The sequence below is a fragment of the Somniosus microcephalus genome, unplaced genomic scaffold (assembly GCF_052327205.1).
Source record: "Somniosus microcephalus isolate GS21.2 unplaced genomic scaffold, FLI_Smic_1.0 scaffold1014, whole genome shotgun sequence".
In the NCBI taxonomy this organism is placed as follows: Eukaryota; Metazoa; Chordata; class Chondrichthyes; order Squaliformes; family Somniosidae; genus Somniosus; species Somniosus microcephalus.
The window spans coordinates 1-62,717 of NW_028226201.1; the positions used below are offsets into that span (position 1 = coordinate 1).

Genomic DNA, 62,717 nt, shown 5'->3' on the forward strand with positions numbered 1-62,717 from the left:
AACATTCTGCACATTAGCATCTCATTATCCGCTCATTAGCGACAGAGTGACCTCAAGGTCGACCATCATACGCCGGGTTGCTGGGCGCATGCGGCCGGGCCCTCCTACGGTCGAGTGACGGGACGATTGACCAATCCTACGCTTTGGTGACCTGACGGTCGACCAATCGTTGCGTGTGTGCGCGGGCCTTATCGTTCTGAACCGCGTGAGTCGCCGCCATCTTGATTCCAAACTTTTCCTTTTCCCGCTTTCTGCGTCTTTCAAAAAACGTTGATTTTAAAAACACATAGTTTTTTTATAAGTTAATTACTTTCTAAATCTTTTATCTAATCTCATTAATTTTCCTACCTTTCCCGTTTTTCAGGTAGGCCTCGAAGCCTCGGCCTCTCCTCCGCACACACGCCCGGAGCTAGGCACCTCCCGGCCCCAGTTAACAGCGGCCCCCGATCGCCGCCATCTTAGTGAAGGCTGGTGCGGCGGTGGCATCACGGAGCTCCGCGGAGCAGGAGCGCGGCGGCGTCTAACTCTTTTCCCCCCCCCCCCGCAGTCTGTCTCTCTCTCTCTTCCCCGCGCCTCCTGAATGCGCGGGGGGAAGAGGCCCCGGGGCACCGTGGCCGCTTTCGGAGACTTCAACTCCGTGACAGGTGAGGAGGGTCTTTCTTCACGTAATCGGCCGCTCAGGCTCAGGCCCGGAGAGGAGAGGAGGGTTTCCAAGGCAACCAGGGCTCGGGCCGGGGGCGGGGTCTCTCTGCTCTTGAAGCCGGCTCGGGCGGGGGCGGGGCTCCAGAGATCGGGCCTCCGGAGATCGCGGGGGGGGGCGAGCCTCGGGAGATCGCGGGGGGCGAGCCTCGGGAGATCGCGGGGGGGGGGCGAGCCTCAGCAGATCGTGGGGGGCGAGCCTCGTGAGTTCGCGGGGAGGGGGGGCGAGCCTCGGGAGATCGCGGGGGGGGCGAGCCTCGGGAGATCGCGGGGGGGGAGGGGGGTGCGAGCCTCGAGAGATCGCAGAGGGGGGGAGGGGGGGCGAGCCTCGGGAGATCGCCGGTGGGGGGGGGCGGGTAGGGCGAGCCTGGGGAGGCGGGGGGAGCCTCGGGGGGGGGGGAGCCTCAGGAGATCGGGGGGGGGCGGCCAGCCTCGGGGGATCGGGGGGGTGGGGGAGCGAGCCTCGCGGGGGGGGGCGAGCCTCGGGAGATGGGGGGGGGGGGGGCTCGGAGAGTCGGGGGGGCGGGGCTCGGGAGATCGGGGCGGGGGGGAGCCTCGGGAGATCGGGTGGTGGGAGCCTCGGGAGATCGAGGGGGGGTGGAGCCTCGGGAGATCGAGGGGGGGGTGGAGCCTCGGGAGATCGAGGGGGGTGGAGCCTCGGGAGATCGGGGGTTGGGGGAGCCTCGGCAGATCGGGGGGGGAGCCTCGGCAGATCGGGGGGGGAGCCTCGGCAGATCGGGGGGGCGCGGGGCTCAGGGACTCCTCCCCCTTCCCCCCCGCTCCCTCTCCCCTCCCTCCTCTCCCCCCCCCCTCCCCCCTCTTCCCCCAGTCGCTCTCTCTCTTCCCCCCAGTCGCTCTCTCTCTTCCCCCCCAGTCGCTCTCTCTCTTCCCCCCAGTCGCTCTCTCTCTTCCCCCCCAGTCGCTCTCTCTCTTCCCCCCAGTCGCTCCTCTCTCTTCCCCCCAGTCGCTCTCTCTCTTCCCCCCCAGTCCGCTCTCTCTCTTCCCCCCCAGTCGCTCTCTCTCTTCCCCCCAGTCGCTCTCTCTCTTCCCCCCCAGTCGCTCTCTCTCTTCCCCCCAGTCGCTCTCTCTCTTCCCCCCAGTCGCTCTCTCTCTTCCCCCCCAGTCGCTCTCTCTCTTCCCCCCAGTCGCTCTCTCTCTTCCCCCCAGTCGCTCCTCTCTCTTCCCCCCCAGTCGCTCTCTCTCTTCCCCCCCAGTCGCTCTCTCTCTCCCCCCCAGTCGCTCTCTCTCTTCCCCCCAGTCGCTCTCTCTCTTCCCCCCAGTCGCTCTCTCTCTTCCCCCCAGTCGCTCTCTCTCTTCCCCCCAGTCGCTCTCTCTCTTCCCCCCAGTCGCTCTCTCTCTTCCCCCCCAGTCGCTCTCTCTCTCCCCCCAGTCGCTCTCTCTCTTCCCCCCAGTCGCTCTCTCTCTTCCCCCCAGTCGCTCTCTCTCTTCCCCCCCAGTCGCTCTCTCTCTTCCCCCCCAGTCGCTCTCTCTCTTCCCCCCAGTCGCTCTCTCTCTTCCCCCCAGTCGCTCTCTCTCTTCCCCCCCAGTCTCTCTCTCTCTTCCCCCCCAGTCTCTCTCTCTCTTCCCCCCAGTCGCTCTCTCTCTTCCCCCCCAGTCGCTCTCTCTCTTCCCCCCCAGTCGCTCTCTCTCTTCCCCCCCAGTCGCTCTCTCTCTTCCCCCCCAGTCGCTCTCTCTCTCCCCCCCAGTCGCTCTCTCTCTTCCCCCCCAGTCGCTCTCTCTCTTCCCCCCCCAGTCGCTCTCTCTCTCTCCCCCCCAGTCGCTCTCTCTCTTCCCCCCGTCGCTCTCTCTCTTCCCCCCCAGTCGCTCTCTCTCTTCCCCCCCAGTCGCTCTCTCTCTTCCCCCCCAGTCGCTCTCTCTCTTCCCCCCCAGTCGCTCTCTCTCTTCCCCCCAGTCGCTCTCTCTCTTCCCCCCCAGTCGCTCTCTCTCTTCCCCCCCGTCGCTCTCTCTCTTCCCCCCCAGTCGCTCTCTCTCTTCCCCCCCAGTCGCTCTCTCTCTTCCCCCCCAGTCGCTCTCTCTCTTCCCCCCCAGTCGCTCTCTCTCTTCCCCCCAGTCGCTCTCTCTCTTCCCCCCCAGTCGCTCTCTCTCTTCCCCCCCAGTCGCTCTCTCTCTTCCCCCCAGTCGCTCTCTCTCTTCCCCCCCAGTCGCTCTCTCTCTTCCCCCCCAGTCGCTCTCTCTCTTCCCCCCCAGTCGCTCTCTCTCTTCCCCCCCAGTCGCTCTCTCTCTTCCCCCCCAGTCGCTCTCTCTCTTCCCCCCCAGTCGCTCTCTCTCTTCCCCCCCAGTCGCTCTCTCTCTTCCCCCCAGTCGCTCTCTCTCTTCCCCCCAGTCGCTCTCTCTCTTCCCCCCCAGTCGCTCTCTCTCTTCCCCCCCAGTCGCTCTCTCTCTTCCCCCCCAGTCGCTCTCTCTCTTCCCCCCAGTCGCTCTCTCTCTTCCCCCCCAGTCGCTCTCTCTCTTCCCCCCGTCAGTCCGCTCTCTCTCTTCCCCCCCAGTCGCTCTCTCTCTTCCCCCCCAGTCGCTCTCTCTCTTCCCCCCCAGTCGCTCTCTCTCTTCCCCCCCCAGTCGCTCTCTCTCTTCCCCCCCAGTCGCTCTCTATCTTCCCCCCCAGTCGCTCTCTCTCTTCCCCCCAGTCGCTCTCTCTCTTCCCCCCCAGTCGCTCTCTCTCTTCCCCCCCAGTCGCTCTCTCTCTTCCCCCCCAGTCGCTCTCTCTCTTCCCCCCCAGTCGCTCTCTCTCTTCCCCCAGTCGCTCTCTCTCTTCCCCCCAGTCGCTCTCTCTCTTCCCCCCAGTCGCTCTCTCTCTTCCCCCCCAGTCGCTCTCTCTCTTCCCCCCCAGTCGCTCTCTCTCTTCCCCCCCAGTCGCTCTCTCTCTTCCCCCCCAGTCGCTCTCTCCCCCCCCAGTCGCTCTCTCTCTTCCCCCCCAGTCGCTCTCTCTCTTCCCCCCAGTCGCTCTCTCTCTTCCCCCCAGTCGCTCTCTCTCTTCCCCCCAGTCGCTCTCTCTCTTCCCCCCCAGTCGCTCTCTCTCTTCCCCCCCAGTCGCTCTCTCTCTTCCCCCCCAGTCGCTCTCTCTCTTCCCCCCCCAGTCGCTCTCTCTCTTCCCCCCCAGTCGCTCTCTCTCTTCCCCCCCAGTCGCTCTCTCTCTTCCCCCCCAGTCGCTCTCTCTCTTCCCCCCCAGTCGCTCTCTCTCTTCCCCCCAGTCGCTCTCTCTCTTCCCCCCCAGTCGCTCTCTCTCTTCCCCCCAGTCGCTCTCTCTCTTCCCCCCCAGTCGCTCTCTCTCTTCCCCCCAGTCGCTCTCTCTCTTCCCCCCCAGTCGCTCTCTCTCTTCCCCCCCAGTCGCTCTCTCTCTTCCCCCCCAGTCGCTCTCTCTCTTCCCCCCCAGTCGCTCTCTCTCTTCCCCCCCAGTCGCTCTCTCTCTTCCCCCCCAGTCGCTCTCTCTCTTCCCCCCCAGTCGCTCTCTCTCTTCCCCCCCAGTCGCTCTCTCTCTTCCCCCCCAGTCGCTCTCTCTCTTCTCCCCCAGTCGCTCTCTCTCTTCCCCCCCAGTCGCTCTCTCTCTTCCCCCCCAGTCGCTCTCTCTCTTACCCCCCAGTCGCTCTCTCTCTTCCCCCCCAGTCGCTCTCTCTCTTCCCCCCCAGTCGCTCTCTCTCTTCCCCCCAGTCGCTCTCTCCCCCCCAGTCGCTCTCTCTCTTCCCCCCCCGTCGCTCTCTCTCTTCCCCCCCAGTCGCTCTCTCTCTTCCCCCCCAGTCGCTCTCTCTCTTCCCCCCCAGTCGCTCTCTCTCTTCCCCCCCAGTCGCTCTCTCTCTTCCCCCCAGTCGCTCTCTCTCTTCCCCCCCTAGTCGCTCTCTCTCTTTTCCCCCCGTCGCTCTCTCTCTTTTCCCCCCGTCGCTCTCTCTCTTTTCCCCCAGTCGCTCTCTCTCTTTTCCCCCCGTCGCTCTCTCTCTTTTCCCCCCAGTCGCTCTCTCTCTTTTCCCCCCAGTCGCTCTCTCTCTTTTCCCCCCCAGTCGCTCTCTCTCTTTTCCCCCAGTCGCTCTCTCTCTTTTCCCCCAGTCGCTCTCTCTCTTTTCCCCCCAGTCGCTCTCTCTCTTTTCCCCCAGTCGCTCTCTCTCTTTTCCCCCCAGTCGCTCTCTCTCTTTTCCCCCCAGTCGCTCTCTCTCTTTTCCCCCAGTCGCTCTCTCTCTTTTCCCCCAGTCGCTCTCTCTCTTTTCCCCCCAGTCGCTCTCTCTCTTTTCCCCCCAGTCGCTCTCTCTCTTTTCCCCCCAGTCGCTCTCTCTCTTTTCCCCCCAGTCGCTCTCTCTCTTCCCCCCCAGTCGCTCTCTCTCTTCCCCCCCAGTCGCTCTCTCTCTTTTCCCCCCCCCCCCCCCACCAGTCGCTCGCTCTCTCTTCCAACAACAACATGCCCTCGAAAAAGCCTCGGCACCGCCGGGCACTCCAGCTAGTATATATATATATATATATTAATAGTTGTTCTGAGTTTTGGAAAGGTAGAGAAAAGGAAACATCAGCTGGTCTGGCAGTTTGTAGAACTGCACTCATGGTCCAAATGACAGAGATAAGAAGCAAAACAGAAAGAAGGGGCTCAGTTACAAACAGACTGTTTGTAAGTAACCTATGACCTGCAGCCCAGTATTATAGACCGAATAAGGGTCACGAGGGCTTAGATGCCTGTGGTAAACCACTGTTTGTATTCCACTGTGTACATGTCTGTACATGCCTCGGCTGACTCCTCCCACGAGTCCAGGTATAAAGGTGACTGCTCCACAGTCCCTCTGTATTCTGGACTGGTCGACCACTCGAGGCACACCTTCATTCTCTTGTTAATAAAAGCCTGTTAGTTACTCGCTTAACCTCAGTCTTTTGAGTGATTGATAGCGCATCAATTTTATTAACAAGATTTTTTTATAATGGAGAAGATCCTCACACCAGCATGCCTAGACTTAGACCATCGGGAGACGGACGCATCCACCAAGTTTGCTCACTGGCTTAGGTGCTTTGAAAAATTCCTGATCGCCTCCGCTGCAATGGTCAAATCGGATGAGGACAAACTGGATGTCCTGACCTCCAAAGTGAACCACTGAGCGTACTCGGTCATCCAGGATGCGACCTCGTACACGGCTGCTATCAAGCTCCTCAAGGACCAGTACACGCGCCCAGTGAACGAGGTGTACGCCAGGCACCTCCTGGGGAGTCGTAAACAACAACCTGGGGAATCGACCGAGGAATACCTTCAGGCACTGTCTGTGCTTGGCCGGGCCTATGGTTGTAAGGATGTAAAGGCCGCCGTGTACACAGAGGAACTTATCCGGGACGCTTTTGTAGCGGGCCACAGGTCCAATTACACCCGACAGCGACTGTTGGAGCAGAGTGACCTCGACCTCAACAAGGCCTCTGAACTCGCACTATCATTGGACGCAGCCTACCGGGGCATGGATGCCTACTCCTCTGCACCATGGACGCCGCGGGGAACGACAGCCTGGGACACGGTAGGACCGTCTCATAGCGCCGTGCCACCCCAGCCACATCCCAGTAACGGCCCAACTACCGCAGCAGTGTCCCAAGGCCAGAAATGCTACTTCTGTGGCCAGGCCAAACACCCCAGAGCGCGCTGCCCGGCAAAAAATGCGATCTGCTCGGGCTGTGGGAAGAAGGGACACTACGCCAGCGTCTGCAGGGCCAAAGCCACCCCGAACCCCAGCAGCGCCGCGTGTGGGCCGTGCGGGCCGCCATCTTGGGCCTCCCCAGCCATGTGCGAACCACCGGAACAGCAGCCATTTTGGACGCCTCCAGCCACATGGGGATCATGGACGCCGCCATCTTGGACGCCAGCCGGGACGCAGCAGGCCCCCAACACCGCCTCATCTGATACCCGCAACGACACACCGACCCCTATGCTGGCCTCCGTTACGCTGGACCAAGCGAGACCGCACCAACTGGCCCGGTCCACAATGGACATTAAGGTAAATGGTCACGAAACAATCTGCCTTTTTGACTCTGGGAGCACGGAGAGCTTCATCCACCCCGACACAGTGCGGCGTTGCTCTCTCCCAGTCCTGCCTGCGCACCAGCGGATTTCTATGGCCTCCGAGTCCCAGTCGGCGGACATTGGTGGCTACTGCGTGGTGACACTTTTAGTAGACGGGACTGTGTATGATAATTTTAAACTTCTGGTCCTGCCCCACCTCTGCGCTGCCATTCTACTAGGGTTAGATTTTCAGTGCCACCTTAAAAGTGTTACGATGGCGTACGGTGGACACCCCCCCCCCCCCCCACTCACAGGCCGCAGCCAGCAGCTTCCAAATTGCCCGCCGCGCACCAGGTGCAACCTCTCCACACTCAGAGTCACCCCCCCCCACTGTTTGCTAACCTCACCCCCGACTGTAAGCCCATCGCCACAAAGAGCAGGCGATACAGTGCCGGGGACAGGGTTTTCATTAAAACCGAAGTGGAGCGGCTCCTGAAGGAGGGGATTATTGAGGGCAGCACCAGCCCCTGGCGAGCCCAGGTTGTGGTCGTTAAGACCAGCGAGAAGCAGCGCCTGGTCATCGACTACAGCCAGACAATAAATCGCTACACCCTGCTGGATGCTTACCCACTGCCCCGCATAGCTGATATGGTCAACCAGATCGCGCAGTACCGCGTCTTCTCGACCATTGACCTGAAATCAGCATACCACCAGCTCCCTATCCGCCCTGAGGACCGCCAGTATACTGCCTTTGAGGCAAACGGCCGCCTCTATCACTTCCTTAGGGTTCCCTTTGGCGTCACCAACGGGGTCTCCGTCTTCCAAAGGGAGATGGACCGGATGGTCGATCAAAATGCGTTGCAGGCCACTTTCCCATATCTGGACAATGTGACCATCTGCGGCCATGACTTGCAGGACCATGACGCAAACCTCGAAAAATTCCTCTGCACCGCCCAACTCCTGAACCTGACGTATAACAAGGAGAAGTGCATATTCCGCACAACCCGCCTCGCCATCCTTGGCTGTGTTGTGGAACACGGAGTCATCGGTCCCGACCCCGACCGGATGCGTCCCCTTATGGAACTCCCACTGCCCCACTGCCTCAAGGCCCTGAAGAGGTGCCTAGGGTTTTTCTCCTATTATGCCCAGTGGGTCCCCTACTATGCGGACAAGGCCCGTCCGCTGATCAAGTCCACCTCTTTTCCCTTGATGGCAGAGGCCCGCTTAGCCTTCCACCGTATCAAGGAAGACATTGCCAAAGCCACCATGCACGCAGTGGACGAATCCATCCCCTTCCAGGTGGAAAGCGACGCGTCCGACTTTGCCCTGGCCGCTACCCTTAATCAGGCAGGGAGACCCGTGGCCTTTTCACGAACCCTCCGGGGCCCGGAGACCAGACACTCCGCTGTTGAGAAGGAGGCCCAGGCTATTGTGGAGGCTGTGCATCATTGGAGGCACTACCTGGCCGGAAAATGATTTACCCTGCTCACTGACCAGCATTCAGTTGCTTTTATGTTTAACAACAAGCAGAGGGGCAAAATCAAAAACGACAAGATCTTGAGGTGGAGAATCGAACTTTCCACCAACAATTACGAGATCTTGTACCGGCCCGGGAAGCTCAATGAACCCCCGGATGCTCTATCGCATGGCACCTGCGCCAGCGCGCAGATCGATCGACTGCGGGCCCTCCACAATGACCTCTGCCACCCGGGGGTCACCAGGTTCTTCCACTTCATCAAGGCCCGCAACCTGCCTTACTCCATTGAGGAGGTCAGGACCATGACCAGGAACTGCCAAGTCTGCGCTGAGTGCAAACCGCACTTTTATAGACCAGACAGGGCTCACCTGATAAAAGCCACTCGCCCCTTCGAGCGCCTGAGCGTTGATTTTAAAGGGCCTCTCCCCTCCTCCGACCGCAATGTGTACTTCCTCAACATTATTGATGAGTACTCCCGTTTCCCGTTCGCCATCCCCTGCCCGGACATGACCAGTGCCACGGTCATTAAATGTCTGAACGACCTCTTCACCCTGTTCGGTTTCCCCAGCTATATCCATAGCGACCGGGGCTCATCGTTTATGAGCGACGAACCCCGCCAGTACCTGCTCGCTAGGGGTATTGCCACAAGCAGGACCACCAGTTACAACCCCCGGGGGAACGGACAGGTGGAAAGAGTGAATGCGACAGTTTGGAAGGCCGCCCTGCTAGCCTTAAAGTCTAGGGGCCTTCTGACCTCCCGCTGGCAGGATGTGCTCCCCGATGCGCTCCACTCTATTCGGTCACTGCTCTGCACGGCCACTAATGCCACCCCTCATGAGAAAAAGTTTGTCTTCCCAAGGAAGTCCACATCGGGGACATCGCTACCACCATGGCTGACGTCCCCAGGGCCGGTCCTACTGAGAAGACACGTGAGGACCCATAAAATGGACCCCCTGGTCGAGAGGGTCGACCTCCTCCACGCCAACCCCCAGTATGCTTACATTGCGTACCCGGACGGGCGGGAGGACACAGTCTCCATACGAGACCTCGCACCCTCGGGGGCCCCAGTAACCCACTTCCCACTACCACCCCCCCCCCCCATGATCCAATATCCAACCCCAGCAGACGGCACGCCTGGGCCCCGCGACCCGCTCGACACCCACGAGGGCTACACACCAGTGCCCCAGCCTACGCGGGACTCGACGCCGGAAGCTTCACTACCCCTGCCGTCGCCACGTTGATCACAGCGGCAGACAAGACCTCTGGAGAGACTCCAATACACAAACTTTTAATACACTTCACCCCGCCGGACTCATTTTTAAACAAGGGGTGAATGTGGTAAACCACTGTTTGTATTCCACTGTGTACATGTCTGTACATGCCTCGGCTGACTCCTCCCACGAGTCCAGGTATAAAGGTGACTGCTCCACAGTCCCTCTGTATTCTGGACTGGTCGACCACTCGAGGCACACCTTCATTCTCTTGTTAATAAAAGCCTGTTAGTTACTCGCTTAACCTCAGTCTTTTGAGTGATTGATAGCGCATCAATGCCAGAATCATTATAAGATATGGTTAATTAACTAATATACAATGTCAAATCAATTGAAAGACTAGATTTTGTAATCAATCAACTTTTTCTTAAAGATTTTAACTGGAGAACAATTGTTGCTTAAGCAGTGATGTAATAACCACGTGAATTTATGTATCTTCTGTATTTTTTTTTCAGCTCCTTGAGGTGTATAAAAGGAGCCTAACAGCTATGTAAAGTTGAGAAGGTGCTCATACAGACCGCGGGGTCTAAGGCGCTTCTCCCAGAGCTCTGATAATAAACTGCATCTTTTTACTTTTACATGGTTTAGATGTGAATTTATTTTCACCCCAACTCTGACTTTTTTTCTGTATTTTGGGCTTTTCTTTCATATTTTTAATGTCACTCATACTGATTAAGTTTGCTTTTGCCCCAGTGTCTAGTTTCAATGTAACTAATGCTCCATTTACCTGCAGTGGCATCATCCATTTGTCCTCTTTTACTGCATTAACTTTATGTTCAGCATTGTCCATTCCTGAGGGCTGCACATTTTCTGTATCCTTTTCTATATTGTCACATGACACCATTCCTACAAAAAATGCCTCACTTAAATCAGTGTCCTCAATCACATTGACTTGTTGCCCTTTCTTTGTTTTTACTTTTGAAAATCATTGTTTGGCAAAATGATTCTTTCCATTACATTTTGTGCACATTTTCCCAAACGCTGGGCATTGTCTTGACTGGTGTTGGTAACCACAGCGTTTACAATTAAAAATTCCATCCTCCGATTGCTTTGCATTTCTGTTCTGCCCACATTTCTTCCCCTTGTAGGACACAGCATCGACAGCAGCACAGTCACTCATTACAGTCGCATCATTATTAATTTCACTGAAAGTCTTTGCGTGCTGTTGAGCTAGCTCACTGGCATGGCATATTTTCACAGCATCCTCCAATGTTAGTTCAGTTTCTCTCAACAAACGTTCCCTGACTTTCTTATCATGAATACCAAACACAATCTGGCCACGAATCATGGATGATTTCAGCTCAGAGAAATTACATGTCTGTGCTTTCGGTTTCAGATCGGTCACAAAGCTATCAAAAGTCTCGTTTTGCTGCTGTGTCCGTGAACGGAACACATACCTCTCATGGGTCTCGTTCTTTTTGGGAGAACAATGTGTATCAAACTTCTTTAGCACATTGTCCATTTTTTCTCTGTCCTCCTCTTGATCAAATACAAACGTATTAAATACCTCTATTGCCTGCGGGCCTGCAACCATGAGCAGTAACGCTATTTTCCTTGTGTCTGGCATCGTACCGAACCCGATGGCAGCAATGTAGAGTTCGAATTGTTGTTTGAAAGTCCGCCAATTGCAGTCGACAGTCCCCGTGAGTTTCAAACCCTCCGGTGGCTTCAAATTCTCCATGTCGCATTTCACAATATTCAGCAGATATTACCAATCCTAGTACCATGTTATTATGTTCATAAATAAATAGACGTTTTCATTATGAACAGCTAGCTTGAGCTAGTCATTTATTCAGCCATGTGGACTAGTGTACAGGCATCCATCTTGACTACTGCCTTGTGGGTAGCCCACTACTAAACATACAGCTCCACCTCGTGTACCATTCTAGAATGACATGTTACTGATCATTACACTTATAAAACATCTTTGGGCTTTCCTTGCCAATATTTTTTCAAGCCCTCTCTTTGCTTTCTTAATTTCCTTTTTAATTTCACCCCGCACTTTCTATACTCCTCTAGGCTTTCTGTAGTATTTAGCTCTCGGTATCTGACATAAGCTCTTTTTTGCCTTATCCTACCCTGTATGCCCCATGACATCCAGGGGGCTATAGATTTGGGAGTCCCACCCTTTTTCTTTGTGGGAACATATTTGCTTTAGATCCTCACTATCTCCCCCTTGAAAGCGTCCCACTGCTCTGACACCTTTTAAGTAGCTGTTTTCAGTCCACTATTGCTAAATTACATCTCAGCTTAGTAAAATTGGCATTTCCCCAATTGAGGACTTCCAGAAGGCATTTGATAAAGTCCCTCATAAGCGACTGTTAGCTAAAGTGAAGCTCATGGAATTGAAGGCAAATTATTGACCTGGTTAGGGAATTGGCTGAGCGGCAGGAGACGGAGAGTATGGATAATGGGCAAGTACTCTAATTAGCAGGATGTGCCTAGTGGTGTCCCGCAAGGATCTGTGTTGGGGCCTCAACTATTCACAGTATTTATTAATGACTTAGATGATGGGATAGAAAGCCACATATCCAAGTTTGCTGATGAGACAAAGATAGGCGGCATTGTAAGCAGTGTCGATGGAAGCTTAAAATTACAAAGGGTTAGTAATAGATTAAATGGGCAAAACTCTGGAAATGGATTTCAATGTGAGGTCATCCACGTTGGACCTAAAATGGATAGAACAGATTACTGTACTTTCTAAATGGTAAAAAGCTAGAAACAGTGGAGGTCCAGAGAAACTTGGGGGTCCAGGTACATAGATCATTAAAAGGGAGTGCACCGTAGATATACCAGAATGAAACCTCGACTTCAAGGGTTAAATCATGAGGAGAGATTACACAAATTAGGGTTGCATTCCCTGGAATTTAGAAGGATAAGGTGTGATTTCATAGAATGGTTACAGTGCAGAAGGAGGCCATTCGGCCCGTCGAGCACTTCAGCTAGTCCCACTCCCCTGCCCCTTCCCCATAGCCCTTCAATTTTTTTTCCTTCAGGTACTTATCCAACTCCCTTTTGAAAGCCACGATTGAATCTGCCTCCACCACCCTTTCAGGCAGTGCATTCTAGATCCTAACCACTCGCTGCTTAAAAAAAAAGTTTTTTTCTTATGTCATCTTTGATTCTTCTGTCAATCACCTTTAATCTGTGTCCTCTGGTTCTTGACCCTTCCACCAATGGGAACAGTTTCTCTCTGTCTAGACCCCCTCATGATTTTGAACACCTCTATCAAATCTCCTCTCAACCTTCTCTGCTCTAAGGAGAACAACCCCAGCTTCTCCAATCTATCCATGTAACTGATATCCCTCATCCCTGGAACCATTCTTGTAAGTCTTTTCTGCACCCCCTCTAAGGCCTTCACATCCTTCCTAAAGTGCGGTGCCCAGAATTGGACACAATACTCCAGTTGAGGCTGAACCAGTGTTTTATAAAAGTTCATCATAATTTCTTTGCTTTTGTACTCTATACCTCTATTTATGAAGCCCAGTATGCATTTTTAACCACTTTTTGAACCTGCCCTGCCACCTTCAATGATTTGTGCTCACCTACCCCCAGGTCTCTCTGTTCATGCACCCCCTTTAGAATTGTACCCTTTAGTTTATATTACCTTGCCTCGTTCTTCCTACTAAAATGAATCGCTTTGCACTTTTCTGCGTTAAATTTCATCTGCCACGTGTCCGCCCATTCCACCAGCCTGTCTATGTCCTCTTGAAGTCAATCACTATCCTCCTCACTGTTCACTATACTTCCAAGTCTTGTGTCATCTGCAAATTTTGAAATTGTGCCCTGTACACCCCAGTCCAAGTCATTAATATATCAAGAAAAGCAGTGGTCCTAGTACCGACCCCTGGGGAACACTACTACCTTCCTCCAGTCCGAAAAACAACCATTCACCACTACTCTGTTTCCTCTCACTTAGCCAATTTCATATCCATGCTGTCACTGTCCCTTTTATTCCATGGGCTTCAACTTTGCTGGCAAACCTATTATGTGGCACTTTAGCAAACACCTTTTGGAAGTCCATGTATACCACATCAACCGCATTGCCCTCATCAACCCTCTCTGTTACCTCATCAAAAAAACTCATTCAAATTAGTTAAACATGATTTGCCTTTAACAAATCCATGCTGGCTTTCCTTAATTAATCCACACTTGTCCAAGTGACTGTTAATTTTGTCCCGGATTATCGTTTCTAGAAGCCTCCCCACTACCAAGGTTAAACTGACTGGCCTGTAGTTGCTGGGTTTATCCTTGCACCCCTTCTTGAACAAAGGTGTAACATTTGCAATTCTCCAGTCCTCTGGCACTACCCCTGTATCTAAGGAGGATTGGAAGATTATGGCCAGTACCTCCGCAATTTCCACCTTTACTTCCCTCGGCATCCGAGGATTCATCCCATCCAATCCTGGTGACTTATCTACTTTAAGTACAGCCAGCCTTTCCCCCTCGTGGGAATGTACCTCGACTGTACTCGAACCATCTCTTTAAAAGTAGCCCATTGCTCGATTACTGTTTTGCCTGCCAATCTTTGATTCCAATTTACCTGGGCCAGATCCATTCTCAACCCACTGAAATTGGCCTTCCTCCAATTAAGTATTTTTACTCTAGATTGCTCCTTGTCCTTTTCCATAGCTAATCTAAACCTTATGATACTATGATCACTGTTCCCTAAATGTTCCCCTACTGACACTTGCTCCACTTGACCCACCTCATTCCCCAGCATCAGATCCAGCAATGCCTCCTTCCTCGTTGGGCTGGAAACGTACTCATCAAGAAAGTTTTCCTGAACACACTTCAGAAATTCTCTCTGCCCTTTACACTATTACTATCCCAGCCTACATTAGGATAGTTGAAGTCCCCTATTATCACTACTCTCTGTAATTTCCCTGCAAGTTTGCTCCTCTGTATCCTTCCCACTAGTTGGTGGCCTATAGAATACACCTAGTAGTGTAATGGCACCTCTATTGTTTCTTAACTCTAACCAAATAGATTCTGTCCTTGATCCCTCCAGGACATCCTCTCTCTCCAGCATTGTAATATTCTCCTTAATCAATAGTGCCACCCCACTTCCTTTCTTTCCTTCCCTATCTTTCCTGAACACCTTATATCCAGGAATATTTAGAACCCAATGACATGAATCAGTCATTCATGAAAGAAAGACTTATGAAATAATACTGAGCAGCCTGCAGGTGGTGCTGTCCAGGGAGAGTATAAATACTTGGGCACGGGCCCAGCTTGCGCAGGACATTCTTAATGGGAACTAGTGAAGGACACAACTAGACCTCTGTTGTAAAACAGTTGATTAAAGCTTTGTTTAACGCTTAGACCAAGTGCCTAGTAGTTTTCTTACATCAATTTAATCAACTGGAACTTGCTCCACGCTCTGAGTGATTTTGGGAACAGACGGCTATGACTCAAACGGTAGAAGGGAACCAGACGTAGTAATCAATCCATCATGGAGAAACTCCTTAGACCCGCCCGTCTTGACCTGGACCCAAATTCACCTATAACTGCTAAGGTATGGAAACACTGGTATCATACCTTCAGCAACTTCCTCGGGGCTTGTGGTGAGAATATTCCTGATAAGTTACAAATGCTTGCCAATTATGTATCTCCTCATGTGTTCGACTATATCGAAGACTGTGTAGACTATGACTCCGCTATCCAAATACTGCAGCAACTATATGTTAAGGCCCCAAACTAAATTTTTGCTCGGCACTTACTGGCCACAACTCGACAACAACCCGGGGTATCACTTGATGAATTCCTTCAAAAGCTTCGCAAGCTCAGAAAAGACAATAATCTCAAAGCTGTCTCAGCTGAGCAGCACCAGGAGGAATTAATTCATGATTCTTTTATTAATGGAATTGTGTCTCCCTTCATACACCAGCGTCTGTTGGAGAATAAAACCCTCGAGTTACAAGCTGCCTATGACCAGGCATATTCTCTGGACTTAGCAAAAAAAATGCAGATGCCTATCTTTTACCAAGTGCATGGACTGCTGCTATTACTTTTAGTGACTCCTCCGATAAGCCTCAGGCGGAAGCCCTCACTGATGACGAATCTATCCTAGCTGATAACGACCCTACCCTAGCGGCATCTTGGCAATCTAAAAAGAAGTGTTTCTTCTGTGGAGGTGCATTTCAATATAGGAAATTTTGTCCTGCTCGTAATGCAACCTGCAATCATTGCAGTAAAAAAGGTCACTTTTCTAAAGTATGTCAGTCAAGAGCCTCTCCTAGGGTTACAGCTGCTATCTATAAAACTGTTCCTTCCCCAAGAGCCACTACAAATGTTACAGCTGTCATCTATAAAACTGCTCCTCCCCCAAGAGCTACTACTAATGTTACAGCTGTCAAGTATAAAACTGCCCCATCTCACATCACAGCTGTTTTTCCCCAAAGCCTGTCCCATGCAGCCACGAAGGTTTTGGTAAATGGACTAATCGACTCATGTAGCTCTGACAGCTTCATCAGTGAGCAGGCTGTCAGTAAGTTAAAACTGCATATTTACCCCTCGGACAGGGAAATTGCAATGGCTCTGACGACACTGACCACCAACTCTTCCGGCTTTTGTCTTGTCGACCTTATTCTCAATGGCCACACTTATTTTTCCACCCAGCTTGGGGTGCTCAAAAACCTATGCAGTGATGTGCTCCTGGAACAGGATTTCCAGAAACAACACAAAAGACTCACTTTCGAGTTTGGAAGGTCAAAGCCAGAGCTTACTATTTCCAAAGTACCGTTTTGTGTGCTTTCGGCAGCTTCGCTCGACAAGCCCTCCTTGTTCGCCAATCTTTACCCCTGATGTAAGCCCATAGTCACTAAATCACGACGTTTCAGTCAAGATGATCTATCCTTTATTGAGGCAGAAATCTCTCACCTTCTAGTGGACGGTATCATTGCGCCATGTTCGTTTTCCTGGCGGGCTCAAGTCGTCATTGTTAAAAATCCTCTGAAGCAACACAAGAAATGTCTTTGCATCGATTACTCGCAAACTATTAACCAGTATACCGACCTGGATGCCTACCCACTACCACGCATCGATGACATGGTCAATAACCTTGCCAACTACAAGGTATTTTCAACTTTTGACTTAGCGCATATCATCAAGTACCGTTAAAGAACTCTGACAAGAAGTATACGGCCTTTGAGGCCAACGGTCGGCTTTACCAGTTTTGTCGCCTTCCATTTCAGGTCACCAATGGGGTGGCCGTCTTTCAACGGGCAATGGACAGTCTAGTCAAACAGGAGAACTTAACGGACACTTTTCCATATCTGGATAATATCACCATTGCTGGTCATGATCAGAAGGAGCATGATGCCAACCTCCAGAAATTTCTTGACGTTCTCCGTCGTCGCAACTTAACCTTAAATGAGTCCAAATCCGTGAAATCAGTACCATCAGTCAACATCCTTGGCTACTGGGTGGGCAATGGTGTCATCAAACCGGATCCGGAGTGATTTCATCCGCTTCAGGAGCTCCCTCCCCCTACGAATCTCGGCTCTCTTCGTCGGGTCCTCGGCATGTTCGCCTATTATGTGAAATGGATACCCCACTTCTCCGACAAGATCCAGCCCCTGCTTCACATGAAGTCATTTCCGTTGGACGCAATAGCTATTTCAGCTTTCGACCTCCTCAAGCAACAACTGGAAAAAGCCACGCTTCGTTCCATCGATGAAAATCTCCCTTTCGTGGTCGAGTGCGATGCATCAGATGTGGCGATCTCGGCTACCTTGAATCAAGGTGGTCGACCCGTTGCATTTCTGTCCAGAACTTTGCAGGGTAGCGAGCTCCATTATCCTCCTGTCGAGAAGGAGGCTACGGCTATATTTGAAGCAGTACGTAAATGGAGTCATTTTCTCGCTCATCGCCATTTCACGCTTATAACCGATCAGCGCTCCGTGGCCTTTATGCTGGATAACCGGAAACGCACTAAGGTTAAGAATAACAAAATACAGCTCTGGAGAATGGAATTAGCCGCCTTTGGCTACACCATACATTATCGACCCGGCAAAGAGAATGTGGCCCCGGATACCCTCACACGTGCATTCTGCTCTTCCATGTCAACTTCGATTCTTGCGGATCTTCATACTGATTTATGCCATCCTGATGTTACCCATATGTTACACTTTGTGCGATCTAAAAAATCTCCCATTTTCTACAGAAGACGTGAAAAGAACATGCTCCTCCTCTAGAATTTGCACGGAATTAAAACCGAAATTCTTCCATCCGTCGGATGGCTCGCTCATACACGCTACACAGCCTATGCAGCGACTCAGCATTGACTTTAAGGGGCCACTGCCTTCTTCAACGCGAAACACCTACTTGCTTACTATGGTGGATGAATATTCATGCTTTCCTTTGCTTTCCCCAGTCCCAATATGCTTACTTCCACAGTGATCAAATGCCTCGATCAGGTCGTTTCCCTCTGCGGTACGGCCAATTTCATCCACGCTGATCGGGGTCCCTCCTTCATGTCAAGCAAACTCAAAAGTTCTCTCTCCCAACGGGGAATCGCCACAAGTAAAACGACACCGTATCATCCTATTGGAAACGGACAGGTTGAGAGATACAATGCTATCATTTGGAACGCTGTTCGTCTTGCACTAAGGTCACACAACCTACCAGACTAGCAGTGGGAAACTATGCTCCCTGACGCGTTGCATTCTATCAGTTCTCTCCTTTCTACATCCACCAATGTTACTCCTCACGAATGATTCATAAGAACATAAGAACATAAGAAATAGGAGCAGGAGTAGGCCAATCGGCCCCTCGAGCCTGCTCCGCCATTCAATAAGATCATGGCTGATCTGATCCTAACCGCCAATCCACTATCACAGAACCATCTCCTGAATCTAACAGAATTAGACACACGAAATAGGAGCAGGATCAGGCTACACGGCCGCTGGGACGGCTCCGCTACCCACAGGGCCATGACCGATCTGAACCTAGACTCATGTCCAAATTCCTGCCCGCTCCCCGTAACCCTTAATTCCCTTTACTTCTAGGAAACTGTCTATTTCTGTTTTAAATTTATGTAATGATGTAGCTTCTACAGCTTTTTGGGGCAGCATATTCCATGGACCTACCACCCTCTGAGTGAAATAGTTCCTCCTCATCCCAGTTTTGAAAGAGCAGCCCCTTATTCTAAGACTATGCCCCCTAGTTCTAGTTTCACCCATCATCGGGAACATCTTCCCCGCATCCACCCGATCCAACCCCTTCACAATCTTATATGTTTCAATAAGATCGCCTCTCATTCTTCTGAACTCCAATGAGTAGAGTCCCAATCTACTCAACCTCTCCTCATATGTCCATCCCCTCATCCCCGGGATTAACCGAGTGAACCTTCTTTGTACTGACTCGAGAGCAAGTATGTCCTTTCTTAAGTATGGACACCAAAACTGTACGCAGTATTCCAGGTGCGGTCTCACCAATACCTTGTACAACTGTAGCAATACCTCCCTATTTTTATATTCTATCCCCCTAGCAATGAAAGCCAACATTCCATTGGCCTTCTTAATCACTTGCTGCACCTGCATACTAACCTTTTGAGTTTCGTGCACCAGGACCCCCAGATCCCTTTGTACTTCAGTACTTTCCAGTTTCTTGCCATTAAGATAATAACTTGCTCTACGATTTTTCCTGCCAAAGTGCATAACCTCACACTTTCCAGTATTGTATTCCATCTGCCAAATCTCTGCCCACTTACTTAGCCTGTCTATGTCCCCTTGCAGGTTTTTGATGTCCTCCTCACTCACTACTTTCCCCCCCATCTTAGTATCATCTGCAAACTTTGATATGTTACACTCGGTCCCCTCCTCCAAATCGTTAATATAGATTGTAAAGAGTTGGGGACCCAGCACTGACCCCTGCGGAACACCACTCGTTACTGATTGCCAGTCTGAGAATGAACCATTTATCCCAACTCTCTGCCTTCTGTTAGATAGCCAATCCTCTATCCATGCCAGAATATTACCCCCAATCCCGTGATTTTTTATCTTAAGCAATAATCTTTTGTGTGGCACCTTGTCAAATGCCTTTTGGAAGTCTAAATACACTACGTCCACTGGTTCCCCTTTATCCACCCTATATGTTACTTCCTCAAAGAACTCCAGCAAATTGGTCAAACATGACTTCCCCTTCATAAAACCATGCTGACTTTGTCCTATTAAATTATGATTATCCAAATGTCCTGTTACTGTCTCCTTAATGATGGACTCCAAACTTTTACCTACCACAGATGTTAGGCTAACCGGTCCAGCGTCGCTCCACTCATGGGACGTCCCTACCATCATGGTTGGCAGCTCCTGGCCCCGTGCTGCTCCGAAGATTCGTCCGATCCTCCAAGAGTGATCCCCTTGTCGACGAAGTGGAACTAACAGATGTCAATCCTACATACGCATACGTGCGGTACCCTGATGGCCGGGAGTCCAGTTTCACTTCGGGATCTGGCTCCCTGCCCATGGACCCAATCGATAGAGAGATCCGTATTAACGACGCTGATACTCTGCGCTCCTCTGAGGATGACACCCTACCCGGGACGTCAAGGGATCTGCCAGCTATTCTGCCGGATCAACCCGGGGAACAGAGCACTCCCCGCGGGATGACCACCCGAAGCCAGAACACCGGTCAATCACCGATTACTGAGCAAGATGAAGCCAGCTCTGCGCCTGTGTGGGCCCACACCCGGAGTCACGATCTCCCCAGTCCCCCTCAGGTCGATCAAAGTGACACGGGCTCTGCCAGCCCGCCGGTACGAACCAAGCGACCCAGGGACCCAGACATGGTCCGAGGAGACGTACCTTCCAGCCACAAATGGAGATCCAAACGACTGTGGCTATTCGTAGTCCGATTAATCCGATAGAAGGAAGTCGCCGGACTACCAATCCTTCAGGCGGGAAGAATGACATGAATCAGTCATTCATGAAAGAAAGACTTATGAAATAATACTGAGCGGCCTGCGGGTGGCGCTGTCCAGGGAGCGTATAAATACTCGGGTATGGGCCCAGCTTGTGCAGGACATTCTTAACAGGAACTAGTGAAGGACACAACTAGACTGTTGTAAAACAGTTGATTAAAGCTTTGTTTAACGCTTGGACTAAGTGCCTCGTAGTTTTCTTACGTCACCCAATCCTGCCCTTTTTTGAGCCAGGTCTCCGTTATCACCACAATATCATATTCCCATGTGGCTATTTGCGCCTGCAGTTCACCAACCTTACTTACCACGCTTCATGCACTTACACACATGCACTGTAAACCTGTCTTGGACCTTCTTGCATTCTCTCTTAATCTGACCCCACCTAATACCACACTGTTTCTTACTCTAGTGCTAGCTGTCTCCCAATCCTTTGTGCACCTTGTTCCTCCTTTCTAATGCTAGATCCTGGTGCCCAGCCCCCTGCCAAATTAGTTTAAACCCTCCCCAACAGCACTAGCAACCGCCCCCCCCCCCGCCACCCTGCAGGGATATTGGTTCTGGCTCTGTTGAGGTGCAACCTGTCTGGCCCGTACAAGTCCCACCTTCCCCAGAACCGGTCCCAATGTCCCAGGAATCTAAAACCCTCCCTCCTGCACCATCTATCCAACCACTCACTCATCTACTCCATCCCCCTAGTCCTACACTCACTAACTCGTGGCACCAGGAATAATCCAGAGATTACTACCTTTTGAGGTCCTACTTTTTAATGGCCCAGTAATTCCTCTCTGAACGCGTGAGTACGGTCGGGGTACTCATGCGTCTGGCCGGAGGAAATGCCCGTGTTTAGCATGCACAGCGCATGCGGGGAAAACCGGCATTTCCAGTCCTCTGAACGAAGGGGTTCAGAGGCACAGCGCGTGCGACTGCACAGGCAGCGCTTGCGCAGTGAACTTCATCGATTTCATTCATGGATTCAGTGAGGGTAAGTCCTTACAAGTTACACTTGAAAAAAGCATGTGTAAAGTTGCTCCAAGGCTGCGGAGGAAGATATATTTTATCGTGGAGCTTCTGAAAGGCAATATTTTTGTTTGGGAAAGGGTGGAAAGTTATTTTAAGAAATGCTGAGGTAAGTTTTAAAGTTTAAATTTTTTTTTAAACGGGTTTTCAGTACGGTAGGTAGAAGGAGCAATTGTGGCTGTGTGAATTGAATGTGAGAATGAGTGTTCTAAAATGAGTAATGTAACATTTCCAACACTTTTAAGAAAGAAACTTTTCATCAGTAATAAGTAATTATGTATGTATGTCCGCATATATTCCTTTACGTATATGTATGTATGTTTTATATTCCTTTACTTATGTGTATGAATGTATGTTTTTAATTATGATTTTCCAATAAGTTACTTTCTCTGAAAGTCATAATTAAATACATACATTCATACACATAAGTAAAGGAATATATACATACACGCAAAGGAATATATACAGACATACATACATAATTACTTAAAAGAATATATTACTGATGATAAGTTTCTTTCTTAAAAATGTTGGAGTCATTTTCACATTTAATAAACACAGCAAATTCAATTCACATAGCCACAATTGATCCTTCTACCTACAGTACTGAAAACCCGTTTTAAAAAACAAAAATAAACTTTAAAACTTACCTCAGCATTTCTTAAAATAACTTTCCTCCCTTTCCCAAACAAAAATATTGCCTTTCAGAAGCTCCACGATAAGAAATATCTTCCTCCGCAGCCTCTGGAGCAACTGTACTCATGCTTTTTTCATGTGTAAGTTGTAAGGACTTGACCTCACTGAAAGCATGAATGAAAGCGGTGAATTTTACTGCGCACGCGCTGCCTGTACAGTCGCACGCGTTCTGCCTCTGAACCCCTTCGTTCAGAGGACAGGAAATGCCGGTTTTCCCCGCATGCGCTGTGCATGCTGAAAACTGGCATTTCCTCCGGCCAGACGCGTAAGTACCCCGACCGTACTCGCGTGTTTGGAAGGGAATTACTGGGCCAACATTTGTCAATAAAATGAAAAATTTAACAATTGCATGATTTGCCCCCTCGCATCTGCAACTGAGGGTCCAAGGAGGTGCATTGTGCAAGAGGTCATCGTCGTACGTATCCTCACACTGTTCCCTTTCGGGAACTGTATGAAGTGGTGGAAGGATTTCTGGCCACGTTAACACTCCTTCCGTGACCATAACCATCTTCATACCAGCCATTAGGGTGGTTAGTCCTATGGCGTGAGGGTTTTACGGGCTCCCACAACCCATCTGAGGGGGGGGCCACCCACACCCGCAAGTATCCCGCTGGATGTCCACCCAGAATTTATAGTTGGAGCTCCGACTCCACTTGCCGGGACTGTCTGGAGCGGGGTTCGAAACCCTACTCCTTCTGGCCCAGCGGCGGGGATGCCTACCGCTACGCAAAAGGCCCACTCCGCGCAAAAGGTGACACCCATACGTTTCCTGCGCCTTTTCCCTCCCCGTGACTGGAGCCCTATGCTGCCACTTGAAAGGCCAAGCTATCATCTGTCCTTTTTGCGGCGCCTTTGACTTCTCATTACCAATGATGAGCAGGCGCTGCGCCTCCACCTCGTTGAGGAGATTGCTGAGGTCATCATCGGTTCAATTGTGAGTTCTTTTAATGCCGTGAATTGTGCTCATTCCAGCCATTTCACGTTGCTAATCGGATTGGGCCTTTGGCGTAGCGGTAGGATCCCCGCCGCTGGGCCAGAGGGGTAGGGTTTCGAACCCCACTCCAGACAGTCCCGGCAAGTGGAGTCGGAGCTCCGGCTCTAAATTCTGGGTTGACATCCAGTGGGATATTTGCGTCCGTGGGTGTGGGTGGCACCCCCTCCTTGTATAGCTTGTGGGAGCCCGTAAAACCCTCCCGCCATAGGACTAACCACCCTAATGGTTGGTTCAAAGATGGTTACGGTCACGGAATGAGCATTAATCACGGCCATAAATCCTTCCACCACTTCATACAGTTCCCCAAAGGGAACAGTGTGAAGACACGTATGACGACGACATTGCTAAATAAATAAATGGAATAAAAAAAATTCTTTTAGGGCTTTTAAAAGTCTTTAAATTGCTTTAATTCTGTTTAAAACTACTTCAGATTCTTCAAAATAATGTAAACGTTTTTAAAAGTTTATAAAAGTTACCAAAAACTTCATAAAAATACCAAAAACCTATTTAAAATGCTGCTTTGCATGTAAAAATGCTTAGCAGCTTGTGAGAAACATTGGGGGCGTGTCCTATTAAACTGAGGCCTCAAGGGGCGTGTCTCAGTTGCACAGCGCGCTCCAGGCTTCGCGCTGGCTGCACTCCTGGGCGACGTGACGTCAGACGCTGCCCGGGAGTCAACATTTTAAAACAGCAATTCCAGGCGTCCCTGAAGCTCAACAGCCGGCGCGTCGGGTAAGTGCATATCGGGGGCTTGCACGCGCGGCAAGCCCCTGACCCGAATTTCTGGGCCAATCTCTTTCCTAGTTCCCTAAAATCTGCTTGTAGGACCTCATCCCTCAAAGTTTTCAAGGTATTAAAGAGAACAGATAGGGTAGAGAGAAACTATTTCTGCTGGTTGGGGAGTCTAGGACTAGGGGGCATCATCTAAAAATTAGAGCCAGACCTTTCAGGAGTGAAGGTTAGGAAACTCTTCTACACGCAAAGCGTGGTAGAACTTTGGAACTCTCTTCTGCAAGCAGCAACTGATGCTAAGTCAGTTGTTTAATTTTAAATCTGAGATTGATAGATTTTTTTTTGATTCATTCATGGGATGTGGGTGTCGCTGGCAAGGCCAGCATTTATTGCCCATCCCTAATTGCCCTTGAGAAGGTGGTGGTGAGCCACCGCCTTGAACCGCTGCAGTCCGTGGGGTGAAGGTGCTCCCACAGTGCTGTTAGGGAGGGAGTTCCAAGATTTTGACCCAGTGATGATGAATGAACAGCGATATATTTCCAAGTCAAGATGGTGTGTGACTTGGAGGGAACTTGGAGGTGGTGGTGTTCCCATGCGCCTGCTGCCCTTGTCCTTCTAGGTGGAAGAGGTCGCGGGTTTGGGAGGTGCTGCCGAAGAAGCCTTGGCGAGTTGCTGCAGTGCATCTTGTAGATGGTACACACTGCAGCCACGGTACGCCAGTGGTGGAGGGAGTGAATATTTAAGGTGGTGGATGGGGTGTCGATCAAGCGGGCTGCTTTGTCCTGGATGGTTTCGAGCTTCTTGAGAGTTGTTGGAGCTGCACTCACCCAGGCAAGTGGAGAGTATTCCATCACACTCCTTACTCAGTTTGGGTGGAGATAAGAAATAATAAGAACATAAGAGCATAAGAAATTGGAGCCAGCCCTATCGCCATATCCCTTGATGCCCTTACTAGTCAGAAATTTATCGACTTCTGTTTTGAATATACCCAATGACTGAGCCTCCACAGCCTTCTGGGATAGAGAATTCCAAAGATTCACCAACTTCTGTGTGAAGAAATTTCTTCTCATCTCAGTCCTGAATGGCCTACCCTTTATCCTGAGGCTGTGGCCCCAGTTCTAGACTCCCCAGCCAAGGGAAACATTCTCCCAGCATCCACCCTATCAAGCCCTGTAATAATTTTGTATGCTTCAATGAGATCCCCTCTCATTCTACTGAATTCAAGAGAATACAGGCCTAGTTTACTCAATCTCTTCTCATATGACAGTCCCGCCATCCCAGGAATCAATCTCGTGAACCTTTGTTGCACTCCCTCTATGGCAAGTATATCCTTCCTTAGGTAAGGAGACCAAAATTGTACACAGTACTCCAGGTGTGGTCTCACCAAGGCCCTATATAATTGGAGTAAGACTTCTTTACTCCTGTACTCAAATCCTCTTGTAATGAAGGCCAGTATACCATTTGCCTTCCTAATGGCTTGCTGCACCTACACATTCACTTTCAGTGATTCATGTACAAGGACACCCAGGTCCCTTTGAACATCTGCATTCCCCAGTCTTTCACCATTTAGGAAATACTCTTCCTTTCTCGTTTTTTTCTACCAAAGTGGATAACTTCACATTTATCCACATTATGTTCCATCTGCCATGTTCTCGCCCACTCACTGAGCCTGTCGAGATCCCCTTGAAGCCTCTTCACATCCTCTTCACAACTGACACTGACACCTAGCTTTGTGTCATCAACAAATTTGGAAATGTTACATTTAGTCCCCTCACCCAAATCATTGATATAGATTGTGAATAGCTGGGGCCCAAGCACCGATCCTTGCGGTACACCACTAGTCACAGCCTGCCATCCTGAAAAAGACCCGTTTATCCCTACTCTTTGTTTTCTGTCTGTTAACCAATTCTCAATCCATGCCAGTATATTACCCCCAATTCCACGTGCCCTAATTTTGTTCACCACCTCTTGTGTGGGACCTTATCGAAGGCCTTCTGAAAATCCAGATACACCACATCTACCAGTTCCCCTTTGTCTACTCCATTAGTTACATCCTCAAAGAACTTCAATAGGTTTGTCAAACAGGATTTTCCTTTCATAAATCCATGTTGACTCTGCCCAATCTTACTATTAGTTTCTAAGTGCCCAGTTATTGCATCCTTTATAATAGATTCCAGCATTTCCCCAACTACTGATGTGAGGCTAACAGGTCTGTAGTTACACGTTTTCTCTCACCCTCCTTTCTTAAATAGCGGGGTTAGATTTGCTATCCTCCAATCTGCAGGAACCGTTCCAGAATCTATACAATTTTGGAAGATGACAACAAATGCGTCCACTATCCCAATGGCCACCTCTTTGAAAACCCTAGGATGTGGGTCATCCGGTCCTTGAGTTTTATTGATTTTTAATCCCATTACAGGAATCTTTGTGCTATCCGGAAGTCGAATGTCCGGCACCTTTGATCTAACGGCAGAAATCAGCAGCCATTTTGGTTAGGTTTTTTTTCTGCTTTTCACAGGCAGGCTCTGGAAAGCGTCTTTGTCGCTTAGCAACAGCTTCAGAGACGCTTCCAAGCTACTGGGCCGAGTGTTTACAAGCTGTTGCTGAGCAACTGTGTTTGTGGTCAGATACGGCAGGCTCCAGAAAGCGTCTCTGTATCTTAGCAACAGCTTCAGAGACGCTTCCAAGCCACGGGCCAAGTGTTTACAAGCTGTTGCTGAGCAACAGTGTTTGTGGTCAGATACTGCGATGAAAAGCTCCTATCTGATAACATTGACGCTGGTCTATCCGGAGCTTTTAAAAAAACGGCAGTAGCTCGGTCCCATGGGTGCCGGATAGCACAAAGTTTCCTGTATTTTTGCTAGTACTGTTTTTTTTTACTAATAATCATTTCTTTAAGTTCCTCATTCTCGCCACACCCTTGGTTTTCTCATATTTCTGGGAGGTATTTTGCGTCTTCCTCCGTGGAGACAGAAACAAAGTATTTATTTAATTTCCATGCCATTTCCTCATTCCCCATTATAAATTCTCCCATCTCTGACTGTAAAGGACCTACATTTACCTTTGCCTGTCTTTTCCTTTTCACGTACCTATAGATGCTTTTACAATCCGTTTTTATATTTTTCGCTAGTTTGTGCTCATATTCCATTTTCCCTTTCTTTATCAATTTCTTGGTCCCCTTTGCTGATTTCTAAAAAGATCCCAATCCTCAGGCTGACCGCTTTTTCTGGCAACTTTATAAGCTTCCTCCTTTGACTTAATACTAGCTTTAATTTCTTTTGTTATCCATGGTTGGATCACTTTTCCTTTTGGGTTTTTATGCCCTAGAGGAATATATGTTTGTTGCAAATTATGCATTATTTCCTTGAATGTTAGCCATTGTATGTCCACCTTCATATCTTTTAGTGTAGTCTCCCAATCTACCATGGCCAACTTGTCCCTCATACCCTTGTAGTTTCCTCTGTTTAGATTGAAGACCTTAGTTTCAGATGGGACTACATCACCCTTAAACTTAATATAAAATTCAATCATATTATGGTCACTTGTCCCTAAAGGCCCCTTTACCACAAGATTATTGATTAGTCCTTTCTCATTACACAGTACCAGATCCAGAATAGCCTGTTCATTGGCTGGTTCCTCCACATACTGATCCAGGAAACCATCTCGCATGCTTTCCAAGAATTCGTCCTCCACACCATTAGTGGTAATTTGATTTGCCCAGTCAATATGTAGATTAAAGCCCCCCATGATTACCGTATTGCCCTTGTTACATGCACTTCTAATCTCTTGATTGATACTGTGCCCTACATTACCACTACTGTTTGGTGGTGATATACCTATCAATTCGTCCAATAAAAAGCGACGAGTTAGGAACGTAATAAAGGTTTTTATTGACTAAATAACAGAGCCCACCCTCGTGGGTGATCGGGTCCAACAAGGAGGAATACCAGCCAGTCGACTACCTTTATACCTGGGCAGGTAGGTGGAGCCATGGGCGGAGTCAGAGGTGGTCAGCCCAGGTATAACAGCGCGACAAGAGGCGACCTCGTATAGTGATACAACAGTGGGAACAGTGATAACAATACTACAGTGATAACTATAGTGTAACGATAGTGAACAATAAAACTGGTTTACCACATTCACCCCTTGTTTAGATTTGAGTCCGGCGGGGTGAAGTGTACTACCAGTTCTGGTATGTCAGTCTGTCCGGAGGCCTCGTAAGCCTCTCCGATCGTCGCAGCGGCGGTGCTGCATTATCCGGTGTTAATGCTGGTGTCTGCATGGTCGGCGAAGGCTCGTGGGGTTCCGGCATGCCGTCTACCTGGGCTGGAATTAGGGGGGTGGTGGGGGGGGGGTAAAGGTGGTGTCTCCGGAGTGCCCGAGGGTGCGAGGTCTCGTAAGGAGACAGTGTCCTCCCGCCCGTCTGGGTAAGCCACGTAGGCGTACTGGGGGTTGGCGTGCAGGAGGTTCACCCTCTCGACCAGGGGGTCCGTTTTATGGGCCCTCACGTGCTTTCGCAGCAAGACGGGCCCCGGAGAGGTCAGCCAGGTTGGTAGAGTGGTTCCCGTAGTCGACTTCCTGGGGAAGACAAACATTCGTTCATGGGGGGGTGGCGTTAACGGCAGTGCAAAGTAGTGACCGGATGGAGTGCAGCGCTGTCGGGAGGACTTCCTGCCAGCGGGAGGTTGGGAGGCCCTTAGACTTTAAGGCTAAGAGGACGGCCTTCCATACCGTCGCGTTCTCTCTTTCCACCTGGCCGTTCCCTCGTGGGTTGTAGCTGGTGGTCCTACTTGCTGCAATACCTCTCGCTAGTAGGAACTGACGGAGTTCCTCGCTCATGAAGGAGGAGCCCCGGTCACTATGTATATAGTTCGGGAACCCGAACAAGGCGAAGAGGTCGTTCAGGCACTTGATGACCGTGGTACTGGTCATGTCTGGGCAGGGGAAGGCAAAAGGGAAACAGGAGTACTCATCAACGATGTTGAGGAAGTACACATTGCGGTCAGATGACGGTAGAGGCCCCTTAAAGTCGATGCTCAGGCGCTCGAAGGGGCGGGTGGCCTTGATCAGGCTTGCTCTGTCCGGCCTATAGAAGTGCGGTTTGCACTCGGCGCAGGTCTGGCAGTTCCTGGTCATGGTCCTGACCTCCTCGATGGAGTAGGTCAGGTTGCGGGCCTTAATGAAATGGTAAAGTCTGGTGACCCCGGGGTGGCAGAGGTCGTTGTGGAGGGTCTGAAGTCTATCAATATGCGCGCTGGCGCATGTAATTCGTGAAAGAGCATCAGGGGGTTCGTTCAGCTTACCTGGCCGGTACAAGATATCATAATCGTAGGTGGATAGCTCGATTCTCCACCTCAAGATCTTGTCATTCTTGATTTTGCCCCTCAGCTTGTTATTAAACATGAAAGCAACCGAACGTTGGTCGGTGAGGAGGGTAAATCGTTTGCCTGCCAGGTAATGCCTCCAGCGCCGTACCGCCTCCACAATTGCCTGGGCTTCCTTCTCGACCGACGAGTGTCGGATCTCGGGGCCCTGTAGGGTCCTTGAGAAGAAGGCCACCGGCCTCCCCTCCTGGTTAAGGGTAGCGGCTAGGGCGAAGTCGGATGCATCGCTCTCCACTTGGAAGGGGATGGACTCATCCACTGCGTGCATTGTGGCCTTGGCTATGTCTCCCTTGATGAGGGAGAAGGCCGCGCACGCTTCCTCCGTGAGGGGGAAGGATGTGGACTTCATGAGGGGTCTGGCTTTGTCCGCATAATTGGGCACCCATTGGGCATAGTAGGCGAAGAGCCCCAGGGTTCTCTTAAGTGCCTTAGGGCATTGGGGGAGGGGTAGCTCCATGAGGGGGCGCATTCTTTCGGGGTCGGGGCCGATGAGTCCGTTCTCTACTACACAGCCAAGGATGGCGAGGCGCGAGGTGTTAAACACACATTTCTCCTTATTGTAGGTGAGGTTCAGCCGTTGGGCCGTACGGAGGAATTTCTCCAGATTCACGTCATGGTCCTGCCGGTCGCGGCCGCAGATGGTGACGTTATCTAGATAGGGGAATGTGGCCTGCAGTCCATTCTGGTCAACCATCCGGTCCATCTCCCTTTGGAAGACCGAGACCCCGTTGGTGACACCGAAGGGGACCCTAAGGAAGTGGTATAGGCGCCCATTCGCCTCGAAGGCGGTGTACTGGCGGTCCTCGGGTGGATAGGGAGTTGGTGGTAGGCCGACTTAAGGTCGATGGTCGAGAATACGCGGTATTGTGCAATCTGATTGACCATGTCAGATATGCGGGGAAGGGGGTATGCATCCAGCTGGGTGTATCTGTTTATGGTCTGGCTGTAGTCGATGACCAGGCGATTTTTATCGCCGGTCTTAACGACCACGACCTGGGCACGCCAGGGGCTGTTGCTCCCCTCGATAATGCCCTCTTTCAGGAGGCGCCGCACCTCAGAGCTAATGAAGGCTCTGTCCCCAGCGCTGTACCGCCTGCTCTTGGTAGCGACGGGTTTGCAGTCGGGGGTGAGGTTAGCGAACAGGGAAGGTGGCGGCACCTTGAGGGTGGATAGGCTGCAGGTGTTACGCGGTGGGCGGTTTAACATTCGCTGGTTGTCGACTGTGAGTGGGGGGAGGGGTCCACCGTATGCTAGGGTTACACTTTGGAGGTGGGATTGGAAGTCCAGCCCTAGTAGGACGGCAGCGCAGAGCTGGGGGAGGACGAGGAGTTTAAAATTTTTATACTCCGTACCCTTAACCGACAAGGTCACAACACAGTAGCCGCTAATGTCCGTGGCGTGGGACCTCGATGCCATCGAGATTCGGTTGCGCGTTGGCAGGACAGGGACGGAGTAGTGGCTCACCGTGTCTGGGTGGATGAAGCTCTCCGTGCTTCCGCTGTCGAACAGGCAGGTCGTAGCGTGGCCGTTTACTTTGATGTCCATCATCGACTTGGACAGGTGGTGTGGGCGGGCTTGATCCAGAGTGACGGAGGCTAGTGTGTAGGTAAGCGAGTCGTTGTCGTCTGCGGGCGAGGCGGTCGTCGGGTCCGGGGGCCCGGTGGCAGTCGGGCGTGGTGGGTAAAATGGCGTCTCCCACGAGGTAGGACAAAATGGCGGAGAAGATGGCTGCCCCCATAACTCACATGAGGCTCTATTGGGGTCGGTTGCCTTGATCAAAGATGGCCGCCCCCATGACTCACGTGTGGGGATGCTGGCCTCAGTTGCCTTGAAAGAAGATGGCCGCCCCCACAGTTCGCATGAGGCACTGCTGGCCTCTGAAGATCCGCTCCTGCAGGCCTTAGAGAAGTGGCCTTTCTTCCTGCAGGTTGAGCAGGTGGAGTTCCTGGCTGGGCAGCGCGACCTCGGGTGCTTCTCCTGGCCGCAAAAGAAGCAGCCGGCGGCCCGATCGCGGGTGCCCGATGTCGGAGCCGGTACCGGGGGTGGCGGTCCCGGTCGGGTCCGGGACGCCGACGCTGAGGTATGTCCCGGGGGCGGCGCTGCGAAGGGTATTGCGGTAGGGGTCGGGCCCGAGTCCCAGGGTCGCGAGCAGTACCTGGAAAACGCCTCCTGGTCCTGATGGGCCACCTCTAGGGAGAGAGCGAGGGCTTCAGCTTTGTCCAGGTCGAGGTCTTTAGCTTCAAGCAGTCTTTGCCGTGAGTAGTCGGACCGTAGGCCTTTCACAAAGGCATCGCGGATATTATCTTCCGTATTTTCAACAGCCGTCACCGCTTTAAAGTCACAGTTCCTGCCGAGTGCTCTTAGCGCCTGTAAAAATTCAGCTACAGACTCTCCTGGCTGTTGCGGGCGGGATCTTAGGAGGTGCCTGGTGTACATGTAATTTACCGGGCTCCGGTACTGCTGTTTCAGTAGGTTGATAGCGGCCTCGTATGTAGTCATGTCCTGGATGAGTGCGTATACTCTCGGGCTCGCTTGGGCGTTCAGAACTCTTAGTTTGGATCTCTGAGGGACGCCGGATTCTTCCAGGTAGGATTCGAAGCAGTCCAGCCAGTGTTTGAAGTTGAGGGCTGAGTTTGCTGCCTGTGGGTTTAGATCCAGGTACGGTGGTTTGAGGGCTTGCAGCCAAGCCGGCTGGTGTGGCTGGTGTAGCCCGGTGTCTGAAAGCTGCTGTGGCTGTGCTTCTGGGAGGGCTTCTGGCTGGCCAGTAGTAGACATCTTTAAAATTTAGTCAATAAAATTGATATACCTATCAATTCGTCCAATAAAAAGCGACGAGTTAGGAACGTAATAAAGGTTTTTATTGACTAAATAACAGAGCCCACCCTCGTGGGTGATCGGGTCCAACAAGGAGGAATACCAGCCAGTCGACTACCTTTATACCTGGGCAGGTAGGTGGAGCCATGGGCGGAGTCGGAGGTGGTCAGCCCAGGTATAACAGCGCGACAAGAGGCGACCTCGTATAGTGATACAACAGTGAGAACAGTGAGAACAATACAACAGTGATAACTATAGTGTAATGATAGTGAACAATAAACGTGGTTTACCACAGGTGGCCTATACACAACTCCCACCAATGTTTTCCGCCCTTTGCTGTTTCTTAGCTCCACCCAAACTGATTCCAGTTCTACATCACGATCTGCCAAGCCAAGATCTTTTATCTCTACCGTACCGATCTCATTCCTTATTAACAGCGCTATGTCACCTCCTTTTCCTTTTTGTCTGTCCTTCCTAAATGTTGAGTACCCTGGAACATTCAGTTCCCAGCTTTGGTTACCCTGCAACCATGTCTCTGTAATGGCAATTACATCATACCCATTTACTTCTATTAGTGCCATTAATTCATCCACCTTGTTGTGAATGCTACGTGCATTTAGATAAAGTGCCTTCAACTTTGCCTGTTTAATATTTTTCTGCACTTTGACCCTCTTTACTGTTGGCCTTTGTTTCTGCTCCCTACTAGTTTTGCTGACTACTTTTCTAACTTGCACTTCCAGCTTTGTTTCTCTCTGTTCTGGGCCCACGCTTAGGTTCCCAGCCCCCTGACAAACTAGTTTAAATCCTTCCCAACAACACCAGCAAACCCCCCTGCGAGGATATTGGTCCCGGTTCTGCTGAGGTGTAACCCGTCCAGCTTGTACAGGTCTCACCTTCCCCAGAATCGGTCCCAATGCCTCAGGAACTTAAAATCCCTCCCTCCTACAACATCTCTCCAGCTATGCATTCATCTGGTCTATTCTCCTATTTCTGCTCTCGCTAGCACGTGGCACTGGGAGTAATCCTGAGATTACTACCTTTGAGGTCTTGCTTTTTAATTTATTTCCTAGCTCCCTATATTCTGCTTGCAGGACCTCGTCCCTCTTTCTACCTATGTCGTTGGTACCTTGACCCTGGCACCAGGGAGGCAACATATCATCCTGGAGGCATGTCTGCGGCCACAGAAACGTCTATCTGTTACCCTTACGATAGAATCCCCGATCACTATTGCTCTCCCACTCTTTTTCCTCCCCTCCTGTGCAGCTGAGCCACTTGTAGTGCCACGGACTTGGCTCTTGCTGCATTCCCCTGAGAAACCATCTCCCCCAGCAGTATCCAAAATGGAAAATCTGTTGGAGAGGGAGATTGACCCAGGGAACTCCTGCACTACCTTCCTAGTTCTTTTACTCTGTCTGCCTGTGCATTCTTTACCTGCAGTGTGACCACCTCGTTAAATGTGCTATCCACGAAGATCTCAGCTTCGCGGATGCTCCACAGTGACTCCAGCCGCAGCTCCAGCTCTGAAACGCAGATTTCGAGTAGCTGCAGCTGGAGACACTTCCTGCACATGTGCTCGCCCTGGACACCTAAAGTGTCCCTGACTTCCCACATAGCACAGGAGGAGCACTCCATGCTGCTGAGCTGCCCTGCCATGTCCTACCCCCCCTTTACTCCCTTTACTTCCTCTAAATTAAAGAATATTAATAAGGGTAAGAAGTCACTGGTGGGAGTGGTCTACAGGCCCCAAACAGTAGCCACACTGTAGGACAGAGTATAAATCAAGAAATAATAGAGGCTTGTAAGAAAGGTACGGCTATAATCATGGGAGATTTTAATCTTCTTATTGATTGGACAAAGCAAATTAGCAAAGGTAGACTTGAGGAAGAGTTCTTAGAGTGTATACGGGATGGTTTCTTGGAACAATACTGTAAAGTTCATGCCTCAATAATACACGGACTTCGGGAGAACAGTTTAACAGGTACTTTACTGAACAGGAGGGCAATGTCAGACTGAAATACAGAAGCCTGCTAGGGCCTTTTATACATGGGTGGTCACTGCCGGTACTGCAGTCTAAAACCAGTTATTCCCTTAAAGGTACATACACAACAATTCCTCCCCTTTTAGATAAACAGTACATAACATTCATTTAACAACTAAATAATAACTAATTACAATTACAATTTTCTCGGTACTATATACATCAACTGAAATAATCATTTATAAGTTGTGTCTTTGAGGAGGCTTCCTGATCCTGACTGGATAGCGCCTTTCTCGAGTATCCTGTTCTTGCGGTGGAGTCGATTCTGGCTCATTGTCATTGGTTGGTTCGTCAGCTTCCAAAAGCACTGCTTCTGAGGTAGACGCAATCTGTACTTTGGGCTCATTACCAGGTGCACATGCTTGTGGTATAGGTTTGGCTTGTTCCTGTGACTCTAGAATCTGGTCAGCATGGCGTCTCACGATGCCCTCTCCAACGTCCACTGTGTACACTAGTGGTCCCTGCTGTGTGCATATCGTTCCTGGCTGCCATTTTTCTGTTCGGTAGTCGCGGGCCAAGGCTGGTTGCCCTATCTTGAAGCTCCTGGTTGGCTTCTCATTTATGTGCTGGAACTGCTTATCCTCAACATCTCGTCTTATGTTTGGTTTGAGCAAATCCAAGCGACATCTTAGCCTTCGGTTGAAAAACAGTACGGCTGGAGTTTGGTTGGTTACTGCATGTGTCGCATTCCGGTAAGCAAACAAGAAATTATCCACCTTGTGTTGTAGTGGTATGTCGTCATTATACATTGCCTTTATGGCCTTTTTAAAGGTCTGAACAAACTTCTCAGCCAATCCATTTGTGGCTGGATGATATGGGGCAGATGTGTAATGTTTCACCCCATTATTCATCAGGAACCTCCGGAAATCCTCAGCCACAAACTGTGGCCCATTGTCGGAGCAAATCTGTTCTGGCAACCCATTTCTGGCGAAGATGGTCCTTAGGACTGCAATAGTTTTCTCCGTGGTGGTGGAGGACATTTTAATGACCTCTGGCCATTTCGAATGGGCGCCCACAGCGATTAGAAACATTGAGTCCATAAATGGACCAGCAAAATCAATGTGTACCCATTGCCATGGAGATGAGGGCCACTCCCATGGCTGTAGCGGGGCCTGTGGTGGCACGTTTTGGACCTTCTGGCATCCTGTGCATCTCTTGGTCATATCCTCGATTTCTTTATCGATTCCCGGCCACCACACAAACGCCCTGGCTAGGCTCTTCATTTTTACCCCTCCCAGATGACCCTCATGAAGCTCATTGAGCACTCTATCTCTCAACTTGGGTGGAATTAATACTCGGGATCCACACATCAAGGTCCCCCGGCACACTGACAGCTGTTGTCTCCTTGGCGAGAATGCTGGCAACAGTGAATCGCCATATGCTGGCCATCCCTTCACCGTCAAATCATAGACCCGAGAGAGTGTCGGGTCATTTCGGGTTTCCTTCTCTATACTTGAGTTTGTAACAGGCAAACATTCAACTATGGTCGCATGGAATATCTCCACAGGGTCCACTGCAGGTGCTTCTTCCACCGTAGGCAACGGTAGGCGCGGCAGCCCATCAGCGTTTCCATGCTGTTTCGTACCCTTGTACTCTATGTCATACTGATGTGCCCCTAGAAAAAGTGACCATCTTTGCAGCCGTTGCGCAGTCATCACCGGAACGCCCTTCTTTGGGTTAAAAATGGAGACCAGGGGCTGATGGTCAGTCAGTAGGGTGAATTTCTGCCCGTGCAGATAGTGATTGAACTTCTTCACCCCCCACACCAGGCTGAGGGCCTCCCTGTCAATCTGGGCGTAGTTACGCTCAGCTGAGGTTAGTGAGCGCGATGCAAAGGCTATTGGCCTCTCTGAACCGTCACGGAATTTGTGTGACAGCACCGCTCCAATGCCGTAAGGTGACGCATCACATGCCAACCGAATCGGTAGTGTTGGGTTGTAGTGGGCCAATACTTCTTTTGAAGTGATTAGGCATTTACATTCCTGAAAGGCACGCTTACACTCATCACTCCATTTCCATGTTACTCCAGTTTGTAGCAGGGCATTCAGTGGGTGCAGAATTGTAGATAAATTCGGCAAGAACTTATGGTAGTAGTTCACCAACCCGAGGAACGACCTCAGTTGTGACACATTTTCCGGTGCTGGAGCCTTGACTACAGCCTCGACTACAGCCTCAATCTTGTCCGGCGACTTATGCAACCCTTCCTCATCAATCATGTGGCCACAATATGAGATTTGTCTCCTGAAGAACTCGCATTTGGGGCGGTTGGCTCGTAACCCATATTCCTGTAATCTCGTGAGCACCTGCTCCAGGTTGGCAAGGTGTTCATTGTCATTTTCGCCCGTAACCAGGACGTCGTGCAAATAACACTGGGTCCCCGGAATCCCTTGCAGGCCTTGTTCCATCGCCCTCTGCCAAATAGCCAGGGCTGATGCTACCCCGAATACCAGTCGATTGTACTGGTAAAGGCCTTTGTGAGTATTTATCGTGAGGTATTTTCTAGATGCTTCTTCCACCTCCATTTGTAGATACGCTTGGGCCAGATCAATCTTTGTAAAACGTTTCCCTCCAGATAGTGAGGTGAAAATATCTTCTATCCGCGGAAGTGGATATTGTACTGTGTGCAGAACTGGGTTCACAGTCACCTTGAAGTCCCCACAGATGTGAACTTTCTTCGGCTCCCCAGGCATGCTGCTCAATGCTTTCTTCATTACAGGAATGATGGGTGTGGCCCACTCGCTCCAGTCCACCTTGGACAGCACACCTGAACGTTCCAGACTCTCCAGTTCAGCTTCAACGGCTGGGCGGATCGCGTATGGCACCGGTCTGGCCCTAAAAAATTTTGGGTTTGCGTTATCTTCAATCTTTATGGTTGCCTTTACTCCTTTTAGAGCCCCAAGTCCTTGTTGGAACACCTCTTCCGTGTCAGATAGAATTTGTGACAGACGTCCAGGTGTGACGTCATCATCCTTTTTGTCAGTCACAGTTAGCGCCTGAATGGAATGCCAATCCAATTGTATTTTTCGGATCCATTCACGTCCCAATAATGGTGGTCCTCCATCTCATAGTATATACATATATAGTTTCTGCGTTTCCTTGCCATTATATTTAACTGGCGCCCTTATTTTTCCTCTGGGGTAAACCTTTTGCCCCGTGTATGTCTTCAATACAATGGACGTGTCCTTTAAGGGTATGTGTGAGAATTGCCGCTCATAGTCTCGTCGATTCATGACAGTTAGGGCTGATCCTGTGTCCAATTCCATCTTTACTGGGGACCCTGCTATCGTGAGGGTGACCCAAATGGTTCGGTGATCCTCCTTTGCGATCACGTTGTGTAGCTTTAGACAACTTAGTCTCCTGCTCCCAGAGTCCTTATCACTCTCCTGATCTTCCGAACTGCTGCCTGTCAGTTTCTTTACTTTCCTGTACTGTTTTTTAGTAGTTCTTGTCGTGCTGGTTTTCTTTCCCGACCTGCAGACTCTTGCTATATGTCCCATTTTTCCGCATTGCCTGCATACTTTGTCCTTAAACCAGCAGTCCTTCTGCTCATGGGTTGTTCTGCCGCAGCGATAGCACTTTTCTGCTCCATACGCCATTTTGTTAGCGCTGTATTCTTGTGGTTTCTGTTGTATTTCCGCAGCTCCCCGTGCTGCTGCTTCGTAGGATACTGCCACGCTGAAAGCCTGTTCTAGCGTCAGGTCCTTTTTCGAAAGTAGTCATTTCTGGGTTCCTTCACTCTGGAGCCCGCAGACAAACTTATCCCGGAAGGTGTCTGCCAGTCCTGCTCCGAACTGGCAGTGCTTCGATAACTTGCGTAGTTCCGTAAGATAGTCAGCATTGCTCTCATCTTTGTGCTGGTTTCTTTTATGGAACTTGAATCTTTCTGCTATCAGCAGTGGTGTAGGGCTTAGGTGTTCCTGTAAGATATGAACAATCTCCTCAAAACTTTTCTCCATTGGTTTAGCTGGGGTAATTAAATTCTGCAATAGGCCGTATGTACTCGCACCCATCAGATTTAATAATACCGACGCCCTCTTTCCATCGGCCACCTCATTTGCCTTGCAGTACACTTCAATTCTTTCCACATACGTGGTCCAGTCTTCTACCTTGTTGTCGAAAGCAGTGATACTGCCACTTTTCGGCATCTTGGGTGATTTAAAATGGCGCCTCCCGCGCTTTTGCTTCTTCCCCAATGGAATAAAATGGCGCCTCCCGCGCTTCTGCTTCTTCCCCAATGGAATAAAATGGCGCCTCCCGTGCTTTTGCTTCTTCCCCTTGCTGCCACACTGCTCCTAGCATTCTACAGGGTAATGGCAGTGACCCGTGGCTTCGGCGCGTCTCGCTTTCCTTCCCCCCGTTTATTTTCTCTCCACTGCCCGGTTATTGAGCACCGACCACGCCCTTTGCGCTCCACCCTCTCTCTCTCGTTTTCTTTTCCCGGCGACGCTGTGCGGCCCGTTTTGTAGAGCTGCTCGATCGAGCTTGAGCCCGCCGCAGTCCGGAAAGGTCAGCGCAATACCTGCTACCAGCACGATTTGCTGGAACACCTTAACTGGGGAGCCAAGCACAGCTCTCCACAGTCTCTCCCGCAATTCTCCGAACACCGATTAATTCTTTGGGCGGTTGCCCGCGGTCGACGCCCGTTGCTCAGACTATGACCTCCAAGAACCCTCCTCTCAGGGCGAGATCCCCGTGAGATGATGCCACACTGCAGGTGAGTTCGAACTTACTCGTCGCCACTGTAAAGTCCACACCTCAATAATACACGGACTTCGAGAGAACAGTTTAACAGGTACTTTACTGAACAGGAGGGCAACGTCAGACTGAAATACAGAAGCCTGCTAGGGCCTTTTATACAGGGGTGGTCACTGCCGGTACTGCAGTCTAAAACCAGTTATTCCCTTAAAGGTACATACACAACAAATACCTTGTGGAACCAACCAGGGAACAGGCTATTTTAGATCTGGTAATGTGTAACGAGGCTGGATTAATCTTGGGAAGAGTGATCATAGCATGGTAGAATTTCAAATTCAGTTTGAGGGTGAGAAAGCTAGGTCTCAAACTAGTGTCCTGAACTTAAATAAAGGTAATTACAAAGGTATGAAGGCAGACTTGGTTAAAGTGACTGGGAAAATATATTACAGGGTAAGACTGTAGAAAAGCAATGGCAAACATTTAAGGAGATATTTCATAACTCTCAGCAAAGATATATTCCACTGAGAGAGAAGGATGAACCATCTGTGGCTAACTAAGGAAGTTAAGGATGGTATCAAATTGAAAACAAAGGCATACAATGTTGCGAAGAATAGTGAAAGGCCAGAGGATTGGGAAATTTTTAAACCAGCAAAGGACGACTAAAAAAAATGATAGACAGAAGATAGCTTATGAGAGTAAGCTAGCAAGAAATATAAAAACATAAAATGTAAGAGCTTCTACAGGTATATAAAAAGGAAGAGAGTAGCTAAAGTAAATGTTGGTCCCCTAGAGGATGAGTCTGGGGAATTAATAATGGGAAACAGGGAAATGGCGGTCTTAGTGTCTTCATGGTAGAAGACACTAAAAGCATCCCAATAATGGATCTTCTCCTTAGGCAGTCCCTCGGAACCGAGGATGACTTGCTTCCACATTTAAAAAAAAAGAGTTCTCAGATGACTGATGAGTCCAATGCAGGACCTAAAGTCTCTGTCACAGGTGGGGCAGACGGTGGTTGAAGGGGTGGGTGGGATGCTTGGGTTGACATGCGCTCCTTGCGCTTGCTCCCGGCAAAGAGACTCAAGGTGTTCGGCGCCTTCCCGGATGCCTCTCCTCCACTTTGTGCGGTCTTGGGCCAGGGATTCCCAGGTGTCAGTGGGGATGTTGCACTTTTTCAAGGAGGCTTTGAGGGTGTCCTTGAAGCATTTCCTCTGCCCACCTCAGGCTCTCTTGCCATGTTGGAGCTCCAAGTAGAGCGCTTGTTTTGGGAGTCTCGTATCGGGCATGCGGACGATGTGACCCGTCCATCGGAGCTGATTGAGCGTGGTCAAAACTTTGATGCTGGGGCTGTTGGCCTGCGTGAGGGGCTATTGGGGTGGGGGGATGGGGGGGAACTTAAAACAATCACTGTCACTAGAGAAAAAGTACGAGGGAAACCAATGGGACTAAAGGTGGACAAGTCCCCTGGACCCGATGGCCTGCATCCTAGGGTCTTAAAAGAGGTGACTGCAGAGATAGTGGATGCATTGATTGTCATCTACCAAAATTCCCTGGATTCTGGAGAGGTTCCAGCAGACTGGAAAACTGCAAATGTAACGCCCCTATTTAAGAAAGGAGGGAGACAGAAAGCAGGAAACTATCGACCAGTTAGCCTAACATCTGTCATTGGGAAAATGCTGGAGTCCATCATTAAGGAAGTGGTAGCAGGACATTTAGAAAATCATAATATAGTCAAGCAGAGTCAGCATGGTTTTATGAAAGGGAAATCATGTTTGACAAATTTGCTGGAGTTCTTTGAGGATGTAACGAGCAGGGTGGATAAAGGTGAGCCAGTAGATGTCGTGTATTTGGATTTCCAGAAGGCATTCGATAAGGTGCCACATAAAAGGTTATTGCATAAGATAAGAGCTCACGGGGCTGGGGGTAATATATTAGCATGGATAGAGGATTGGCTAACTAACAGAAAACAGAGTCGGGATAAATGGGTCATTTTCAGGTTGGTAAACTGTAACTAGTGGGGTGCCACAGGGATCAGTGCTGGGGCCTCAACTATTTACAATCTATATTAATGACTTGGATGAAGGGACTGAGTGTAATGTAGCCAAATTTGCTAATGATACAAAGATAGGTGGGAAAGCAAATTGTGTGGAGGACACAAAGAATCTCCAAAGGGATATAGACAGGCTCAGTGAGTGGGCAAAAATCTGGCAGATGGAGTTTAATGTGGGAAAATGTGAGGTTATCCACTTTGGTAGGAAAAATAAAAAAGCAAATTATTATTTAAATGGGGAGATTACAAAATGCTGAGGTACAGAGGGATCTGGGGGTCCTTGTACATGAATCACAAAAAGTTAGCATGAAGGTACAGCAAGTAATTAGAAAGGCAAATGGAATGGAGTATAAAAGTAGGGAAGTCCTGTTACAACTGTACAGGGTGAGACCACACCTGGAGTACTGCGTACAGTTTTGGTCTCCTTATTTAAGGAAGGATATACTTGCATTGGAGGCAGTTCAGAGAAGGTTCATGAGGTTGATTCCGGAGATGAAGGGGTTGCCTTATGAAGAAAGGTTGGGCCTATACTCATTGGAGTTTAGAAGAATAAGAGGGGATCTTATTGAAACATATAAGATTTTGAAGGGATTTCACAGGGTAGATGCAGAGACGATGTTTCCCCTCGTGAGAGAATCTAGAACTAGGGGGCATAATTTCTGAATAAGGGGCATCCTTTTAAATCGGAAATGAGGAGGAAATTCATCTCCTAGAGGGTCGTGAATCTTTGGAATTCTCTTCCCCAGAGAGCTGTGGAGGCTGGGTCATTGAATATATTTAAGGTGGAGATAGACAGATTTTTGAATGATAAGGGAGTCAAGGGTTATGGGGAGCGGGCAGGGAAGTGGAGTTGGGGCCAAGATCAGATCAGCCATGATCTTATTGAATGGCGGAGCAGGCTCGAGGGGCCAAATGACCACCTACTGTTCCTATGTCTTATTATGTTATTATTATTATTACTTGTGCCGTGTAGATCATGGAAAGGGTGTGGGGAGTCAGGAATTGAGTCACTCACCCCAGAATACCCAGCCTCTGACCTGCTATTGTAGCCACAGTATTTATGTGGCTGGTCCAGTTAAGTTTCTGGTCAATGGTGACCCCCAAGATGTTGATGGTGAGGGATACAGGGATGGTAATGCCATTGAATGTCAAGGGGCTGTGGTTGGACTCTGTTGTTGGAGATTTAGTCATTGCCTGGCACTTGTGTGGCAAGAATGTTACTTCCCACTTATCAGCTAACCAAAAGTATTAAAGGCTCTGGGGCAAAGGTGGGATATGGAGTTAGGTCACAGATCAGCCATAATCTCATTTAATGGCAGAACAGGCTCGAGGGGCTGAATGACCTGCTCCTGTTTCTATGTATGTTTCTGAGATTGTCCTGTTTTTAAGCATATTTCATGTTTCTCCTGTTTTCCTGTTGTATCCCATGTTTCTCCGTTTTTTCTGTTTTTAAGTATGTTTCTCCTGGTGTCTTGTTTTTAAAAATATTCCACGTTTCTCTGGCTGTCCTGTTTTTGATTATATCCCATATTTCACCGGGTGTTCTGTTTTTAAGTATATCCCACGTTTCTCCTCTCCTGTTTTTAAGTGTCAGCCATGGCTCAGTAGGCAGCACTCTCACCTCTGAGTCAGAGGTCATGGGTTGAAGACCCACTCCAGATACCTGAGCACAAAACCCTAGGCTGATACTCCAGTCTTTCTTTCTTTCAATTGGCCTGTTTTTAAGTATATTTCATGTTTTTCTGGGTGTCCTATTTTTAATTACGTCCCATATTTCTCCAATTGTCTTGTTTTTAAGTATATTTCACATTTATTCACTGCAAACTATCCTTTCTCATTTTTCTCGACCTGTCTGCAGCGTTTCATACGGTTGACCACACCATCCTCCTCCAATGCCCTCCTTCATTGTCCAGCCGGGTGGGACTGCACTCGCCTGGTTCCATTTCTAGCTATCCAGTCGTAGCCAGAGAAGCACCTGCACTGGCTTCTCTTCCTACTCCCACACCATTACCTCGGAGGTCCCCCAAGGATCTGTCTTTGGCCCCTTCCTATATCTCATCTACATTCTGTCCCTCAGCAACATCATACAAAGATATAACGTTGGGTTCCAGATGTACACTGACAACACCCAACTTTACCTTACCATCCCTCTCAACCCCTCCACTGTCTTTGATCTGTCGCACTGCTTGTCCGACCTCTAGTATTAGATGAGCAGAAATTTCCTCCAATTAAATATTGGGAAGATCCAAGTCATTTTCGGCCCCCTCCACAATCTCAGTTCCTAGCCACCAACTTCATCCCTCACCCTGGCAACTATCTGAGGCTGAACTAGATGGTTTGCAATCTTGGTGTTGTATTTGATTGAGATGAGCTTCTGACCACATATCCGCACCATCACCAAGACCGCCTATTTTCCACCTCCATAACATCGCCCGACTCTGCCCCTGCCTCAGTTCATCTGCTGCTGAACCTCTCATCCATACCTTTGTTCCCTCTAGAACTCGACTATTCCAACGCACTCCTGGCCGGCCTCCCATCTTCCACCCTCTTTAAACGAGGTCATCCAAAACTCTGCTGCCCGTGTCCTAACTCGCACCAAATCCCATTCACCCATCACCCCTGTGCTCGCTGAGCCACATTGGCTCCCAGTCTGGCAATGCCTTGATTTTAAAATTCTCATGTTCAAATACCTCCATGGCCTCGTCATCCCTATCTGTGTAACCTCCTTCAGCCCTACAACCCTCAGAGATCTCTGCACTCCTCTAATTCTGGCCTCTTGTGCATCTCTCACACCCATCGCCCCACCATTGGCAGCCGTGCCCTCAATCATCTAGGCCCTAAGCTCTGGAATTCCTTTCCCAAATCTCTCTGCCTCTCTTTCCTCCTTTAAGACCCTCCTTAAAACCTACCTCTTGAACCAAGCATTTGGTCACCTGCCCTGATGTGTCCATCTTTTGCTCAGTGTCAAATTTTGTTTTGAAGCACCTTGGGACTTGTACTATATTAAAGCAGCAGGTTGTTGTTGTTGTACCCTCACTCATTGAATATTTCTCATCTGTGAAAGCAAACACAAAAATAAACCGTTTACATATGGCAATATGGGGTCCTGATGTCACACTTGTAACTGGCCCAAGAGGGATGGAATAAAAAGGATGTGAATACAAGCTGCCTTCAGATGAATCCAGACATAGAGAGGGGATGGTGATGACAATTCTGCAGCAGCGTTCTCTCCCTATAGTCACATTATGACCATTGTGCCATTCCCTTTATGTCATAACACACAAACATTCCTTTGGACTCCTCACAATCACAGTTGCCAGCTCCAAGACAGTGACTTGTTAAAGTTACTGTTTGTGAAAACAAGTCTCTTTAGAGACTGAAAGGGAACACAGAACGTTTGTGTGCAGTACGGAAGTGCCTCTGATCCTCTGTCTCCATGGAGTTTGTCAGCAGGTAAGAGGTCTTGATGTCACAGCACCATGGATGATGGGGTGGTCCTGAAAAAACGGGGCTACACCTTGGGCGTCAACCTAGGGGAGGGGTCGTACGCCAAAGTCAAGTCCGCGTACTCTGAGCGTCTGAAGACTAATGTGGCCGTTAAAATCATCGACAGGAGGAAGGCCCCCGCCGATTTCCTGGAGAAATTTCTGCCCCGGGAGCTGGAGATCTTGGCGATGCTCAATCACCGCTACATCGTCAAAACCTTTGAGATTTTCGAGACTTCCGATGGAAAGGTTTACATTATTATGGAGCTGGGTGTTCAGGGAGATTTACTGGAGTTTATTAAAACCAGGGGAGCCCTGCCTGAAGAGGTGTCACGTAAGATGTTCCGTCAGCTGGCACTGGCCGTTAAGCACTGTCATGAGCTGGAGGTGGTCCATCGGGATCTCAAGTGCGAGAATCTTCTCCTGGATAAGGACTTCAATATCAAACTCTCCGACTTTGGCTTCGCCAAACGGTGCAGTGCGGACGATCAGGGGAGACCCTTGCTCAGTAAAACCTTCTGTGGCTCCGCAGCATATGCAGCCCCTGAAGTCCTACAGGGGATCCCTTACCAGCCCAAAGTGTACGATGTCTGGAGCCTTGGGGTGATCCTCTTCATCATGGTGTGTGGATCGATGCCGTACGATGACTCGAATATCAAAAGGATGCTCAGGATCCAGAAGGAGCACAGAGTGGACTTCCCTCGGTCAAAAGTGGTCCCTGCAGATTGCAAAGAGCTGATCTATCACATGCTCCACCCTGACACGACCAAGCGTCTCACCATCGATGAGGTTTTAGAACATCCCTGGCTCATCTCTGCCAAAATTAAAGAACCACCTGCACCCAAAAAAGTAGAACCCAGCGCAGAGAAGAAAGAGGACAAGCACGGGCACAAGCAGGACACAAAGGAAGAAAAACACGAAGGAAAGAGTGAGCAGAAACGTGACCCGAAGTACCAGTGGGAACTTGAAGCAGGCCATGAATGGGTGGACATGAAACATGAAGCAAAGCACGAATGGATGAACATGAAACGGGACAAGGCAGACAGCAAGAACGAGGCACAGGCTGAGCACAAAGAGGAGGCCACGCCTGAGGGGAAATCTGACCCCAAGGACACAACCTCACCTCAGGCAAGGTCTGAGGACACAAAGCACCAATCCAAAGCTGACCACAAGAATGGAGGCAAGACAGGGTCAAAGCAGGTGAAGTCCCAACATCACACCACCAAAACCGAAGAGGACAGCATACTGGAACCCAAAATGGAACAGAACAGAAGAAGCCCGAGACCAAGCGATGAGGACCATCCCGATGACAGTGAGGTCTATCCCGACCAGGAGAGCTTTTTAGATGCTCAGAGCAAAGCAGAGCTGAAAAAAATTAGTTCCAGAAAATCAAAATCTAGTGAAAAAAGGGGCAAACATTCGAGCAAATCTCGCACCTAGCTATCCAGACACAAACACTTCACACCTAGATATCCAGAGACACACACTTCACACCTAGCTATCCAGAGACACACACTTCACACCTAGCTATCCAGAGACACACACTTCACACCTAGCTATTCAGAAACACACACTTCACACCTAGCTATCCAGACACACACTTCACACCTAGCTATTCAGAAACACACACTTCACACCTAGCTATCCAGAGACACACACTTCACACCTAGCTATCCAGAGACACACACTTCACACCTAGCTATTCAGAAACACACACTTTACACCTAGCTATCCAGACACAAACACTTCACACCTAGCTATCCAGACACAAACACTTCACACCTAGCTATCCAGAGACACACACTTCACACCTAGCTATCCAGACACAAACACTTCACACCTAGATATCCAGAGACACACACTTCACACCTAGCTATCCAGACACACACTTCACACCTAGCTATCCAGACACACACTTCACACCTAGCTATCCAGAGACACACACTTCACACCTAGCTATTCAGAGACACACACTTCACACCTAGCTATTCAGAGACACACACTTCACACCTAGCTATCCAGAGACACACACTTCACACCTAGCTATCCAGACACACACTTCACACCTAGCTATCCAGAGACACACACTTCACACCTAGCTATCCAGAGACACACTTTACACCTAGCTATTCAGAAACACACACTTCACACCTAGCTATCCAGACACACACTTCACACCTAGCTATCCAGAGACACACACTTCACACCTAGCTATCCACACACTTTACACCTAGATATCCAGACACACACTTTACACCTAGCTATCCAGACACAAACACTTCACACCTAGCTATTCAGAAACACACACTTCACACCTAGCTATCCAGACACACACTTCACACCTAGCTATTCAGAAACACACACTTCACACCTAGCTATTCAGAAACACACACTTCACACCTAGCTATTCAGAAACACACACTTCACACCTAGCTATTCAGAAACACACACTTCACACCTAGCTATTCAGAAACACACACTTCACACCTAGCTATTCAGAAACACACACTTCACACCTAGCTATCCAGAGACACACACTTCACACCTAGCTATTCAGAAACACACACTTCACACCTAGCTATCCAGACACACACACTTCACACCTAGCTATCCAGACACACACTTCACACCTAGCTATTCAGAAACACACACTTCACACCTAGCTATCCAGACACACACTTCACACCTAGCTATTCAGAAACACACACTTCACACCTAGCTATTCAGAAACACACACTTCACACCTAGATATCCAGACACACACTTTACACCTAGATATCCAGAGACACACACTTTACACCTAGATATCCAGAGACACACTTTACACCTAGATATCCAGACACACACTTTACACCTAGATATCCAGAGACACACTTTACACCTAGATATCCAGAGACACAATTCAAACATACAGGAAGAAAGGACTGCTTTAATGAAAGTTATTTATAATTCCACCTGAATCAGCGATCTGTTATTCTGCTTACAAAAAAATCTAATAAAGAACCAGGAAGAAACCGATAAACCTTTAATATTTACAGTGGGGCCATAGCAGTGTTTGCAGTGTGATACGTGACCCCTGTGCTCACTGACCTCTCGGTTAAACGCCTCGATTTTAAAATCTCATCCTTGTTTTCAAATCCCTTCAGAGACTTACCCCTCCCTATCTCCGTAACCTCCTCCAGCCCTACAACCCCCCACCCCACCACCCCGAGGTATCTGTGCTCTTCCAATTCTGGCCTCTTGCGCCTCCCCAATTTTAATCGCTGCACCATTGGTGGCCATGCCTTCAGTTGCCTGGGCCCGAAGCTCTGGAATTCCCTTCCTAAATCCCTCTCTCCTCCTTTAAATTGCCCCATAAAACCTACCTCCACCTGTCCTAATATCTCATGTGCCTCAGGGTCAAATTTTGTTTGATAATGCTCCTGTGAAGTGCCTTGGAACATTTTACTATGTTGAAGGTGCTATATAAATACAAGTTCTTGTTATTCCAGCACAGCGAGTGACTAAACCAAGGACCTTGGAACTGGGGACATACAGGTCAGCCAGTCAGTACCTGAAAGGGAAAAGAGTTTCGGGTGGGGGAAAAGGCGTTCCTCTACAGTCTAGCAAAACAGTTCAAAGGTAGGGTATATTCTGAAAATGGGATTTGGAACGGCAATCTATGGGTCAGAATGCTGCTTGCAAGTAGGATCCTGAACTCTTCATACTTAGCTGCTCCAACTCCCACTCCATGTTTAGCTTGTTTAACCAGACTTAAGGCAGGCTTGTGGAGTCTTCCCACCATCAGGCACTCTGCACCTCCCAATCAAAACAGTTCCAGCTAATCACTTGTCCCCATTCACACCCTGCTTTGTTCCCTTCCATTCTCTCACCATCTCACTCTGCCTGCCTCTGATCTTTGTTAATCATTCAGTTTACAGCAGCTCAGTCCATCTGGTCCTGGACAAGGAACCCAGAGGTGCTGACTTTTTCAAATCCCACCATGCCAAATTATGAAATTGATTTCAGTAGATCTGGTCATTTGTGGGATCACCAGGAAAATGACCATGAAATCTGCCGGATTGTTGTAAAAGCCCAACTAGATCAGTAATGTCCTTCACGGAAGTGAACCTCCCGTCCTTACACCGTTTGGCCTACGGGTGACTCCAGTCCCACATTTTGGCAATCTGCACCGCGCAAAATCCAAGAGAAAAATACTCACCTCTTCGCAGTTTAAAAAAGTGATGCACTTAGTACATCTGTATCGAGCTTCACCTCTCCCCTCAACTCACCTGCCCCTTGAGAACGTATTAGGAGCAGGAGTAGGCCATTCATCCCTTCAAGCCTGCTCCGTCATTCAGTAAGATAATGGCTGGTCTTCGACATCAACTCCACTTTCCCGCTTGATCCCCATATCCGTTGATTCCCCTAGAGTCCAAAAATTTATCGATCTCAGCCTTGAATATACTCAATCATTCAGCATCCATAGCCCTCTGGGGTAGAGAATTCCATAGATTCACAATGCCCCAGTGAAGAAATTCCTCCTCATCTCAGTCTTAAATGGCCGACCCCTTAGCCTAAGACTATGCCCCCAACTTGCACCTCCCCTGCCCCTCTCCTCTCCCCACACCTGCCCCTCTCCCCATCCCACCTCACCTTCCCCCCTTTCCTTTCACCTACCCCAGTACGACCACATCCCACCCAACCCATGAAACTTAACCCATCTTTTCTCTTTCAGATGCTGACTGGCGCAGCGTGAATTTCCAACATTTATAGTTCTATCTTTTATTACAGAGGCACAAATTCATTCATTAATTGACAGACAATTAGATAACAAGAAATACAACATATGCACAAACAATGTCATACTCCAGCAGACTGTCGACACGCTCAGTGTATGGGGAACCTGCCATTTATGGGTCAATTGAAAAGATGGTACAGCAAATACAGAGGTGGTGAGGGGGTGGGTGTAATTCAGCTCGCTCTATCTCCCGCCATGGAGCAATACAATGCTCAAAGTCAACACTGACCCAGTATCCAGCCTGGCGGAGGGCTTCTTTTACCCAAAATCCTCTTCAGTCAGGTTGTATTGCCATAACGCCAGGACTCCGGCCATCTGAAGAGAACTCCCACCACAGATCAGTGAGTGAGGGCACTGCCCAGGGAGTGAGCGAGAGGGCCCCGGGGAGTGAGTGAGTGAGTGAGTGAGGGCCCTGCCCAGGGAGTGAGTGAGGGCCCCAGGGAGTGAGTGAGTGCACTGCCCAGGGAGTGAGTGAGTGAGGGCACTGCCCGGTGAGGGAGTGAGTGTCCCGGGGAGTGAGTGAGGGCACTGCCCGGGGAGTGAGTGAGTGAGGGCCCCAGGGAGTGAGTGAGCGAGCGAGGGGGCCCCGGGGGTGGGGGGAGAGGAGATAGTGTCGGGGCCTGTGGGACTGGGCCCCGGGAGGAGTCGGGGCTTTCAGGAGAGAAAGCAAACCTGACATGACCATATTTTCATATTAAAACCACCCATACCAGCACTTGGACTAAATCCCCAATTGTAAGTGAGTGGGGACGCTGCCGCCTCCAGGTTAAAGGGTCAGAGGCTAACAGTGAACAGATATGATGGGGTTGTTTGGAGCTTACGGGAGATGAGCCAACACTGAAAAGATTAATAAATAATGGAAACATTTCCCGGGGTTCCAGGGGAAATGCTTCAAATGCTGCTTTATGCTGACTGCAGTTATACTGGAGGCAGTGAGAAGCTGAAGCAGCCTCAGGTGATGTCTGGTTATCTCACAAGGCCTGTGCCAGTGGGTCACAAGAAACGTGCAGTTTAACAGCTGTGACTGAACTCAGACAAACCTGACTGGAGGCGGCAACAATTGCCATCATTACTCAATGTCACACAGGAGGCTCACAAGTCACGTCAGAGCTAAAATCAGCGGCAAGTCCAACCGTCACCCAAAGAGCCCAGTTTATAGAACGAGAAAGCATCCCTTGGCAGGAGAAGCTGGTGAGTGTGGACATATGGAATTATCCTTCATTCTTAAGCATCCCCGTTATGAGTCTGGCAAAAATCAGCTGGTTTCCAGTTCCTCTTGGTCACCGCTCGTGAGCTAAAGGAGCAGCGAGGCTGGGGGAGACGCAGAAAGACATGTCCAGCACTAGAAGAAGTCAGATGCTTTCTTTCTCTTGGGCAGCTGCAGTAGGTTATCGGTGATGGAGGTGGGGTCCTGGCTGCTCGGGGTGTGAGTAGCAGTGAGTGCATTAGGGGTACAAGGAGTTTTGCACTGTGGTGTTCCTTTATGTGCCGGGGAGGGCGTGTAACTGGCCCGTAAAGCTTTGTCTGTGTACTTGCTGGAGGTCCGGTTAACGAGACGCTGCAGGGCTGGTGACATCACAGGGCTGATTCCGTGTGGAGACAGACTGGGAATGAAAAAAGAAATCAATCTACGGTTCACGGAGCAGTAAATAAAAATCATAGAATCAGAGAATTCTTAGAGCACGGAAGGCGGCCATTCGGCCCGTCGAGCCCGTGTCGGCTCTCTGCAAGAGCACTTCAGCTAGTCCCACTGCCCCGCCCTTTACCCGTAGCCCTGCAAATTTTTTCCCCTCAGGTACTTATCTAATTCTCTTTTGAAAGCCACGATTGAGTCTGCCTCCACCACCCTTTCAGGCAGCGCATTCCAGATCCTAACCACTCGCTGAGTAAAAAGGTTTTTCCTCGTGTCGCCTTTGGTTCTTCTGCCAATCACCTTGAATCTGTGTCCTCTGGTTCTCAACCCTTCTGCCAATGGGAACAGTTTCTCTCTCTACTCTGTCTAGACCCTTCATGATTTTGAACAGCTCTATCAAATCTCCTCTCAATCTTCTCTGCTCTAAGGAGAACAACCCCAGTTTCTCCAGTCTATCCACGTAACTGAAGTCCCTCATTCCTGGAATCATTCTCGTAAACCTTTCCTGCACCCTCTCTAAGGCCTTCACATCCTTCCTAAAATGCGGTGCCCAGAATTGGACACAATACTCCAGTTGAGGCCGAACCAGTGTTTTATAAAGGTTCATCATAACTTCCTTGCTTTTGTACTCTGTGCCTCTATTTATGAAGCCCAGGATCCCGTATGCTTTTTTAACTGCTTTCTCAACCTGCCCTGCCACCTTCAACGATTTGTGCACATATACCCCCAGGTCTCTCTGTTCATGCACCCCCTTTAGAATTGTACTCTTTAGTTTATATTGCCTCTCCTCATTCTTCCTACCAAAATGTATCACTTCACGCTTTAACATAAGAAATAGGAGCAGGAGTAGGCCAATTGGCCCCTCGAGCCTGCTCCGCCATTCAATAAGATCATGGCTGATCTGATCCTAACCGCCAATCCACCATCACAGAACCATCTCCTGAATCTAACAGAATTAGACACACGAAATAGGAGCAGGATCAGGCTACACGGCCCCTGGGCCCGCTCCGCTACCCACAGGGCCATGTCCGATCCGAACCTAGACTCATGTCCAAATTCCTGCCCGCTCCCCGTAACCCTTTACTTCTAGGAAACTGTCTATTTCTGTTTTAAATTTATGTAATGATGCAGCTTCTACAGCTTTTTGGGGCAGCATATTCCATGGACCTACCACCCTCTGAGTGAAGTAGTTCCTCCTCATCTCAGTTTTGAAAGAGCAGCCCCTTATTCTAAGACTATGCCCCCTAGTTCTAATTTCACCCATCATCGGGAACATCCTCCCCGCATCCAACCCCTTCATAATCTTATATGTTTCAATAAGATCGCCTCTCATTCTTCTGAACTCCAATGAGTAGAGTCCCAATCTACTCAACCTCTCCTCATATGTCCATCCCCTCATCCCCGGGATTAACCGAGTGAACCTTCTTTGTGCTGACTCGAGAGCAAGTATGTCTTTTCTTAAGTATGGACACCAAAACTGTATGCAGTATTCCAGGTGCGGTCTCACCAATACCTTGTACAACTGAAGCAATACCTCCCTATTTTTATATTCTATCCCCCTAGCAATGAAAGCCAACATTCCATTGGCCTTCTTAATCACTTGCTGCACCTGCATACTAACCTTTTGAATTTCGTGCACCAGGACCCCCAGATCCCTTTGTACTTCAGTACTTTCCAGTTTCTTGCCATTAAGATAATAACTTGCTCTACGATTTTTCCTGCCAAAGTGCATAACCTCACACTTTCCAGTATTGTATTCCATCTGCCAAATCTCTGCCCACTTACTTGGCCTGTCTATGTCCCCTTGCAGGTTTTTTATGTCCTCCTCACTCACTACTTTCCCTCCCATCTTAGTATCATCTGCAAACTTTGATATGTTACACTTGGTCCCCTCCTCCAAATTGTTAATATAGATTGTAAAGAGTTGGAGACCCAGCACTGACCCCTGCGGAACACCACTACTTACTGATTGCCAGTCCGAGAATGAACCATTTATCCCAACTCTCTGCCTTCTGTTAGATAGCCAATCCTCTATCCATGCCAGAATATTACCCCCAATCCCGTGATTTTTTATCTTAAGCAATAATCTTTTGTGCAGCACCTTGTCAAATGCCTTTTGGAAGTCTAAATACACTACGTCCACTGGTTCCCCTTTATCCACCCTATATGTTACTTCCTCAAAGAACTCCAGCAAATTGGTCAAACATGACTTCCCCTTCATAAAACCATGCTGACTTTGTCCTATTAAATTATGATTATCCAAATGTCCTGTTACTGTCTCCTTAATAATGGACTCCAATATTTTACCTACCACAGATGTTAGGCTATAGTTTCCAGCCTTCTGTCTACTGCCCTTTTTAAATAAGGGCGTTACATTAGCAGTTTTCCAGTCTGCCGGGACCTTTGCCGAGTCCATTTGCCATGTGTCCGCCCATTCCACCAGCCTGTCTATGTCCTCTTGAAGTCTATCAATATTCTCCTCACTGTTCACTATACTTCCAAGTCTTGTGTCATCTGCAAATTTTGAAATTCTGCCCTGTACTCCCAAGTCCAAGTCATTAATATATATCAAGAAAAGCAGTCTTCCTAGTACCGACCCCTGGAGAACACCACTGTATACCTTCCTCCAGTCCGAAAAACAACCGTTCACCGCTACTCTCTGTTTCCCGTCACTTAGCCAAAATAACCTGGCACATTTCTTGTCTCCTGAACCACACACACTAATGTTAATCAATCAGTAACCCCACTAATTACATTCGTCTCCAGCACGTGTCAGCCATGGCTCAGTGGGCAGCACACTCGCCTCTGAGTCAGAAGGTCGTGGGTTCACGCCCCACTCCAGAGACTTGAGCACAAAATACCTAGGCTGACACCGCAGTGCAGTACCGAGGGAGTGCCACACTGTCGGAGACGTCAAACCAAGGTGGTAGTTGTAGGGGATTCTATAATTAGGGGGACAGAAACATCCTTTGTAAGCAGGATTGAGAATCCCACATGGTATGTTGACTACCTGGTGCCAGGGTGAGGGACATCTTGAACTGGCTTGAAAAGATACAGGAGAGGGAGGGGGAGATCCAGTTGTCATGGTCCATGTTGGGACCAACAACATAGGGAAGAGTAGGCAAGAGGTCCTGTTTGAGGAGTACTAGGAGCTAAATTAAAGAACAGGACCTCAAGGTAGGGATAAGCTGATTAGGGAAGCAAACACGTGGGAATGAGGGGTTCCATTTCCTGGGGCACTGATCCCAGTATTGGGACAGGAAGGAACTGCTCCACCTGAACCGGCCTGGGACCAGGGTCCTAGCGGAAAGGATTAATAGGGCGGTCACAAGGACTTTAAAGCTTTGGGGGGGGGGGGAAGAAAGAGAGAGAGAGGAGACTCAGGTGGAAATTGTATAAAAATAGTTCAAAAACAAACGAAAGGGAAGAGAGTACAGAAACTGTGCTTTAGGCACTGCAGGTAAAGGCAAAACTAAAAGATGTAAAGTGATTAAACCAGGAGAAAGAAATAAGAAACGAGTGAGAAAAACTAATGAGCTGAAGGACAGGCGAGGGTGTGTGGCCCAAATAAATGTTCTTTATACAAACGCACCGAGTATAAGGAACAAATTGAACGAACTGCAGGCGCAAATTCAACTTGGAGGGTATGACGTGGTATACATTACTGAGACATGGCTGCAAGACGGTCAGCACTGGGAACTAAATATACCAGGTTATAAGGTCCACAGGACAGATAGGGAAATGGTAGAGGGGGAGGAGTAGCCTTAGTGATCAAGGATGAAATCACTTCAATGATGAGAGGATAGAATGAGAGGTAAGCAGGCAGTGGAGACTTTATGGGTAGAATGAAGAAATAGGAAAGGATTTAAGACTGTAGTGGGAGTTGTGTATTGGCCCCCTGGTAGCAGCTGTGAAGTGCTAGATTGTATAACTGCAGAGATTAGACAAGCATGCAGCAAAGGCAGAGTGGTTTTAATGGGGGATTTTAACTTTCATATAAATTGGGATAAACAGACGAGCACGTCAGAAAGGTAGTGAATTTCTTGAGTGTGTCCGGGATAGTTTTCTATAACAAGATATCCCAGAAGCAACAAGGGGGCAGGCCAGATTAGATTTAGTGATGAGACAGATTTAGTTAACAGCCTAACGGTGCGTGAACAATTATCCAATCTCCATCATAACATGATCGAGTGCAACGTCGCGTTTGAAAGGGAGAAACGCGAAACAGCCAAGATTCTGGATTTGGGTAAGGTCGACTTCAAAGAGATGAGACAGAGACTGTCCACAGTAAACTGGGCAAATCTGTTAATGGGTAAAACAACAGATCAGTGGGAGATGTCCAAAAAATAATTTAAGGTGATAGAGAACCCGAGGGGCAAGAGCTGTACTTGCTAAAAACAAGCCATGGATGATTAAAGAGGTGAGGGACAACATAAAACTAAAAGAAAAAGCATACAAAAGTGCAAAAAATAGCACAGATCCTGGCGACTGGGAGAGATACAAAGATTAGCAAAGGGTCACAAAACAGATACCAAGAGTTACAAAAAGGGAGCATGAAAGGAAACTTGCAGGAATATCAAAATCAACACAATTTTTTTTACAATTATATTAGGAAAGAGGGTAATGAGGAGCAATGTTGGCCCCTTGAAAACTGAAAGCGGTGATATTATCAATGATAATAAGGAAATGGTGGACATGTTGAATAATTACTTTGCGTCGGTGTCTACAGAAGAGGATAGCATGCCAGAAATCCCAAGGAAATTAAATCAGTGACAGGGACTCAATAAAATTAATGTAACTGAAGAAAATAATGGCACTAAAGAGTGACAAATCCCCAGGACCAGATGGTTTCCATCCCAGGATTTAAGGAAGTAGGTGAGTACATTGTAGATGCCCGAACTATAATCTACCAATTCAGGAACCGTTCCTTTAGATTGGAAAATTGCCCGTCACTCCGCTATTTAAGAATGGCGAGAGGGGGAAACCAGGAAATTATAGACCAGTTAGCCTCACATCTGTTGTCGGGAAATGACTAGAGTTTACAATTAAGGATAGTGTGACCGAACACCTTGAAAATTTTCAGTTGATCAGAGGGAGCCAGTGTGGATTTGTGAAAGGCAGGTCATGCCTGACGAACCTGATTGAATTTTTTGAAGAGGTGACTAAAGTAGTGGAGAGGAATGTTATTTATATGGACTTCCAGAAGTCATTTGATAAAGTCCCACATAAGAGACTGTTAACTAAGGTAAAAGCCCACGGAATTGAGGGCAAATTATTGACCTGGTTAGGAAATTGGCTGAGTGGCAGGAGACAGAGGGTGGGGATAATGAGTAGTTACTCTAATTGACAGGATGTGACTATGGTGTCCTGCAGGGATCTGTGTTGGGGCCTCAACTATTCACAGTATTTATTAACGACTTAGATGATGGCATAGAAAGTCATATATCCAAATTTGCTGATGACACAAGGATAGGTGGAATTGTAGGCAGTGTAGATCGAAGCATAAAATTACAAAGGGATATTGACAGATTAAGTGAATGGGAAAAACTGTGGCAAATGGATTTCATTGTAGGCAAATGTGAGGTCATCCACTTTGGACCTAAAAAGGATCGAACAGGGTACCTTCTAAATGGTGAAAAGCTAAAAACAGTGGCAGTCTAGAGAGACTGGAGGGTCCAGGTAAATAGATGATTAACATGTCATGAACAGGTACAGAAAAAGGGAGGAAGAGGGATGAGGTCCTGCAGGCAGAGTTTAGGGAGCTAGGGAAGAGATTAAAAAGCAGGACCTCAAAGGTAGTAATCTGGAGATTACGTGCTAGTGAGTTCAGAAATAGGAAGATGGAGCAGATGAATGCGTGGCTGGAGAGATGGTGTAGGAGGGAGGGCTTTAGATTCCTGAGGAATTGGAACCGTTTCTGGGGGAGGTGGGACCACTACAAGCTGAACGGGTTGCACCTCAACGGGAACGGGACCAATATCCTCGCGGGAGGGTTTGCTAGTGCTGTTGGGGAGGGTTTAAACTAGCTTGGCAGGGGGATGGGAACCCAGTATAGAGTCAATAGGGAAGGAAGAAAAACTGGAATTGGAAAACAAATGTTGAAAGTAAATGAGAAGGACAGAGGAATCAAGGGCTAGATAGTAGTCAACAAGGAGGTGTGCCTGTACTAAATGGTATATACTTCAATGCAAGGAGTATAGCGAACAAGGCAGATGAGCTGAGGGCACAGGTAGATACTTGGGACTATGATATTATAGCTATTACAGAGACGTGGCTGAAAGAGGAGCAGGTATGGCAGCTCAACATTCCTGGTCACAGGATTTTCAGACGGGATAGAGAGGGAGGTAAAAAGGGAGGGGGAGTCGCGGTATTGATTAAACATAGAAGATAGGAGCAGGAGTAGGCCATTCGGCCCCTCGAGCCTGCTCCGCCATTCAATGTGATCATGGCTGATCATCCAAATTCAGTACCCTGTCCCTGCTTTCTCCCCATATCCCTTGATCCCTTTAGCCTTAAGAAATATATCCAATTCCTTCTTGAATATATTTAATGAATTGGCCTCCACTGCCTTCTGTGGTAGAGAATTCCACAGGTTCACCACTCTCTGGGTGAAGAAATTCCTCCTCATCTCTGTCCTAAATGGCTTACCCCTTATCCTTAGACTGTGATCCCTGGTTCTGGACTTCCCGATCATCGGGAACATCCTTCCTGCATCTAGTCTGTGTAATCCTGTTAGAATTTTATAAGTTTCAATGAGATCCCCTCTCATTCTTCTAAACTCCAGCGAGTACAAGCCCAATCGACCCAATCTCTCCTCATATGTCATTCCTGCCATCCCAGGTATCAGCCTGGTGAATCTTCGCTGCACTCCTTCCATGGCAAGAATATCCTTCCTCAGATAAGGCGACCAAAACTGCAGACAATACTCAAGATGTGGTCTCACCAAGGCCCTGTACAACTGCAGCAAGACATCCTTGTTCCTGTACTCAAACGATTCTCGCTACGAAGGCCAACATACCATTTGCCTTCTTAACCGCCTGCTGCACCTGCATGCTTACCTTCAGCGACTGGTGCACAAGGACGCCCAGATCTCGTTGCACTTCCCCTTCTCCCAATCTATTGCCATTCAAATAATAATCTGCCTTCTTGTTTTTGACACCAAAGTGGATAACCTTGCATTTATCCACATTATATTGCATCTGCCATGCTTCTGCCCAATCACCCAACCTGTCCAAATCATACTGGAGTTTCTCGGCTTCCTCCTCACAGCACACACGCCCACCCAGCTTTGTGTCGTCTGCAAACTTGGAGATATTACATCTAGTTCCTTCGTCCAGATCATTAATGTATATTGTGAATAGCTGGGGTCCAAGGACCGATCCCTGCGGTACCCCACTAGTCACTGCCTGCCACTCGGAAAAAGAGCCGTTTATTCCAACTCTTTGCTTTCTGTCTGCCAACCAGTTCTCTATCCAAGTCAATACCTTGCCCCCAATCCCATGTGCCTTAACTTTACACGCTAATCGCTTATGCGGGACTTTATCGAAAGCCTTTTGAAAGTCCAAATACACCACATCCACTGGTTCTTCCTTATCTATTTTACCAGTTACGTCCTCCTCACAGCTGTAAAGAAACTATTACAGCTGTGAGGAGGAATGCTATGTTGGAAGGATCATCAAATGAGGCCATATGGGTCGAATTGAAAAACAAAAAAGGGACGATCACACTGCTGGGAGTGTACTACAGACCCCCAAACAGTGAGAGGGAGATAGAAGAACAAATATGTAGACAAATTTCTGAGAAGTGCAAAAACTCTAGGGCAGTAATAGTAGGGGATTTCAACTACCCCAATATTAACTGGGATAAAATTAGTGTGAAGGGTATAGAGGGTGCGGAATTCCTAAAATGCATCCAGGAGAACTTTTTTTAGCCAGTATGTAGCAAGCCCAACAAGGGAGGGGGGCGGTTCTGGACTTAGTTTTAGGGAATGAAGCTGGGCAGGTAGAAGGTGTATCAGTGGGGGAGCATTTTGGTGCGAGTGACCATAATTCTGTTAGATTTAAGGTAGTTATGGAAAAGGACAAAGATAGACCAGGAATAAAAATTCTAAATTGGGAAAAAGCAAATTTTGCTAAGCTCAGAGGGGATTTAGCCATAGTGGACTGGAAACAGCTACTTGAAGGTAAATCAGTGTCAGAGCAGTGGGAGGCATTCAAGGAGGAGATCCGGAGGGTTCAGACCAAATATATGCCCTTAAAAGAAAAAAGCTGGGACTAACAAATCTAGAGCCCCCTGGATGTCTGGGACATACAGGGTAGGATAAAGAAAAAAAGGGAGGCGTATGACAGATACCGAGGGCTAAATACTGCAGAATCTTTAGAGGAGTACAGAAAGTGCAGGGGTGCAATTAAAAATATTAGGAAAGCAGAGAGAGAGCATGAAAAATCCTTGGCAACTAAAATCAAGGAAAACACAAAAATGTTTTATAAATATATTAAGAGTAAGAGGATAACTAAAGAAAGTGTAGGGCCTATTAGAGATCATGAGGGTAATGTGTGTGTGGAGACGGGAGATGTCGGTAGGGTTCTTAATGAATACTTTGTGTCTGTTTTCACAGGGAGAGGGGCGAAGCAGACACTGCTATCGGGGGGGGGGGGGGGGAGGAGTGTGAAATATTAGATGAAATAAACATAGTGAGAGAGGAAGTATTAAGGAGATTAGCAGCTTTAAAAGTGGATAAATCCCCAGGCCCGGATGAAATGTATCCCAGGCTGTTAAGTGAAGCAAAAGAGGAAATAGCAGAGGCTCTGACCATCATTTTCCAATCCTCTCTGGCTTCAGGTGTGGTGCCAGAGGACTGCTAATGATGTACCCTTGTTTAAAAAGGGAGAAAAGGATAGACCGAGTAATTACAGGCCAGTCAGCCTAACCTCGGTGGTGGGAAAATTATTGGAAAGAATTCTGAAGGACAGGATAAATCTTCATTTAGAAAGACACGGATTAATCAAGGATAGTCAGCACGGATTTGTTAAGGGAAGGTCGTGTCTGACAAACTTGATTGAAATTTTTTGAGGAGGTAACAAGGCGGGTAGATGAGGGTAGTGCGTTTGATGGAGTATATATGGACTTTAGCAAGGCTTTTGATAAGGTACCACATGGCAGACTGGTCACGAAGTTAAAAGCCCATGGGATCCAGGGCAAAGTGTCAAGTTGGATTCAAAACTGGCTCAGAGACAGGAAGCAGAGGGTAATGGTTGATGGGTGTTTTTGTGACTGGAAGGCTGTTTCCAGTGGGGTTCCGCAGGGCTCAGTACTAGGTCCCTTGCTTTTTGTGGTATATATCAATGATCTAGACTTGAATATAGGGGGTATGATTAAGAAGTTTGCAGATGATACTAAAATCGGCTGTGTGGTTGATACTGAAGAAGGAAGCTGTACACTGCATGAAGATATCAATGAATTGGGTCAGGTGGGCAGAACAGTGGCAAATGGAATTCAATCTGGAGAAGTGTGAGGTAATGCATTTGGGGAGGGCTAACAAGGAAAGGGAATACACATTAAATGGTAGGACACTGAGTAGTGTAGAGGAACAAAGGGACCTTGGAGTGCATGTCCACAGATCCCTGAAGGTAGCAGGCCAGGTAGATAAGGTGGTTAAGGCGGCATACAGAATGCTTGCCTTTATTAGCCGTGGCATAGAATACAAGAGCAGGGGGTTATGCTTCAACTGTATAAAACACTAGTTAGGCCTCAGCTAGAGTACTGCGTGCAGTTCTGATCACCACATTACAGGAAAGATGTGATTGCACTAGAGAGGGTACAGAGGAGATTTACAAGGATGTTGCTGGGAGTAGAGAATCTTAGCTATGAGGAAAGACTGGATAGGCTGGGGCTGTTTTCCTTGGAACAGAGGAGGCTGAGGGGAGGCCTTATTGAGGTGTATAAAATTATGAGGGGCATAGATAAAGTGGATAGAAAGGACCTATTTCCCTTAGCAGAGGGGTCAAAAATCAGGGGGCACAGATTTAAAGTAATTGGTGGAAGGTTTAGAGGGGATTCGAGGGGAAATGTCTTCACCCAGAGGGTTGTGGGGGTCTGGAACTCACTGCCTGAAAGGATGGTAGAGGCAGGAATCCTAACCACATTTAAAAAATACTTGGATGTGCACTTGGGATGCTGTAACCTGCAGGGCTACGGACCCAGAGCTGGGAAGTGGGATTAGGCTGGATGGCTCTTTGTTGGCCGGCGCGGACACGATGGGCTGAAATGACCTCCTTCCGAGCTGTAACTTTCTATGATCTAAAATAATCAAAAAGGCTGATGGAATGCTGGCCTTTATATCTAGAGTACTGGAGTACAAGGGGGTAGAAGTTATGCTGCAGCTGTACAAAACCCTGGTTAGACCACACCTGGAGCACTGGGAGCAGTTCTGGGCACCACACCTTAGGAAGGATATATTGGCCTTGGAGGGAGTGCAGCGTAGGTTTACCAGAATGATACCCGGACTGCAAGGGTTAAGTTACGAGGAGAGATTACACAAATTAGGGTTGTATTCCCTGGAATTTAGACGGTTAAGGGGTGATCTGATCGAAGTTTACAAGATATTAAGGGGAACCGATAGGGGGGAGAGAGAGAAACTGTTTCCACTGGTTGGGGATTCAAGGGCATTGTCTAAAAATTAGAGCCAGACCTTTTTGGAGTGAAATTAGGAAACTCTTCTACACACAAAGGGTGGTAGAAGTTTGGAACACTTCCACAAACGGCAATTGATGCTGGGTCAATTGTTAATTTTAAATCGGAGATTGATAGCTTTCTGTTAACCAAAGGTATTAAGGGATATGGGGCAAAGGCGGGTAAATGGAGTTAGGTCACAGATAAGCCATGATCTTATTGAACAGGCTCGAGGGGCTGAATGGCCTATGTGGTCCTGTCTGCTGTCTCAGGTGGACGTAAAAGATTCATGGCACTATTTCGAAGAAGAGCAGGGGAGTTGGCTCTCAATCAACATAAACAGATTATCTGGTCATTATCATGTTGCTGTTAGTGGGAGCTTGCTGTGCACAAATTGGCCGCCACGTTTCCGACAATACAACAGTGACTACACTTCAAAAGTACTTCATTTGCTGTAAAGTGCTTTGGGATGTCTGGTGGTCGTGAAAGGCGCTATTTCAGGTCTGTCTTTCTTTTTACAAGCTTCCTGTTCCCGCTAACATTCCCCAGACAGTTTTGGATGGGGTGAGGAGGTTAAATTCAGTTGAAGACTGTGGAGCCCATTAAACAGGAAATCAAAAAATGTGTTAAGGGAAATAACAGGAGGATGGATGCAACAAAATGATTGTTAGTGATAATTCATGAAGGCCAACTACTAGTAGTTCCAGTTAAAGCTTTGCCCCCCACCTCCCACAACTGTCCTGCAGTCCCCACTCTCACTGGGTACAGGTAAAGAGCTGCACCAACCCCCAGTACTCCTGCATACAATCCCAGCAGACTATTCGACCGCAGAGTGCATTACAGCTCCTGGAGTACTGTGTACAATTTTGGTCTCCTTACCTAAGGAAGGATATACTTGCCAACGCGTGCCCGGGCCCCCTGCACCGAGGCACCACGCGCCCGAGCCCCTGGACCACACACCTGGGCCCCTGCACCGAAGCACCACGCGCCCGGGCCCCTGCACCACCTGTCAGTGCTGAGAGTCAATCTCAAGTGGCTGCACTCACCTGACCAGACTCTCCGTCGCCTTCCGCAAAGCCTCCTGCTTCTTGGTTCTATTCTTGGCAGCGACCTCATTGACCATTTTTAGGCCCAACCTCTCTCTCCGGCCTGGTTCCAGAATCTGTAGTATGGGGACACAACTCGAGGGTTAAAGGCAAACAAATGGAAGTAACGGAACAAGCAGATTTCTTCAACTACACGATTCACTCATCTCGCCGAGATCGGCACCCCTGAAATGACATATAAAGAACTAGCTGGAGTGCCCGGCGGTGCCGAGGCTTTTTCGAGGGCATGTTGTTCTTGGAAGAGAGCGACTAGGGGGGGGAGGGAAAGAGAGAGCGAGCGACTGGG

At 48.9% G+C, this 62,717-nt stretch overlaps 1 protein-coding gene and 1 long non-coding RNA gene across 2 annotated transcripts; both read left to right on the forward strand.

The window, feature by feature from the left end:
* Positions 1-599: 599 nt before the first annotated feature.
* On the forward strand, positions 600-20,519 carry LOC147080907 (uncharacterized). Its single transcript, XR_015076969.1, has 2 exons — positions 600-644; positions 19,662-20,519. It is a non-coding gene; the product is annotated as an uncharacterized LOC147080907 (long non-coding RNA).
* A 23,563-nt stretch (positions 20,520-44,082) lies between these two features.
* LOC147080908 (testis-specific serine/threonine-protein kinase 1-like) lies at positions 44,083-47,429 on the forward strand. The gene has a single exon (XM_085981035.1). The coding sequence runs from the start codon at positions 44,236-44,238 to the stop codon at positions 45,679-45,681; it is 1,446 nt and encodes a 481-aa protein (XP_085837161.1). The 5' UTR covers positions 44,083-44,235; the 3' UTR covers positions 45,682-47,429.
* The last annotated feature ends 15,288 nt before the right edge of the window (positions 47,430-62,717 follow it).

Excerpts from the sequence above, each read along its gene's own strand:
- LOC147080908 (XM_085981035.1), top strand. The coding sequence starts at position 44,236 with ATGGATGATGGGGTGGTCCTGAAAAAACGGGGCTACACCTTGGGCGTC.